Genomic DNA, 72,089 nt, shown 5'->3' on the forward strand with positions numbered 1-72,089 from the left:
ACAATTATATTATCCCCATTTTAGGTGTAAGGAGACAGAGCTGCAGATGGGATAAGTAACCAGTCACTTGTTCGAGGTCATATAACTGCAAAGCAGTAGGGTACGAGCTGAATCTAGGCAATTTTTCTCTAGAGTCCGCCATGGTATTACTACTTTCTGCTGCTTTTCAGCTGAGGCTGGAGGTGTGGGCAAGGTACAAAGTATGCAGAAGCTAGTGAAATCTGGGGGTTACTTCTAAGAACAATATAAAATACTTGTCCTCAAGTCATCTCTCTAGGCTGACAGTTCTTAATTCATTGTGTTAAAAGACCATTTACAGTCTTTGTAGTGGGCCAAAGCTGAAAGACAAGAAACCATGTAGGCTGTCATTTCCTCTCCTGCTTACCTCTTGCCCGCTCTCTGTCTTAGAAATTTTTTTGAATCTAATTTTTTCTATATGCCAAGAAACTTTCTAGGTTCTCTTACTATTCCAGGAACAAAATATTTTATCTTTTACTGGTGTCTTGGAGCCATGTCCTTTAAAATACCTCAACCAAGAATGTTGGGCTAAGGGTAGGGAGATGTTGGATTTTGCTTTTCCATTATATAAAAATGTGTTAGCACCTATATTTAATGCTCTCCTCAAAGATACATACCCTTGGACTTCCTTTGTCAAAAATAAACCTTAAAAATGTCCATGTGCATGTCAATAATTCTATTTCAGTAAGTCTAGTTTGTATGAATTGAATTATACTTCAGAGTAAAATTCCAATATAATTATATTTTGTTCTACCTTCTTCAGTGAATGCTTTTGAATTCAAAAAAGTTATTCATAAAAGTGTTGTGAGACCTTTGGAAAGAAAGTGCCATTTAAATTCAGAGCAGTACAATTATAATAATTATTATTTTGTTGCTATTCTATCAGTGATCCTGACATTGCCCCTCCTACCACTTTCAACCAAAATTTTTCTCCCTGCCATCCCAAACAAGACAGCTTTAAGTTAGCTAAAGAGAGAAAAGTAGATCTTTGGAGTACTCTGCCATGACAGCCTTATGAGGTAGAGAATAGCTTTTTGATACCATCTCATTTAAACACAATGGCTCACACCAGATCATAAAAGCTATTTTTTTTAATATTCTGGAATTTTGTGAGACAACAGCTGTTTTAGATGGGAAATACCAATGGAATAAAAATGTTCTGATCAGTCAACAATAAAATACCGAGTTCTTACTAAAAGGAAAACAAAAAATTATATGCTTGCTATAGGGCAAACCAAATGCCTCTTTGCCCTGGAGAAACATAGTCTGAACAGACTAGATGGGAGGCTTTGGGCTCCCTTAAGTGTATATCTTGATAATCACTTCCTATACATTGGGCCACTCAAGATATAAATGAAGCAAATGTTTATTTAATGAAAAAATAAAAAGATACATGGTAAGGCAGAGTTCTTCCTAGCTTGGGAAGAACACTTTCATGAGACTCCAGCCACTCATGTCCAGATTAGGAAAAAGGAAATGTCTCTGATGACCATTTTGGAACTGACAGATATAAGGGGCAAGAGCTAAAAGGATAAACACTTGTGTTCTATTCTTTTGGCCTTTGCCTCTACATCTCTAGATTTTTCTCTTGATTTGGTAGAACATAAGCCATGCAAAATATTGCTCAGCAGATCCCCCATGATTTAGTGGATCTGAAAAAATTGAAATCATTCTCTCACAAAAACAGAAGATGCTGGAGAGGGTATGGAGAAAAGGGAATCCTCTTGCACTGTTGGTAGGAATGTAAATTGATACAGCCACTATGGAGAACAGTATGGAGGTTCCTTAAAAAATTAAAAATAGAATTACCATATGATCCAGCAATCCCACTACTGGGCATATACCCTGAGAAAACCATAATTGAAAGAGAGTCATGTACCACAATGTTCATTGCAGCTCTATTTACAACAGCCAGGACATGGAAGCAACCTAAGTGTCCATCAACAGATGAATGGATAAAGAAGATGTGGCACATATATACAATGGAATATTACTCAGCCATAAAAAGGAACAAAACTGAGTTATTTGTAGTGAGGTGGAGGGACCTAGAGACTGTCATACAGAGTGAAGTAAGTCAGAAAAAGGAAAACAAATACCGTATACTAACACATAGATATGGAATCTAAAAAAAAAAGAAAAAAAAAGAGAAAATGGTCAGAAGAACCTAGGGGCAAGATGGGAATAAAGATGCAGACCTAGTAGAGAATGGACTTGAGGGTACGGGGAGGGGGAAGGGTAAGCTGGGACAAAGTGAGAGAGTGGCATGGACATACATACACTACCAAATGTAAAATAGGTAGCTAGTGGGAAGCATCCACAAAGCACAGGGAGATCAGCTCGGTGCTTTGTGACCACCTAGAGGGGTGGGATAGGGAGGGTTGGAGGGAGGGAGATGCAAGAGGGAAGAGATATGGGGACATGTGTATATGTATAACTGATTCACTTTGTTATAAAGCAGAAACTGACACACCATTGTAAGGCAATTATACTCACAGTACTTATGACTCCTAGAACTAAGTATTTTTAATGCATTTTTTAACTGAAGTATAGCTGCTCTACAATATTATACAAGTTACAGGTGTACAATATAGTTATTCACAAATTTAAAGGTTATACTCCATTTATAGTTATTATAAAATATTGTCTATACTCCTTGTGTTGTACAGTATATCCTTGCAGCTTATTTTACGTATATAGTTTGTACCTCTTAATCCCCTACCCCTATTTTGCCCCTCCCCCTTCCATCTCCCCACTGATAACCAGTAGTTTGTTCTCCATATCCGTGAGATTACATCTTCATTCATTCATCTGTTGATGAACACTTAGGTTGCCTCCACATCTTGTAAATTGTAAATAATGCTGCTATGAACATTGGGGTGTGTGTATCTTTTTTGAATTAGTATTTTTGTTTTTTTCAGATATATATCCAGGAGTGGAAATGCTGGGTCACATGGTGGTTCTATTGTTCATTTTTCAAGAAAGCTCCATGCTGTTTTCCACAGTGGCTGCACCAATTTATATATTCCCACCAACAGCATACAAATGTTCCCTTTTCTCCACATCCTCGCCAACATGTATTATTTGTGGTTGTTTTGATGAGAGCCATTCTAACAGGTGTGAAAATATATCTCATTGTAGTTTTGATGTGCATTTCTCTGATGATTAGTGATGTTGAGCATATTTTCATGTGCCTGTTAGACATCTGCATGTCCTTTTTGGAAAAATGTCTATTCAGGTCTTCTGTGCATTTTTAAATTGAGTTGCTGGGTTTTATTTTTTTGATGTTGAGCTGTATGAGCTGTTTATATATTTTGGGTGTTAACCCCTTATTTTCTCCCATTCAGTAGGGTGTCTTTTTGTTTTGTTGATGGTTTCCTTTGCTGTGCAAAGGCTTTTAAGTTTAATTAGGTTCCATTTGTTTATTTTTGCTTTTATTTCCTTTGCTTTAGGAGACAGATCCAAAAAAATATTGCTATAATTTATGTCAAAGAGTGTTCTGCCTATGTTTTTTTAAGGAGTTTTATGGTTTCCAGTCTTACACTTAGGTCTTAATCCATTTTGAGCTTATTTTTGTATATGGTGTTAGAGAATGCTATAATTTCATTCTTTTACATGTAGCTGTCCAGTTTTCCCAGCATGACTTATTGAAGACACTCTCTTTTCTCCATTGTATATTCTTGCCTCTTTTGTCATAGATTAATTGACCATACGTGTATGGGTTTATTTCTGGGCTCTTTATTCTGTTCCATTAATCTATGTGTCTGTTTTTGTGCCAGTACCGTACTATTTTGAGTACTGTAATTTTGTAGTATAGTCTAAAGTCAGGGAGCCTGATTCCTCCTGCTCTGTTCTTCTGTCTCAAGATTGTTTTGGCTATTTGGGGTATTTTGTGTTTCCATACAAATTTTTAAATTATTTGTTTTAGTTCTTTGAAAACTACCATTGGTATTTTGATAAAGATTGTATTGAATCTGTAGATTGCCTTGGGTAGTGTGGTGATTTTAACAATATTAAATCTTCCAATGCAAGAACATGGTATATTTTTCCATCTACTTGTGTCATCTTCAATTTCTTTCATCAATGTCTTATAGTTTTCTGAGTATGGGTCTTTTACCTCCTTAGGTAGGTTTGTTCTTTGGTATCTGATTCTTTTTGATGTGATCACAATGGGATTGTTTCCTTAATTTCTCTTTTTGATAGTTTGTTGTTAGTGTATAAAAATGCAATAGATTTCTGAATATTGATTTTGTATCCTGAAACTTTACCGAATTCATTAATGAGCTCTAGTAGCTTTCTGGTGGTGTCTTTAGAATCTCCTATGTATAGTATCATGTTATCTGCAAACAGTGACAGTTTCACTTCTTTCTTTCCAATTTGGATTCCTTTCATTTCTTTTTCTTGTCTCATTGCTGTGCCTAGTACCTTCAATACTATGTTGAATAAAAATGACAAGAGTGGGCATCCTTGTCTCATTCCTAAAATAAGAGGGAAAATTTTCAGCTTTTCACCATTGAGTGAAATGTTAGCTGTGGGTTAGTTATATATGGCTTTTATTATGTTGAGGTATGTTCCCTCTATGCCTACTTTCTGGAGAGTTTTTTTTATCATAAGTGGATGTTGAATTTGTCAAAATATTTTTCTGCATCTATTGAGAAGATCATATGATTTTTATTTGTTAATGTGGTGTGTCACACTGATAGATTTGTGGACATTGAACCATCATCCTTGTATCCCTCAGAGAAATCTCACTTGATCATGGTGTATGATACTTGCAATGTATTGTTGGATTTGGTTGGCTAATATTTTGTTGAGGATTTTTGTATCTATGTTCATCAGTGATATTGGCCTGTAATTTTCTTTATTTGTGATATCTTTGTCTGCTTTGATATCAGGGTGATGCTGGCCTCATAGAATGAGCTTGGGAGTGTCCTTCATCTGAAAGTTTTTGGAATAGTTTGAGAAGGATAAGTATTAACTCTTCTCTAAATGTTTGGTAGAATCTACATGTGAAGCTGTCTGATCCTGGACTTTTGTTTTGCTAAGAGTTTTTTTTTTTTTTTTTTTTTGCAGTGTGGGGGCCTCTCACTGCTGTGGCATCTCCCATTGTGGAGCACAGGCTCTGGACGCACAGGCTCAGTGGCCATGGCTCATGGGCCCAGCTGCTCCGCGGCATGTGGGATCTTCCCGGACTGGGGCACGAACCTGTGTCCCCTGCCTCGGTGGGCAGACTCTCAACCACTGCACCACCAGGGAAGCCCCTTGTTAAGAGTTTTTAAATAACTGATTAAATTTAATTACTGGGAATTGGTCTGTTCATATTTTCTATTTCTTCCTGGTTCAGTCTTGGGAGATTGTACATTTCTAAGAATTTTTCCATTTCTTCTAAGTCATCCATTTTATTGGCATATAGTTTTTCATAGTACTCTCTTATGATCTTTTGTATTTCTGTGGTATCAATTGTAACTTCTCCTTTCTTATTTCTGATTTTATTGATTTGGGCCCTCTCCCTTTTTTTTCTTGATGAGTATATCTAAGTGTTTATCAATTTCGTTTATCTTTTGTTTTGTTTTCTTTCTTTCTTTTTTTTTTTTTTTTTTTTTTTGCGGTACACAGGTCTCTCCCTGTCGCAGCCTCTCCTGTCGTGGAGCACAGGCTCCAGATACGCAGGCTCAGCAGCCATGGTTTACGGGCCCAGCCACTCCATGGCATGTGGGATCTTCCCAGACCGGGGCACAAACCTGTGTCCCCTGCATCAGCAGGTGGACACTCAACCACTGCGCCACCAGGGAAGCCCTATCTTTGTTTTCTTTTTGGTCGCATGGCTTGTGGGATTTTAGTTCCCTGACCAGGGATCAAACCCCAGCTCTCAGCAGTGAGAGCACAGAGTCCTAATGACTGGACCATCAGAGAATTCCCTTGTTTATCTTTTCAAAGAATTAGATTTAGTTTCATTGATATTTTCTATTGCTTTTTTTTTAGTCTCTATTTTATTTATGTCTGTTCGGATCTTTATCATTTCTTTCCTTTTACTAACTTACTGTTTTGTTTGTTCTTCTTTCTCTAGTTCCTTTAGATGTAAGGTTAGGTTGTTTATTTGATATTTTTCTTGTTTCCTGAGGTATGTTTGCATCACTATAAATGTCCCTCTGAGAACTGATTTTGCTGTGTCCCATAGGTTTTGGATCATCATCCTCTTTGATCTCTTCAGTGATCCACTGGTTTTTTTATTAGCATATTATTTAGCCTCCACTTGTTTGGGTTTTTGCAGGGTTTTTTGTTTTTTTTTTGAGTTGATTTCTAGTCTCATGGCATTGTGGTCTGAAAATATGCTTGATATGATTTCACTTTTCTCAAATTTACTGGTGCTTATTTTGTGACCTAGCATGTGATCTATTCTGGAGAATAGTCCATGTGCTCTTGAAAAGAGTGTGTATTCTGCTGCTTTCGGATGGAATGCTCTCTCTATATATCAGTTAGGTTTATCTGGTCTAATGTGTTATTTAAGGCCATTCTCTTATTTATTTTCTGTCTGGTTGATCTGCCCATTGATGTAAGTGTGCTGTTTAAGTACCCTACTATTAATGTGTTACTGTTGATTTCTTCCTTTATGTCCATTAATATTTGCTTTATGTATTTAGGTGCTCCTATGTTGGGTGCATATATATTTAAAATTGTTATATCTTCTTCTTGGATTGATCCCTTGATCCTTATGTAGTGTCCTCTTTGTCTCTTGTAATTGTCTTTATTTTAAAGTCTATTTTGTCTTATATAAGTATTGCTACCTCAGCTTTCCTTTGATTTCCATTTGCATGGAATAAGTTTTTCCATCCCCTCACTTTAGATCTAAAGTAAGTCTCTTGTAGGTAGCATATATGCAGGTCTTATTTTTGTACATTAAGCCAATCTATGGCTTTTGATTGGAGAATTTAGTCTATTTACATTTAAGGTGATTATTGATATGTATGTTCTTATTGCCAGTTTGTTAATTGTTTTAGGGTTGTTTTTGTACGTTTTTTTTTTTCCTTTCTTCTTCTTTTGTTCTCTTCTCCTGTGATTTGATGACTGTCTTTAGTGCTATGTTTGGATTCCTTTTGCTTTTTTTGTTTGTATATTTATTATAGATTTAGCATTTCTGGTTACCATGAGGTTTGTATATAGCAATCCATATATATATATATATATATATATATATATATATATATATATATATGATTGTTTTAAGTTGCTTGTCTCTTAACTTCAAGTGCATCTTAACAACCCTCCATTTGTACTCTCCTCCCCTCAAGATTACTGGTTTTGACAACATATTTTACATCTAATTGTTTTGTGTATCCCTTAACTGCTTATTGTGAATACAGACTACTTTTATCTTTTAACCTTTCTACTATCTTTGTGTGTGGATGATTTCCTACGTTTACTGTATGTTTGTCTTTACTGGTGAGCTTTTTCATTTTGTAATTTTCATTCTTTTACTTGTGGCCTTTCTTTTGCACTTAGAGAAGTCCCTTTAACATTTCTTGTAAAGCTGGTTTGGTGGTGCTGAACTCTTGTAACTTTTGTTTGTCTGCAAAGCTTTTGATCTCTCCATCAAATCTAGATGAGAGCCTCGCTGGGTAGAGTATTCTTGGTTGTAAGTTTTTCCCTTTCTTCACTTCAAATATATCATGCCACTACCTTCTGGTCTGCAGCTGAAAAATCAGCTGATAGTCATATGGGAGTTCTCTTGTGTTTTATTTGTTGCTTTTCCCTTGTTGCTATATTCTTTACCTTTAATTTTTGTCATTTTAATTTCAATGTGTCTTGGTGTGTTCTTTTTTGGGTTAATTCTGTATGGGACTCTCTGTACGTTCTGGACTTGGATGTCTGTTTCTTTTCCCAGGTTAGGGAAGTTTTCAGCTATTATGCCTTCAAATATGTTCTGTATCCCTTTCTCTCTCTCTTCTCCTTCTGGGAACCCTATAGTGTGAATATTAGTGTGCTTGATGTTGTCCCAAAAGTCTCTTAAACTGTCCTCATTTCTTTTCATTTTTGCATTTTCTGTTCAGCGTCACTGATTCCCAGTACTCTTACTTCTAGCTTGCTGATCCATTCCTCTATATTATTTAGTCTACTGTTGATTCCTTCTAGTATATTTTTATTTCAGTTATTGTACTCTTCATCTCTGTTTGGTTGTTCTTTCTATTTTCTAATTCTCTGTTGAAAACATCTAACTTCTTGCTCTGTGCATGCATTCTTCTCCTGAGATCTTTGATCATCTTTATAGTCACTACCCTGAACTCCTTTCTCATATAGATTGCTGGTCTCCACTTCACTTAATTCTTCTCCTGGGGTTTTATTTTGCTCCTTTGTCTGGAGCATGTTCCTCCTGGAGCTGGTGCCTGCTCACTGGTGGGTGGAGCTGGGTTCTGGGCCCTTTGGTAGGCAAGGCCATTAGACCTAAGTATTTTTTTTACTATACAAAGAGGAATCCTTAAGAATAGAATGTAGTGGGACTTCCCTGGTGATCCAGTGGTAAAGAATCCTCCTTCCAATGCAGGGAACGTGGGTTTGATCCCTGATCAGGGAACTAAGATCCCACATGCCGTGGGGCAACTAAGCCCACACGCCACAACTACTAAGCTCACGCACCTCAACGAGCAAGCCCACATGCCACAAACTACAGAGTCCACATGCCCTGGAGTCCATGCACCACAACTAGAGTGAGAAAAAACCCCACAAGCCACAACTAGATAGAAGTCCACTAGAGAGAAGCCCGCGCATCACAACTAGAGAGAGAAAACCCACCAGAACTAGAGAAAAGCCTGCACACTGCAACGAAGAGCCCGCACGCCGCAACTAAGACCTGACGCAGCCAGAAAAATAAAGGAAAAAATTAAAAAAAAAAAAAAGAATGGTATGTAGTGTTTGATGTTCTAGGACATTTCAGTTGACATTTGTCCTGAGGAGAAAACATACTTATCCCCTAAGATGAAAAGAGTTGTAACTAAAAACAAAAAGTTGACTTAAGTGCTTACTTCCTCCTTTGAACTCCAGGTTTATTCACTCAAGAAATGATTCAGAAGGAAATCATTATAATTTAAACATGCCATAAAAGTATTATATAATCAAATATGTTTGTAGAAGGCTCAGTAGCCTCATGATAAAGACTTCAACTTTATCCTGGCACCAAAGACAATTGGCTTTTAGGGAATTCTCTTCAAGGTAAAGGATAAATTGTTATTCTGACCCTTCCTACTACTGAGAAAGAGGCACAATGTCTAACAGGCCTTATTGGATTTTGGAGAAAATATATACCTCATTGGGCATATTAATCCAGTCTATTTACCAAGTAACATGAAAGGTTATTAATTTAAGTAGGGTCCTGTTATATTGTGATTACAATAAGAAATATATATTTGATCTTTGTTTCCACTTCTGACAGAGAGCTCCTAAAACCCTTGGAATTTCCCATGGATGAGAGTGATAAAGGTGTATTTTGTTACGTTACTGAGATAACTTTTGGAAAGCACCTAAGTATGGTGGCTAGGTGCCATGGAAACCAACCATGTAACTAAATGGTTGGAACTTTCAGCCCCACCCAGGACCTCTGGGGAGGGGAAAGAGGCTGGACATTGAGTTCAATCACCAATGGCTGATGATCTAATCAATCGTGCCTACATAATGAAACCTCTATAAAAACCCAACAGGACAGGATTTGGAGAGCTTCTGGGTTGGTGAACACATGGAGATTTGGGGAGTGTGGTGTGCTCTGAGAAGACATTGAAGCTCTGTGCCTTTTCCCCATATCTTGCTCTATGAATTTCTTCCATCTGGCTGTTCCTAATAAACTTTTATAATAAACTGTTAAACTTGTAAGTAAAATGTTTCTCAGAGTCCTGTTAGCCACTCTATCAAATTAATCAAATCCAAGGAGGAGTTGTTATTGGAACCCACAATCTATAGCTGGTCAGTCAGAAACACTGGTAATAACATGGACTTTGATTGGTGTCTGGAGTGGAGGAGGGGGGTGGTTAGTCTTGTAGGACTAAGCCCTTAACCTGTGGGATCTGGTGCTATCTCCAGGTAGATAGTGTCAGAATTGAGTTGAATCATAGGACACCCATCTGGTGTCCAATAATAGCTTAGTATGGTGGGGGAAAAAAAAAACCACACATTGGAATTGGGTGCAGAAACTTAGCTCCAGAACAAGAGAAGTCTCTACAGTATTTCAAGGCTATCATGCAAGCTGCTCTTGCATCTAAATCCAGTACATCCCATGGTGCTAGAAGGGTCTGTATTAGGTAGGGATCCTGTATGAATCCATTCACCTGATAGGTGAATCATGGAGCAGACATTTAGGATTTTGGAACAAAAGTATGACAGCTTCTTTAGAAGAGAAGAAGAAGAGCTCTTTTTCTGAGTAACAGTTTGAAACTGGAAGTTTAGTCATAGACCATCTTGTTATAATGCAACATGAATTGTTCATGAAGAATTAAGAGTTATTGACCCAATAAGCCTCTAAGTTAAGTATGAATAATATTATTCCATTATCAGGCGGAATTGGAATATGTGAAATCAGATACAAGTAAGTTGAGTAAACAAGTGACCCAAATATACGTGGTCTCTATTATTGAACTCACACTTATGGCTTCATGAGACTTTCTCTGTGACCAGTGGACTGAAAGAAAAATATTTGACCTTGATTGTAGAATTTTGTGTGATATCTCAGTATCACCCTAAAATAAATGGCTACATCACTACAGCCCCACTTTGGGGTGGCCAAGGATGATAATGGTGAAGGAGAAATTGCCCTGTGGGCAGAATTTGCAGCGGTGTACGTGGTTGTTCATTTTGTCTGAGAGATAGTCAGAGATATAAATCTACATTGCTTCATGGGCAGTAGCTAATGGTTTACATGGATAATCAGGGACTTAGAAAAAACATGATTGGAAAATTGGTGACAGAAAAGTCTGGGAAAGAAGTCAATGGATAGAACTCCCTGAATGGGCACAGAATGTACCATGTTAATGTTCAAAAAAGCTCAACCTCAGCATAGAAGGATCTTAATAATGGTCAAGATGACACATTCTGTGAACTTCTTTCAAGTCCCTTTCCCTAGTCACACCTATCATTGACAATGGGCTCATGCACAAAATAGCCATGATGGCAGAGATGGAGTTTATGCTTGAGCTCAGCAACATGAATTTCCACTCACCATGGCTGCCCTGGCTACAGAAACTGCTGAGGATCCAACTTCAACCCACCCAAAGCAGAGACTAATACCAAGCCCCTGAAAGAGAACCATTCCTAGAGTAATCAGCCAGCTATCTGACAGCAGGTTAACTATATTGGACCTCTTCTATTGTGGAAGGGACAGTGTTCTGTTCTCACTCCACAGAAACCTACCCTTCATATGAATTTGCCTTCTCTGCTTGCAATACTTTTGCCAAAATTAGTGTCTGTGGGCTTATAGAATTCTAATGCCTAATTCACTGTGATGGTATTCCACAACGCTTTGCTTCTGACCAAGGAACTTATTTTGCAGCACATGAAGTGTGGCAACAGGATCACACTCATGGAATTTACTAGTCTTACTATGTTGTCCATCACTCTGATGCAGTAAAATAGTTCTTTTAACAATTCAGTTACTGAGCTAGATGAATGGAAAACTTTTCAGGGCTAGGGTAATGTCCCACAAGATTCAGTAAATTCTCTAACTTGTCAACCAATATATGTTGCTGTTTCTCCCCTATCCAAAATTCACAGGTCCAGAAAGAGCTGTAAATGAAAAAACACCTCTTGCTGTTACTCCAGGTGATCTACTTGCAAATTTTGTTTTACCTACTCTGCAACTTTTGGCTCTACTGGTCTAGAAGTCTTAGTTCCCAAGGGATAGATGCTTCTGCTAGGAGATGCAGCAATGGCTCCATTAAACTGGAAGTTGATACTGTCTGCTGGCTACTTTGGTCCCCTCCTGCTAAAGAAACAACAGGCAAAGAAAGAGGTTACTGTATTGCTGGGATGACTTGTGACTATCAAGGGGAAATTGGATTACTACAGGACTATGGGAGTAGGAAGAACTATGTCTAGACTAAGGGCACCTCCTACACTCTCATGTCCTGTAACAAAAGGATCCAGTGCAGACAGGACTGCCAAAGGCTCAGATCCTTAAAAAATGAAGATTTAGGTTACCCTAGCAGGCAAGGAACCATGACCAGGTGAGAGGCTTGCTGAGGACAGAGGGTAAATGGAATGGGTAGTAAAAGAAGGAAGTTATAAACATCAGCTGAGACTACATGATCATTCGTAGAAATTAGGACAGTAAGAGTTATAAACATTTCTTACTTTGATATAAATATATTTGTTTATATATTAACCAATTCTTTCTTTCTCCTCTATCTACCATCTAATATTAAATGTGGTAAATGTAGTTGTCCGTTGTATTAGTCTCCTTGGGCTGTCATAACAAAGTCCCAAAAACTGGGTGACTTAAAACAATAGAAATTTATTCCCCTACAATCTGGAGGCTAGGAGTCCAAAATCAAGGTGTCGTCAGGGTTAGTTCTTTTGCAGGCTCTGAGAATCTGTCTCATGTCTCTCTCCTACTTTCTGGTGATATCCAGCAATCTTTGGTGCTCCTTGCCTCTTAGATGAATCACTCCAATTTCCACCTCCCTAGTTATATGTCATTGGTTCCTTTGTGTGTGTCCAAATTTCCCTCTTTATAAGAGGGATTGGTCCAATTACACCAGCAATTGTATTAGCTCCCATCTTAAGCCAATATGACCTTTTTAAAACTTGATTACATCTGCAACTATGCTATTTCCAAATAAGATCACATTTACAAGGTCTGGGGTTTAAACTTCAAAAACATCTTTTTGGCAAACACAATTCAATCTGTAATATCCTTATATCTCAGTATTTAAATTTCAGAATTTCAAAGGGAGAGTGGATCTCAAGCATAAGAGGAATGAATATCACCCCCAAAATGGATAAAGTAACACATGAGATTATGCACTTTCATTTTGAGAGAGGATTGGTATCTTTTCAACTGTGGAAGAGACAGTTGCATCTTCTTAGGTAGAAACATCATTTTCTAATGTCTTTGTTTAGAAGTTATATGTATGGTTAAAAGAAGTGTAAATGGATGGCAAGTTGGCAAGGGATAGACTGGGGTGGCTTTTTACAATATCAACTTAGCTGAATCAGAAACTGCATTTCCCAGAATTCCTTTTCCTATTTAATGCTAGGTTAAGGTTTGCCTTAAAAGAACTCTGCATGAGACTTGGAAGGCAGAAGTGAAGCAGTGGCCATTATACTATGAAGAGGGCAACAGGCACTATTGCCAGCAGCGCACATTTTCACCGACCTGGAATCTCACCCTGACTTAGGGCCACAGCTGTGATCACAGCTCCTGAAGCTCTCTCCAGATCTCCTCTTTGCTTCACAAGTCCTGCACCAGGTACATGGTCAGTAACATGGGAAAGGGCACTGGATCCTTCTCCAAAGTCACCTACATCATGGAAGTTGGTAAAAGGCAAATGTGCGTTCTAGGTTTTCCTCCTGATTCCAGTTTTTCCTTGTTCTCCTTTACTTCATCTTACCTTTTCTCACTGGTAGCTCTGCTGACGCACAGAGACTTCAGCCCATCATCGGACACGGAGGCAACAGACTCCCATTGACTTCTTCACTAGATCCCACAGTTGTCTAACCCCATGTGTCTTCCACCAAACACTGGCAGAAGTTGTCACACAGGAGGAAATCAGGAATGATGGAAAGAACTGGCAGTCATAGTCTACCACCTTCATAAAGTCAGAAAATCTTCTACAGATAGGTTTAATTTTGGACAATTATTTCTAACTACCTTCTTGTTGCCCATCCTTCTGGAGGCCAGAACTTGCTAGTCATTTTTGACTTCTCTTCCACCCACATCCATATATTATGATTCTCTCCAATTAGAGCATAAAACCAAACATCAACCCATATTTCCTGAGACTGGATGTTACAGGCTTGGGGAATAAAATATAAATATGTGTTGTGGCTTATTTACAAGATCTTACTCACAAACAAGGTGACAACCACATCATCTCTATTCAGTTTGGCTTGCCAGACTTCTTATCTTCCAGAAGAACTGGTTGGAGCAATTTATTAGCATTCTATCTTAATCAACTTCTGAAGTGTAATTCAGTTTTCTTAGTTCTATACTCTGATATAGTTTTTGTTTGTTTGTTTTACTATAAACTCCCATTTTCTCCTGTTCCCCATATTTTATCATCCTTTTGGAAGGTCGTCTTTCCTCATTTACTATCAACAGGTGATTTTGGGGTTATGTACACTTCTTCTTTCATATCTCCCCTTGTACATGTCCTCCATTTGTTAGCTTCCCTGCCTCACATCCTGCCTTACCTGTCCTCTTCCAAAAGTTGAAGACACAAGCTCTTCCATGAAATGTGGACTCTACACCTTGGTTAATATCCATTGATTGGAAATGTATTGGGTGGAAAAAAATGTTTATAGAGGAGATGAAGCTGCTATTCTGTTTAATGTAAAGTAACAGTGCCTGTTGTATCTCTTTTTTTTTATTAGATATGTTACAGATTCATTCTATTAAATTGTTAAGTTCATCCAGCATGCAACAACACTTGTTGGACTCTGAGAATGATATGTGCATCTGTCAGTCAGAGACTGCTTCTCAAGATAACAATGAAGTTCCCAGCTCAGCCCCAAAGCTCCCAGGTACAAAGTGAGGCCCAGATGCTGTAATGGAACAGGAGCAGGACCCTGGGCAGACCACTCCCTCATATCCTCAGCTCTAGCCCTTCTTTGAAGTACCTAGATAATAGTATCTAAAGCACATTTCCTGAGTTGTTTTACAGATGCTAAAACCCCCAGGGCTTCCCTGGTGGCGCAGTGGTCGAGAATCTGCCTGCCAGTGCAGGGGACACGGGTTAGAGCCCTGGTCCGGGAAGATCCCACATGCCGCAGAGCAACTAAGCCTGTGCACCACAACTACTGAGCCTACACTCTAGAGCCTGCGAGCCACAACTACTGAGCCCGTGTGCCACAACTACTGAAGCCCTCGCCCCTAGAGCCTGTGCTCCGCAGCAAGAGAAGCCACCGCAATGAGAAGCCCATGTACTATGACAGAGTGTAGCCCCCACTCTCCACAACTAGAGAAAGCCTGCGCACAGCAATGAAGACCCAACACAGCCAAAAATAAATAAATAGATTTATAAAAAAAATAAATTAAAATAAAATAAAACCCCCATCAAGTGAAAGAAATAACTACTTGATGACCATGAGCACATAGCCCCCAGACCTACTGGCACCTAAGCACTGATAATGTTAAGCCCTGTGACACTGCCCTGTTACCTCACCATCAACCAATCAGAGAATCGTGCCCAAGCTGATCACATACCCTGGGACAAACCTCCCTCACCTTACCTTTAAAAATGCTTTGCTGAAACCCATCAGGGAGTTGGGGTGTTTTGAGCAACAGCTGCCCTGGACTCCTTGCTTGGTGCCCTGAAATAAACGCTGCACTTTCTTTCACCGCAACCCGGTGTCAATAGATTGACTTTACTGCTTGAGGGTGAGCAGATGCAAGTTTGGTTCAGTAACAAAACCTGGGGAGTCTGGTTTCTAGAGCAATGGCTTGGTTAATCCATGTAGTTTTCATGAAATGATTAACATTCCTCATGAAGAAAGAGAGGCTAAATGACTCAAAACAGATTAGCAAAAAAGACCTGAGTCTCTCAGAATTCTTGGTATGCTGGTTGGCAGGATTTCTATCTGCCCCAGGACAGTCTTGTTCTCAAAATCATAAAGTTCAAAAAACATAAATTATTTCCATGTAGCTAAAGGAGGGAAACTATATTCAATGTTCATCTTGTTTGTTAAAAAAAAAATGAAAAAATAGAAAGAAAAGAAGGGGAATAAAACTTACACTATTAGAACTTTAACATTTGGATTTAGAATAAAGAATAAGAAATATGTAGTAAATCATTATGTATTTTAAATCACTAATTATATATCAACCCCTCTCCTTAAATATGTTCTAGCACCAAGAAAATTGTTAGCTTGCAGAGTAGAAAGCACCATAAGAGAAATTTACTTTTCATCCTAACACTTTGTAGTAAACCAAGATCATTCAAGACAGCTCTCAGTTAATTCCTATTAACGTCAGTCTCTACTTTTCTAATAAAAGAAAAAGTTAAATCACTTCTAATAGAAAAGCTATTTTTAAAATGTCAAAAATATTTCATTATAACACTTATCAGCACATATTCACAAGAACAGTATGTCCAAATGTAGTCACGTAGAATTGAAAATGCCAGAATTCTACTTTCTCACCTCAGGCAAATCTTAATTTGCTGTGAATCTTCCCTATGGCCAAACCCCTGGAGGCATCTATTTTAATAAAACATAGAAAACGTTTGAATCATGTTCTTCCCCTACCCCACTCTTACTCTGCTGTGGACTGGGAGCCCATGGAACACTAGCTGTGTATTAGCCAAGCGTGATGGGGAAGCTGAACTTAGGAATCTGAGCTCAGTTTGCTAGCAAAAAAGTAGGAAGTAGCAACGTGTTGCAGTGTACACTATGTGGTTAATGTTACCAAAGATGTTGAGTGAGCAAATGACAGTGGGGGAGGGAGGTGTCAATACCCCTAGCTGTCAGATTGTCATAAATACTTATCAAAGAGCCACTGGGGAGATCACAGAATTCTAACCAATCTATCTGGCAGTGACCTAATCACCAAGGCTCAAAGGCTGATATAGAACCTTCTCACGCCTTTAAGGAGGTTACCTGAAGCTTCCGCTTTGTAAGAGGAATTACTTTGGCAGAAGTGGATGGTAGGGCTGTGGCAATAGAGGAGATTATGATTAGGCAGACTGGAGCATTTTTTTACTCCCTTGCTAATTCTCTGTGCTTCACACTAAGGCCAGAGACTATTGTCTCTCCCTCATCTCTCTTTCCCTTTATAAAAATGTGTGTTTATTTCCAATTATGTTACACGTACAAGTTCCTGGAGCTATGAGATGCTTGAACCTGAACTGAGAAAAAGAGGAGGAAAAACGACACATCTCCAAATGAGTTTCATTTATATAATGAAAATAAATTTTTACACAATCAACAGAAACACGCCAAGTTTTTTTTGAGAAAAATATTTTTAAATAAATTTTTGTCTTTTTTTTTTTACATTCTGATATACATATGTAACAAGGTTTATGGCACTGTAACCAGAATCAAATCAAAAAAAAAAAAGTTAAACAAAGGAAAAAGGTGGGAAAGAAAGTAATTGGTTTTGTTTAATTCCTTTCCAGCTCCAAGCTGGCAACTTTGCACTATTTGTCTATCATTCAGCTGCCAGCTCTAACTCACTTGCACACTCAAAACACCATATTATTGCACAAGAAGCCAGTGAAGGCATATGGTATAATGGTCAGTTCCTTGCTATTTCAAAAAATCTCTTAAACCCAGAGAGGGGGAAAAAGTAATCCAGAGTACGAAACACACAAAATCAACAGTATCCTTTGTCTCTTTAAAGAATGTGAAGGGTTCTTAGACCACTTAAGCTGCCCTGATCATCTCTTGGCACCAGTGAGCACAGCAGGGCTTGGTTTGGTTGGGTTTTTTGTTTTCGTAAGGACAGCCCAGGCAGATCCTAGGTCTTCATGATTCAACGTCTTTTCTACATACTTTGGGTTCTTTTTAACTGGTTTAAAGTGTAGTATCTTCGGTCTATGAACCTGCACAGACTAGTTAATCATAAACTCTACAAATAGCTTAAAAGGAAAAGGGGGAGAAACAAATTTTGTTATATGTTTATTGTTGACTTAAAAAAATTACGTCTTTAGCCTCCCTGCTTTGTCAGTTGGCGGGAAGTAAATCTCAACGGCATCAAAAGTTAAATTCTTCTCACACTTGTTAAAAATAAAAAGTTTTAAACAAGTTTGTTTCCATTCACAAACTTTACCCCATCTAAAAAAAAAAAAAAGACAGAAAAAAAGAAAAGAAAGAATCCATCCTCCTTCCTCTTCGTCTCCTAATGGAGAACAGTCATCCTTTCCAGCCAGACTATTGTCACACAACCGTCTCCACACCCATCAGCTTTGGTGTAAGGATTCGTGGTGTCACACCGTTGTTTAGGTCTTCCTCAAACTCCAGCAACTGCCCCATGAAGTTAAGGTTTGGGGAAATAATTGGTCGTTTGCCTTTGACAAATTTATAAGCATCAGTCATGGTCATCCGCGTATGCTTCATCAAGTAAGCGATGACAATGGTGGCAGAGCGGGACACCCCAGCCTGGCAGTGGATGAGCAGCCCCTTCCCACACTGGTGAGCTTCCTCTGGAACAAGGGAGAAAGGCAAGAGGTGCAGGGAAGGAGAAAGAGAGATGGAGGGAGAGAGGTTAACGTTTATCTAGACTTGACAATGCCATATTCTGTAGAGAGAGAAGACATCAAAATGGCTTTGAAACTAAGTATAGTTTACTAGTTAATCGTGTATGTTTATGTCACAACCTCCAGAACTGGCTAAAAGTAATATTAGTATGAATAAGAAGCTACATTTCTACGTTTAAAGAGAAGTCTAGGTAAAGGAGTCATTCACAATAATAGCTGACTTCACAGGTGACGGTGGCCAACTGAGGATGGAGCCACACACAATTAGCCTAAATGTCAAACAAGCTACTGGTTAAGTAGACCTCTCTGATTCAGGATGTTAATTTCTATCGCCATGTTGTGTCACTTGTCAAAACTAGTGTTATTAACAATGTCTCTCCTACCTGTGATAGAGAAAAAGCATTTCTTGTTTTATACTATAGAAATGCTCTGTGCAGAAACTGGTACTAAATGGATAAGAGTTTCAGTCTTAGGAAACTCTGAAGAGGGTTAAAGGAACAAAACTCAACTAGAAAGTTACTACATTCAGCTTCTCACTAGCAAACCCTATTGTTGCAAAGTTAAAGACTTGCAGTTCTCAGGCACAGGGTGTCACCTACATCTGAACTGTCCAACCCCCTCTGCATCTACACATGCCTTTCCAACACGGCAATGATGCAGAAGATGAAGGAATTAACAGCAATGGCTCAGAATCCAGAGCAATTGAAAAAGGCAATACTTTAAAGGTTTTCAGGTATATTAAAAGCCCAGGAGAATAGCTCTTGGGCACTGCCTGAATGGATTCTTAATGACACTTCTAAACTAAAAGGCATCCCAAAGAAAGCATCCCTGGAAAATATACCAATTAGATGAAGAGTAGGAAAGGAGATGGTAAGGAGAGTCCCGTTCTAACAAAAACTACTTCTACTGGCTACCCACTAGTAGATTAAGCAAAGAAACATTGTGCAAATTTTCATCTTAAAAACCCAGCAATTTAGCTTGCTTCCTACAGATAACTGTATTTTAGGAAAGTATCTCCTGTTTTCAATTTCTCCTCTTCAGCACACACTATTTAAGGACCTCCACCTCAAAATGGGGAAGCATGGGGGTAAGAAGATGAGCCACAAAGGGCTAGGTTTGACCATGATTCCACCTTGTGGTGGACCTTGTGTGAATCACATAACTCCCCAGAGCCTCAATCCTCCTATCTGAATAATGGGAATAATTGTAACTAACCAGGCTCAGGAGATATACGAATAATATCACCTGACTCAGGAATAACTAAACTGGCATAGTTAAACCCTAAACCTAGACTCTGCTTAGTTTATATTAGACTCTCTGTGAATGCTATTATGTTTCTAAAACCAGCTGTGTTTTCCTTAAAACAAGACTATCAGATTTCAGTTTATCCAATGACATATAACAATGAGAATAAAATATTGTACCTGTGCAGGGTGTGATGCAGAACTGTTTTCGAGGTTAAATGCTATTTATTACTTGTTTTGTTTTCTTTCTAAAACACCAGGTGAGCCTGAATAATCTATAAGGAATGTGGGTGCTTTGACTAAAATCCTCTTAGAACCTAAGCATATCTTATGCTACCCATTAAAAGAAAAACAATTTCTTTTTCTTTTTTTTTTTTTTTTTTGTGGTACGCAGGCCTCTCACTGTTGTGGCCTCTCCCGTTGCGGAGCACAGGCTCCGGAAGCACAGGCTCAGCGGCCATGGCTCACGGGCCCAGCCGCTCCGCAACATGTGGGATCTTCCCGGACCGGGGCACGAACCCGTGTCCCCTGCATCGGCAGGCGGACTCTCAACCACTGCGCCACCAGGGAAGCCCGAAAAACAATTTCTTAACTTCCCCCAACTGGAATTAACTCAGATAAAATTGCACTCATAACATCATATATCAACCAGGAAGTTCCTCATCTACTTGGTGACAAACTTTTCTTCCTTGGGACTCAAGGTTTGATTCACATATCACTAATAAAAAATCTAAGGTATCTTTGCATCCACAATCATTGCCCATTGAGAACCAATAGAGCCTTGTAAACACTGTGTTCCCAAAAGGCTCCTGGCCTCACAGTCAAGAGCATTAGGCTCTGGTCCCTTCCAGATTGAACATTCTATGGTCCTGCAATAAATAAAGGCACAATTAGCAAGGAAATGCCTGGGTTAAGTGACCAGAGCTGCCAATTCTACAGCAAACCCACCCACCCTAATGGTTGTTAAATCCAAGGGTATTTTTTTTGTTTTTCTTTTTTTTTCTGACAAAGGAGCACTGAACATGAGTGCATTCTTCTTGGGACAGAGGCCAGTAACAATCTGCTACAATATTTAGGACAAGTACTGGGTCACCCTTTTGTGGTAAGAAAGGTTGGAATCACTTGGGAAAAAAAAAAAAAGAAATTGTTGAGCACCTGATGGGTGTCAGGTACTCCCCAAGTGATAATTTGAGCCTTGCAACAGTTTGAGGCTTAGAAGCAGCGAAAGTTAAAGTTTAAGATTAGGGTTAGGCTGGCCGTTGCTTCCTTCTAGAGATTGAAGCCTGCTGTTGCTAGAATTTTCTCTCCTTGGTAACTACATGGGCTATACAATTCGATCTTTCCTACTTCAATGAGTCTGGGGTAAACTAAGGGAATCTAGTACCATCTCATGAGCACTCAACTTCAAGCCTTTTTGCTACCCATTGTTTAAAAACTGAGGCAAAGCAAACAGAAGGGAAAAACTACTCCCCCCCCACCCCCTCACCCCTCCACTCCCGTTCTTTCTCTCCTCTGTGCTGAGTAATGCGTAAAGATGTTCACTACAGCATTATGTTTCTGAAAAAGATCCTTCAGAAACAATCCTTCAGCAAACACTACCTTTGCCTCAAGCAGTGGCAAAGAAATTTAACTCAAAGTAAGGGAGATGTCATATTCACAATACAGCTGGCCTCGGGTACCCGCGGGGGTTTAGTTCCTGGATAAAATTCACAGATGTTCGAGTCCCTTATATAAAATGGCATAGGAAAGTCAGCCCTCTGTATCCGCGAGTTCGATCCGTGGTTGGTTGAATCCGCAGATGTGGAACCCGCGGATACAGAGGGCCGGCTGTTTTTTACTCCCTGCAAAGTGCCTAGGGACACCAGTAGACTACATACCCAGGGTTCCTGCTCTGGCCGCCAATTTCTTACTTCCTGCCAGTTCTTTTGAGATGGTGTTATAGAACATCTCAGTGCTAACCCCTGCCACTTTTTCATTGAGAACTTGAGGGATGTGGAGGTCTAGTTGAACAGATCCCAACCCAGTTGAATTATTGTTCTTTTATAACCATGGTTCCAATACACTTGATAGGTTACGACTTAGGAGAATACTTTGGCTGCACCAGGTGGCAGAGCCCAAAAACACCTCGGTGGAGCTTTTTTTGCAACACAGGCATAAATCTTGGACTTGATATCAAAGCCCAAGCCAGAGAGGAAAGGAAGGCGGAAGATGAGACTTCCCCGTAGGAGATAGTTACCAATGAACTCAAAAGCCTCTTCAAAGTACTGCCTCAGGTTCTGCTTGTTGCTGTCGGTCGCCGGCAGCCGCTTGTAGTTGAACAGGCCTTTCTCGTAGTGGTACAGGGGTAGGTGAGTGGTGACGTTGATGACGTAGCCAATGTTCAGCCGCTGCATCACATCCAGGTCCTGGGCATCCTGTTCGTTGCCGAGGAACAGGAAGGGCAAGATGGGCGTCAGCTCTGCATTCTCAATGTCGGGGGTGCTGGGGATGGACTGAGGTAGCATGCTCGAGGCCGCGGACGCACCGCTCCCCACTTCCCGGCACTCTTGGAGCTGGAGGGAGTTGTCACAGAGGTTTTCATGGTTCTGCTTAAAACTGCTAAGTCCACCTGGAACAAAAACACAGAAAGTGAGAATGACTACCCCTAGAACTTCAGAGCTGGCAGAAGATATCACTTTCCCCTTAGGAATGAGTGTGTTTAGTTGCTTATTACATTTTTTAAAATAAAATCAAAATACAAATGAAAGTCCATTTGGAGACGGAGGACAAACTTTGGAGGATATCACTGCATGCAGTACTTTGGAAATGTGCTTTTTATACAAACTGGGGCATGTTCCCCTGGAAAGAGCTCCACGAAGCATCAGGCAATTTCATTAGCAGCAAATTTGTTCTGCCCCAAAGAGCCATATGTTCAGTGGCCTATATAGAACCTTGCACTTTGGGAGCCCAGGAAGGCACAGATGACTTCCTTGGGTGTAGAATTTCTGCCTGTACCTGGGCAGTGTAGGCGTGTGTGCCTTGCACTCTTTGTAAGCTCACCTTACCCAGAAGGCCAAGTTTGCTCCCAATACAGCAGTGTGGTTACAAGCAGGGACACTGGAAGAACCAGGTTATCTTGGCTATAATCCCAGTTCCACCACTTCCTGCATCTGTGACCTGGATAAATTAATTTCTCTCTCTGGGCCTCAATTTCCCCGTCTGTAAAATGAGGGCAATGGCATATACCTCTTAGGTGTGATTGGGAGTCTGGAATGAATGGAAACATACATAAAGTATGCAAACCTCCCCCTCATCAAATGCAGTGTCACTTATGAGAATGTATCTTAAGGAAATCATCAGACCAAAGATAGCCAGCTAGATGCATAAAGATGTTCGCTACAGCAGTTTTCTAGAAAGGTCAAAAACATTTTTTTAAAAGGGAAAAGTTGACATGTGCACCCAATGGAATATTATGGAGCCATTAAAAGTTGTGAAAGGAATATGAAAACAGTGTTTCTGTTTAATATTAAATGAAAAAAGCCAGTTTAAAATGGCCAGTTTGATCACCTTACATGTGATCAAAAGTTGAAAAAACATGCAAAAAAGAACACTGAAGTCAGGAAATTTATAGATCATAGTTTATTGTTTAAACTTTTCCTTTAATATTTGTCAGATATGTTTGTGGATAAGCCCAAAGGATTATTACAGAGGTCAAATTATACAATATACATGTAAGGGCTATGAAATCAGAGTTGACATTATTAACTACCAAATGAGCTCTAATTCTTACCAACTAGATACACTCTGGCCTTCCCTTTGAACAGAGGGGGAAGTTGGAGATCTAGAAGCTGAAAGCTACCAGAACCCAACATTGACCCACCTCACCCTCCCCCAGATGGATGCCTTGCTTCTGTCTTGATAGTTTCAAGAGATAAAGGAGGAAACATAATGGGTGAACAGGATATGGTTGTGTTGAAATAAATACAGGAAGTCTATCTGTCTACCAGTTTCTGAACCTATGTCCTTCTCCGTTTCAAGTTTCATCTTTGGCAACCACAGCAGGAAGCTCCAGGCTGTAACCCAGACCAAGCCTCAGGGCTGTTCACAGCCCATGCACACTAGTCGAATAAACTTGGGAAGTCATATTTTCATTAAGATCCGTCATGATTCAAAGATCATTCAAAGGGGGTAACAGTATGACCACCTGTGAGTATCAAAACCTGTCTTTGCTTTTGGAAAAGAAAAACAACAGCTATAAATTCATTTTAATTGATTTCTAGAATTAACTTCTGCCCTTACATCTTATTATTCTGCTATGAAACATTGATTAAAACAAAAAGTTTGTCTGGACCCAAAGAGATCATTTTTCAAGTAGATAGAAGAAGTGGAAACCACCAGAAAAACTTCATTAGTGAATACCTAAACAAAAATTTGAAATTGCCCGCTGTCACCATCACAAGCTCCACGAAAGAGACTAAAGAGTTATTTTAAAATCTGCTCAGCTTTGGCTCCATAAAATCCAAGTAAACAGTTCCACAGTGGTTCTGTAATGGGAACCTAATTCACTTTTTGTTTTTTGAATAAAAAGACAGTTGTTACACTTTTCTGTATAAGATGAGAGGACAGAACAACAAAACAGATTCAAAAGAAGTCTTTAACGTGGTGGATTCAAGGGGGGGAACTTCTCTCTGTTCTTATTTAGTGTACTCAAGCTGTAATTTGTCTTAAAAGCAGCTAGTTTTTAAAAAATGCATGCCAGAAAACCACACACACAGAAAAAAGCAGCATACAGCTTTTTAAAATTCTGTCTCTACACCTCCTTTCCCAATGACATCAGCTGGAGGCTCCCCACCTGCCCAGTTGCCATAGCAGTTACACAAAGACATACAATGACATCAGTTGGCATGATATCAGCTCTTTGAGTGCAAACAATACAAGAAGAACTACTTTGTTTAAGGCCTTTGGTGCAACTGTGTTCTGGGGAGCCAATGATGTAATGCTAACAGGTGGCATGGGCCTTCCATTTGCCTAATGGGGGGAAAAAACCCATGGGGGAGGGGAGGGGAGGGGAAGGCATTGGAGACAGACAGACACAAAATACTCCGAATCCCAGGGGGTGCCCACGTGCAAAATTATGTGTATATTGTATGTTTAAGCCACGTGGGAACTCTGTTCATCGAATCTTTGGAGGCAGAGTGGATAGAAAAGGAAATATTCTAATTCACACATATTAACTAGACGAGGAAACCCTCATTGAGGGATATGAACAAACAGTCTGTTCAGTTGCCAGTCTGCTGACCAGTGTCGGCATCAGTTCTCATTAAGGGTTGTGCACAGCTAGATACTGCAGTTAAAGAACTCTCTCTGGGGATGGCGCTTACAGCAAAATGAACCAGTAGAATCTCACAGTGGTGGTTTTGAGAGAGATGTCTGTAGGGAGGATTGTTTTCTTCCCTTAGAGGTTTGGAATTGGAAGCCAGGGAGGGATGAAGGGAAGATGATGGCTAATGTGGTTCTCCCTTCCAACTACTTTCCCTCCACCCTACCCCATCACGTATCATAGAAGCCGAACGGACTGATCACTTAATGAGGAGTTTTGATTATTTCATATTTGTTATTACTACATAGGAACATTACAAGATGATAACTAACAATTGAAGTGGAAGCAGTGTAGCATGGTGGTTAAGAGAGGGGTTAGAGGCAGGCAGACCCGGGTTGCAACTGTGATTCTGTCTCATGAGAGTTTGTAAGACCTGGTATAAATCCCTTTTCCTCATTAAGCCTCAGTTTACTGATCTGTAAAGTGGACTTAATATCACCTACCCATAGAATTGTGGTACAGGAAGCCTATGTAAACATATAATCAGGCATTTGATAAATAACATCTTATTATCCCAATGTCATCACTGTTATTGTCCTCACCTCCAGTTGATCCGCTGACCCTGAAGTTCGTGAGAACCCTAAGTGCAGTGCAAGTGATTCTGAGGCCAGGCTGCTCAGGCCTGAATCCCAACACTGCCAAATACTGGCTCTGAGACCCTGCACAAGGTCCTTACCTCTTGGCTTCTCCGTTTCCCCACATATAAAACAGGAACACCTACCTCACACTACAGTCTTGAGGATTAAACTGATTCATAAAAATAAAGTACTTTGAAATGATATCTAGCACATATGAAGCACTTATTTTCATTACTGTGGAAAACTGCCATTTTAAAGACCTAAAAAGAATTCTAAGTCAAATACCATATGATATCACCTATGTGTGGAATCTAAAATATGACACAAATGAACCTATCTATGAAACAGAAATGGACATAGAGAACAGACTTGTGGTTGCCAAGGGGGAGGGGGTTGAGGGAGGGATGGAGTGGGAGGTTGGGATTAGCAGATGTAAGCGATTATATACAGAATGGATAAACAACAAGGTCCTACTCTATCACACTGGGAACTATATTCAGTATCCTGTGATAAACCATAATGGAAAAGAATATAAAAAAGAATGTATGTGTAACTGAATCACTTTGCTATACATCAGTAATTAACACAACATATCTCAAAAATAAAAATTCAAAAGAAGGCAGAAAAGGAGGGAAAAATAAGGTACAAATTGAATGAATAAAAGAGCTTCGAGATATGAGGTTATCATCCAGAAAAAATAAATTCTGCTTAATATAAAGATTCTCAATGATAATAGGCTAATGTTTCCAGAGTTTTTATTTGTAAAAGCTTATTGAAAAAGAACTAGGTACCAAGGTATCTGAGCAGTTTTAAAGTTTAAATAATATACTTTTATCATAAAGAAAGCAACAGCTCCCTATCCTTCTTAAACAAACCCATCTGATTTCATTTTTTCTTTGTCCTAGCTTTCCCAAGAAAGCCTGTACGTCTTTGGATTCCTGGGTTTGCCAGAGGAGAATTGAGTGTTTTCAATAAAATCACTCTTCTCTCCTCCCTCCCCTCCTCTCCCCTGTGTCCTCAAGTCCCCACCAGGCTGAGTGATCTCTGTAGACACACAACTGCTCCCAGATATCAGTGCAAATATTTCCCAGGCATGAGCAACAGTGCTGGGGGCAAACATTTCAGACCTTATCTCAAAACCAGGTTCTCTGCCAAAATAAGTATGATCAGCATGTGGATTCTGAATGGCAACAACAAAGAATACCCAGCACCCCTGCAAAATACGTAGAAATGCAACCGGTGAGTTTCCTCCAACGGGAGGTCAGTGAGGTGACAGTCCCACTGAAGCAACGGATTCTAGTTGTAGTGGGAAACCTCTCTTTGTAGATGTAGTTCACCTCCTGTAGCTGTGTTGGCTATTGCAGCCCTAGAAACACAAGAGCCCTCTGTAATGTGATTCAGAAGCAGTGCTCTGGGATGGCAAATTAAAGGAACGACATCCAAATGCAGAATCTATAAGCAAGAGATTTCCATCGTCCAAAGATGGCCAGCACTTTGGCACACCAGCTTTTTGGCTTCATGCTAAGTTGAAAAGTGAGCATTTTTCAGAAATCTAAGGAAAACTCTCACTGAAGGTCAGCAAATGACATTAACACCCAAAGAAAAGTGGAAGGGAACTCAAGTTGAACTTTTCTACAAGCTTGCTGCGAGCATATTCATTGCCCCTTTTTGTTGTTTAGAGTTTCTTATTGGGTGATTAGCTTTTTAAAGTAAAATGGTACTTGATGATAGTGGTTAAGAATGTAGAATCTGGAGCCAGACTGCTTGAGTTGAGAATCTTGGCTTCCATCACTAACTAGCTGTGTTACCTTGGTCAGTTAGTTAACATCTCTGCATCTCAAATCTCCACACCTATAACGCGGAGTTAACAGTAGTATTTATCTCACAGGGCCCTTAATATGGATAAAATGCTGCATGAGTTAGATATTATCACTATAAATGGGAAAGATATTGGTATAAAAGGGGTCCTGATGGATACTATTTCGTGGGCCCTCCATGGAAACTGGAGTCCATCTAAGCAGACTCCCAAGATTCTATTCTCACAAGGATCCTTGTGGAAGAAACAAAGCCTGAGTAAACTGGAGCTGACGTCAGGCTTCCAGAGTCGAAACTCCCAAAGATGGGGCTGGTCAGAGTTGTTTCATAATTTTCAGGGAAGAAAATCATCCACCTTAACAGGAGAAATATTAGAGATACAAACTAGAACCACGAAGATTACTTCTAACTCTTGTTTTCTATGAAATTGTCTTCATAGGTCACTGACACAACTAGGGATTTTATAGTAGGAATGATTTCAAGTTTAATACCAGATGGTATCACCTAAACTGTCCTATGATCGTGTCCCCAGGGAACATGTATTCTTTCCTAAGGGGAATGAAGGGAGGCTGTATCAAAGAGGGAGAATGAGTCAAAAGTGCTGTGTCACCAGGTGTTAAGGTAAGAAAAAAAGGGATAAAGAAACAACTTTGTTACCGGGGAAGAGAGAGACTTAGGAGGCTGAGTCCAGTGTTGCTGGTGGGGACCGTGAGTCAGAGAGGAGTACCCCTGTGATCCCTAAAATCACATCATTTCATTGCTTACATGTGAAAAGTCCAATGTGTGAAAAAACATAGACGAGTTACCATAGAGCTTAAAACTCTTTAAAAATAAATTAGGATATTGAATTCAATTGAGCACATTTTGATTATCTGTGCAAATATTGTTAAGTGTTCCAGGAAGATATATCTGCTCATATGTTAGTCCCTTACTTCATGGATTTTTTTTTTTTTTAACTGTCTGTTCTCTCTTAGGAGATACAAATTCTCTACAGATATACTTTAAAAGCCAACTACAGAAGGCAGTTTATTATATAGAAGGCAGCGGGGAAAGAGTGCAGGAATAACCTTATTTAAATCCCTTTGTACACAGGACTTCGCTATATGTCACAGGAAGATAGGTGATTTGTTGATATGTTTGATACCAATAGCTGTAGGGAAGATATCAATCGCTTGGTCATGGATGGGTGATCAATCTACTTTTGGAAATAATTTATAAAAATTAAAAGATAAGTTAAAGGACCTCTCTGGTATCTGTTTGACCTAGTGACAAACCATAGGTAGAAATTACTTCAAGAATGCCCCGCCCAAAACTGTCCTTCCAAAATAGACTAAAGATTACTCCTGTCCTTATACTTAATAGTAATCTAACAAAGTTGTCTTTAGTGATGTTTTGAGAGAGAAAAAAAGAAAATTCCTCAAAAGTTTATACCAGAATATTCTCAAATTTTGAGTTAATAATACAGCCCTTTCACTGGATTTTCGGCTGGACAAAAAATCATAATTTAGACTATTGATGCTTACCTGAAATAGACATCGTTTGTATCATCATTGTAACTCAGGTATCTTATTTTTGTTTCCCTCAGATTACATGCCATCCCTTCTACCCCAACAGTTCGGTAGACTGTAAAATCTGCCATTCTGGAAATAAGCTAATACTTGATAAGCTATCATAAGCTATCATAAGCTATCATATGTACCAAGAATTAAAAACAATAATTTTTGCTCCTCCCTAATCTTTGTATAATTTACAATATGCTTTCAGCTAAATTTTTGGTTCTGCATACTTCTACAACCATTTTCAATTATTAACTTGTTTGGGGGCTCTGATTTCTTCTGTCTTAAAATATATTGCTTCCTTCTTTGACTGTTAGAATCTTTGTAATACCCTCAGTGGAAACAATTTTTTTTTTTAACTCCTGCCTAAATATTCACCTCAAGAAAGCAAACCGAATCAGAAAGATCCAATGAATTAGGAACTGTGATTTACAAAAATTGAAAATGAAGCTTTAATTGTATGCCTTCCAAGAAACGCTGACCCTGGCACGTTTTTGTCAAAGTTTAAAAGATTCTGCTTGTGTCCCTGCCACCCCACCCTCTGCTCAGAAGTTGCCTCTGCTCCCTCCACTCGGGCAACCCCCACCTTGTTCTCTGTATCTAATGAGTCTGTTTCAGTTTTGTTTTGTTCGTTCATTTGTTCTGTTGGGGGACAGGCAAAAGAGGTGAAGGGGATGAAGAGGTACAAACTTCCAACTCTTAAATATATAAGTCATGGGGATGAAATGCACAGCATACGGAATATAGTCAATATTATTGAAATAACTCTGTATGATGATAGATGGTAACTAGACTTAGCACAGTGATCATTTTGTAGTGTACAAAAATATTGAATCACTATGTTGTACACCTGAAACTAATGTAATATTGTATGTCAATTATAATTCAATAAAACATAAAATGAGCTAATTTTATGGTATGTAAATGATAGCTCAATAAAGCTACTTTAAAAGCAAAACAAAAGCAAAGAAACAAACAGAAAAAGAAGTTGAGGAAGGAATGAATTGGGAGTTTGGGATTAGCTTATGCAAACTATTAAACAAAGAATAAATAAACAACAAGGTTCTACTGTATAGCACAGGGAACTAAATTCAATATCCTGTGATAAACTATAATGGAAAAGAATATGAAAAAGAATGTATATATATGTATAACTGAATCACTTTGCTGTACAGCAGAAATTAACAAAACATTGTAAATCAAGTACACTTCAATAAAATCAATTAAAAAAAACAAAGTTGCTTGCGGTACACATAAGTCCCCTCACTACCGAATTGGTGGAGAAAAGGGCTGGGGATTAAATTTCAGCCTGCTGAAGTAGCTCTCAATTGCACACAAAAAGGCAAATTCTTGTTACTACCCTTGAAGGGGGGTGCACTTGTGTTGCCCCCTTCTTACCATTCCTACTTTAAGGCTTTAAAGGGTAACCAGTGTTTAGGATACCACCAGTTTAATTTGTGTGTATTTGAATAACACAGGCAGATTGTTTGAGAGGATACTTCGCAAGTATGTAAATACAGCCTGTTTCTTTAAATCTGTTACCTCATTTATTTACATTAGAACAGAAAGCACTGCCAGAAGCAACAGCTGATGACAGTCATGTAATTTTCCACAAAGACAACAATTAAATAGCTTTGTGTTCTTTTAATGAGCAGATGACTTCTCTGAGAGCAGGCTTCAAACTTAAGATGGCAGAGTTCCCACGGCCAGGAAGGAACCCCTCAGGTTCTGCAGAAGTCATTGTGACTTCAAGGAAAAGCACCCTCTGGGCCCCTGTCCTCTACAGCCAACCAGCCAGCCGGTGTTTGCTCCTCTTCCGCCCTCCCTCCCGGCCTCCCCCTCCCTCTCTCAAAAACACTTGGGGAGGGCTTCCCTGGTGGCACAGTGGTTGAGAGTCCGGTGCAGGGGACGCGGGTTCGTGCCCCGGTCCGGGAAGATCCCACATGCTGCGGAGCGGCTGGGCCCGTGAGCTATGGCTGCTGAGCCCGCGCATCCGGAGCCTGCGCTCCGCAACGGGAGAGGCCACAACAGTGAGAGGCCCGCGTACCGGGGGAAAAAAAAAAAAAAACCACTTGGGTAAGAAAACAAGAGGGAGATTCTACCTGGAACATATTTGATTTGATGCTTAAATGTCCAATGAATCCACAGAATATTTTTAAACCTATTTTTAAAGAGTTGATAGTGTGGGTGGGAAAAGGGGTCAAGCCTCCCCCCTGCCCTCCCACACACACTGTGAGCCCCCCTTGGTGCAGAAAACCCCATCTTCACACCCACCCTCCCCATTCTGTCTCTGAAAGGTTTCAGGAGGCACCACCTGGAAAGCAGCGGGTGGGCATAAATGACTTCTCCAAGTCGCTCCCTCAGCCTGAGGGGCTGAAGAAGCCTTCCACACTCCCTTAGGCTGAGCCTGGACTGGTCAGCGTGGACATTGTTGGGGGTCCAGCTGCCCCCTTCATCCTCCCAGTCCGCCTCGTGGAGCCTCATATTCACTGGGACTTCATCGGCCCTGAGATTGAGCTTCACTCCCACTCACAAAACTACCACTTAAAGAGAGCAAATTTATGGCTTTCCACTAAGAAGTGTGCCTATCAAATCACGGGCAATATGATATGATATATATGGAGGGAAAAGAGGGGCTGATAGAAAGGCAGCCAAGTTCAAGCCTCAGGTTCCTGAAAATCTGCAGGTTCAGATTTCCTTCTGGTCGTTCCACGTCTAAACTTTACCTATGTCAGCCCACGCCAACCAGCTCCCAGGGAGAAAGACACATCCTAAACACGTAGCTCAGGTCTCTGGGTTTTCTTAACAGACACACCAGTTATAGGAACACAAGCTTCACTTTTAAAATCTCTTTTATCAGACAGCAAGCCCTCCCAGACATTTTGAGACTCGAGTGACAGGCTGAAGATGTCCCTTCCCTCTCCCCTGTCCCTCTCTCCCCACTGGTCAGGGTCCAATGGGACGAGATGGATGATCAACATACAAACACACAAATAAAAAGGTAATGATTAAGGATGATAAGGGCCATGAGGTGCCCCCCAGTTCCTGGGTGCTGTGAGAGGCAGTGATTAGATCAGGGTTTAGGGCCGGCCTCTCTGGGGATAAGAAGGGATTGACTAGTTTGGAAAAGGGGTGGAGGGGAGGGGGTCCAGGAGAACAGTGGAGGCAGAGAGAATCACACTAGGGGCAAAGGCAGGACACTCGTGAGGCCTGCGATGACTCAAAGGGACAGAATGTGGTGAAGCAGAATGAGGGGGAGGGAGTGACCAGAGGAGGGCAAAAGAGTCTGCAGAGGGCCTCTGAGGGCCATTAAGCAGTTGGGATTTTATTCTAAGTTCAGTGGGAAGCTCCTGAATGTTCAGAAGTCCATAATACATGATCAATATGAGTTTGAAAGGAAAAGAGAAAGTGAGAGCCAGAAAAATGTTAATCTAGCAGATGGTGCAATTTACCTATAGTCCAAAAGCTGGGCAAAATCCATACCCTTTCTTTCTCAGAATACATGTTTTGTACCTGCTATGGGTTGAATTGTGTCTCCCCCACCCAAATTCACATGCTGAAGCCCTAACCCCTAACGTGATGGCATTTGGAGATGGGGCCTTTGAGAGATAATTAGGTTTCAATGAGGTCATGAGGGTGGGGTCCTCTTAATAGGGGTTAGTGCCCGTATAAGAAGAGACACCAGAGAGCTTGCTCTCTCTCTCTCTCTGTCTCTCTCTCTGTGTCTGTCTGCCTGTCTCTCTCTTTCTCTCCCATTGAGGACACAGCAAGAAGGTACCCATCTGCAAGCCAGGAAGACCTCGCCAGAACCTGACCATCCTAGCATCCTGATCTTGGACTTCCAGCCTCCAGAACTGTGAGAAAATAAATGTCTGTTGTTGAAGCTACCCAGTCTATGGCATTTGGTCACGGCAGCCCAAGCAGACTAACACAGTACTACTTTTAACTCCCAGTATAGCTCACTTTTTTAAAAAGATAAATTATAATTCTTACTTTTGAAGAACCACACCCAAAGCTGTGGACTGCCTGAGAACCTGGTCCCTGGGAGCCAACCCAAGTGGGTACCATATCTCAGTCAAGCCAGAAGTCGTCCAAGGTCAAGATGGGGATGCTGCCTAAGGGACAGAATGCTCATAAGAAGCAAGCCCATGGAATCTTCCAGAGCCTTCATTCCACAAGTCAGCTGCAAGTAGAGGGGCCCACTTCTTCCTCCCAAAGACACATGCCTCCTCATTACTGATACTCTCCTTATGGATCAGCATTGACCTATACCCTTCCTACAGCATCTCTCTGGGTTGAAAAACAGTTTAGCTGGAGACCTTCTGTGTATTTGGGAGGCCACTCGATACCATGTTAGGGCTTCACCTCCTCTGTTCACTAAATAGCTCAATACCGGTTAATCCATCAAGACGGATTAAGGGAAGGGAAAAAAAATCCATGAGATCATACTGGAAGGTTAGAGAGGGAAGAATGTTAACAGGAGGAGAGAGCTATAAAACACAAAGCCATATTTTCCCCAAGAGCTCAAGCAGATAGTCCCCATTATTGTTTAATTCTCTGAAGAGAGGGAAAACATTCTTTGCTTTGCAGGGCAGGAGTTTAAGTAATGAAGCATTGCTAAACAAACAAACAGAAGAAAGCCCATTAAAGCTACTCATTAAACAAGCCCACGGTACAAAAGGAAAACTGTTGCTTAACAATCCACCTCCCCTGAGGACCAACATTTATCTTAGACCCCAAATTAAACACATTACAACTTCACAGCAAAAGTATGTTTCCCAATGGGATTTAAGTAGAGTCCAATTAAATAAATCTCTAGAAATATCAAGAACAAGCCTCAAGAGAGAGCATGTTTCTACTGTGAAACATTCCCATTGGAAGTTACATTCGTAAAAGGTCATCTACAAATGTCTATGACAAGAGGAGGGGAAGCAAGGCAGGAAGCAAGGCAAGGTCACACAAGTGAAGTCCGGGTGGGTTCCATCCCTATGGCGTATGGAAGTGCCTAGGCAAAAATGGTGTGTGCATCTCCACTCGCTGTGAATGAAGCCCCCATGTCCAAACAAACATCTTTTACGACCATGTGTTTTCATATGATCTGGAGGTCAAAGGGCTGTGGCATAGGGAATTCAGGAAGTGGTAGGGGAAAAGATCAAGTGTCAACATCAAACTGTGAGTTGTTTTCCTGAACCAGTGTTTTCAGTTCACAAAAGGCATAGCAACAACTTCCTCAAGTCACTGAGCTGAATTCTATATTTGGCAAGAATACTAAGCAAGTCTGAGCATTAAGGATAAACTGCCAGAAAGAGCAGGCGTGAGCTCTCCCAGCTCAGGGGTTCACCCAGACAGCCATGCCCAATGGTCCAACCCCTGCATGAGGGCTGAGCTGGGAAAGGTCAGCCTGAAGCCAGGTTAGGCCTCTGTGTGCTAAGAGATACACCAGTTTGCATCAGGTCAAAAGCTAGTGTGTCCCCATGTAGTGGACCACCTTCTGGGATGAAGGAGAAGGTAAAACAACCAGGAGGCCAGTACATCGCTGAGAAGGTGAGCTGGGATTATATACTGTCAAAATAGAATAGAATATATACTGTCAAAAAAATAGAATACCTGAAATGATGTCAACGTAGACTTAAGGCTAAGTGGAAGGCCAGCCAAGTAATGGTCGGTTCAACCTGGGACATGTGAAACGGAGTGGTGACCTGGTATGCACCCCACATCTGGCACCGTCAGACTTCCCAGCCACATCCCATTGAAGCCATGACTAGTAATTGCTCAGGCGGACAGAAGTCCTGACAGTAAGGACTTGGAACACAGCCCTTCTTTCCACGCTGAAGTTATACTGGGTGCTAGCGACCCCTCTTGCCACTTCTAGAAAATCAGAGGTTTGGTTCATCTAAGTTTCTCCCAATTCCAGCATTCTATAACTTCAGCACAGTGTGGATAAACTGGACATTGATGAACAATGGCAAGAATGAGAGCAGCCATCGTAGGATATGTGAGGCCGGGAGGGCCTGCCTCCCACCTCAGGGCCTTTGCACGTGCTGTTCCCTCTTCCTGGAACTCCCTTCCCCTAGGTCCTCAAGTAGGTGATTCAGACCTCAGATCAAACGGAATCGCCTTATAAAGGTCTTCCCTTTATCTACCCTCCCATAGATCTCTACCATTGTACCATGACATTTTAAAGTTTTGTGGTCTTCACTGATCACTTATCTGAAATCACTTGTTAATTTCTTCGCTTGTTTATTGCTATTATTAAAAGGTGGATCCCAAGAAAGCCGGGCTGTTGTCTGTCTTGGACGAAATACAGCACCACTGCCCTGTGGCTCAGGCGGCCTCCACACTTTTCCAGCAGTATAATCTCGGCAAAGTTCCTCGCCTTCTTGCACCCAAGGTTCCTCATTTGCAAAGTACGGCTAATGATAGTACCAACAGGCAATAATAAGAGTCATTGCAAGGATTGAATGAGCTAATACTGGTAGCTATTAATAGAAATTGTAAGGATTCACTACTGTTTAGACCTACAGCTGTACCTGATTTGTACAGTAGGCCTCATTAAACGTTTCTAGATTAAATGAGCTTTGGAATGAGAAGAGAAAGTGCCCGTTCCTTGTAAAGCATGTATTATGTGTTGCTCAGCATAATGCCAGGAATTTGGAAGATTAAAATTCTTTTTAAATAATGTATAGTTTCTGAAGATAAATCAAATGGGAGAAAGAAGGAGAGATGAAGCAACAATAGAGGAAAGTTAGCAAAAGGCCTGGCAGAAGACACATTTTAGGAATCCCTGAATATCCTGTGATAAACCATAACGGAAAAGAATATGAAAAGGAATGTATGTATATGTATAACGGAATCATTTTCCTGTACAGCAGAAATTAACACATTGTGAATCAACTATACTTGAATAAAATAAATTTAAAAAAAAATAGAATACCTGAAATGATGCCATCCCACTGTGACTTGTGTAGGACAGGTGCAGGGCCAGCCAGGTGAGTTTAGCGTGAGGACACAGAAATCCTGTCACTCCCAAGGCTGGGGAGGAGGGCTGGAAAGGCTCATGGAGAAGAGGCAGCCTGCAGGACTGACAAATAGCCGTGCCCGAGGATGGCTGGGGTCTAAGACAATTCATACCTGGTGGGCTTTTTTTTTCTCCTGGTGGGCTTTTAACCTTTTCTCCCCTCTCCATGCCTCCTCCTTGGACATTCTATATAAGCGATGAATAGATGGAAAGAGCCATGAACAAGAAAAGGAGGCTTAGTAGGGAGAAATCAGTCTGCGAGATGTCAGGGAACAGTGGGAGGGACCCCCAGTCCATTTCCACACACATTTATTAAGCATTAAATGTGGGCTGGGGTGACAGTACTGAGAGTACAAAACGCAAGATCTGGTTGGGCCCCCTCCCAGCTAGCTGGCCGGCCCACTGAGGCAAGGTGAGCGGTAACAGATAGAGGATTCACACAGTGCGAATTCAACACCCCCAGGCCCATTTCTTCTGCCTCTTGTTGAAGGGACACAACACCCCCAGGTCCATTTCTTCTGCCTCTTGTTGAAGGGACACCCCCAGGTCCATTTCTTCTGCCTCTTGTTGAAGGGACACCCCCAGGTCCATTTCTTCTGCCTCTCGTTCTAAAATCAGGAATTCTAGGGTCCTCCTATCCCTCCCTCTAACCCTGCACCTTCGGGCAAGTTACTTAACTTTGAGTCCATTTTAAAACACAATTGTATCTTAAGAACTTTTCCTTCAGACACAGGAGTTTCCCTCTTCTCTAAAAAAGATGGTTACAGCCCTTGCTCTCCCACAGGGGTAACATTATGGGTGTTCTTGAAAGACAGACAAGGGGCATCAGAGCCTCTGGTCCTCCGGAAGGTGAGATGCTCAGAGACACAGTGTCAGAAGAGAATGCCCAGTTTTCTGTCCCTCTTTGGTTGGTTCTGATAAACCCATTCTATCCTTCTTAGAAACTGGGACTTACCTCCCACAGTTACTGAGAGTGGCAGTTACCTAAGAGGTAACTGTCCCCAACCTTAAAGCCAAACAGTTCTGGAGAGTGAGAAATGGAATATTGCCTGCCATGTCAGTAAACAAAGGATGTCACAGTCATCAGTGATTGCAGCCCTCCAACATGAGCCGGTGAGCCCTGAGGGAACTCAGGATGTGAAAACACAGGATCCTGGCCCCAGAGAGCTGAGGTGCATATGAAAGGAATGATTTCAGTGAGCCCAGACTCTTGCACCTTCCCATACATAGAAAGGCGCTAAATTCCTTAACTTGGGATAGCTGGTTTTCTTTAACTAACAATAATCTTTTGATGTTTGGACTACCGGCCCTTTGTTGCAAAACTTCTATATAACCTGGCTCCCCGCCCACACGACGTTGCCCACACACACTTCCTAGGAGCAGTTCTCTCAGGGTTACTTGAGATGTTGCCTCCCGGGCTTGAAGTCCTAAAAATTCCCACCGAATAAAATATAACTCTCAACTTTTAGGTTGTGAATAATTTTTTAGTGGACAAGAGCAAGCCTGGCACAATGGCAGTATGCAAAGTGCCCAGAGCTGTGGCCCAAGTAGGTAGAAATCAAGTCATCTTGGGCATTTCAAAAGACCTCTTTTCCAACTCTAGAACGCTTTTTGTTTCATTCCTGGTTTTCATCGGTAAAGGAATCTCCCTTTGCCATAACTACACCGCTTAAGTTTGTCTCTTCTTAGAAATGTGCCTTCCTGGGCAGCCCCAGGATGTCCTCGTAGGAGTCCACTTTCTAGGAGCTGGTGACCTAAGAGGGCCTGGCAGGAAAAGAGCCAGGCCGGAGCAGGAACAGAAGGGTAATGGCTACTGGACCACAGGGAAGACAGAGTGTCTATTTTAAGTGGGAAGGAGAAAACAAACCAAAAAAGAAAAACACATGGGGTGATGGTTTAAAAATCCAAACAAAAGCCCCCGAAGAAAAGACAACAGTTGATCTGGACACAGTGTTTAGCAGATGTAATAGGACACGTACGACAAAAATGCGATTCTAGACATTGCAAACTACTTAAAAAAACAACCACTCCTTACCCGTCCTATCACCCTACAACAGTTTCCTATAAGGAACTTAATCCCAACACCAATATTTAAGAATCTCTGGTACCAAAGTGTATGTAACATATGTATGTCACCACCTCTCATGTGGTGTCATCTGGGAGATGAAGAAGCAGAGAGGACCCCAAGAGTTGCAGCCTGGAAGGTTCTGGGCGTGATGGTGTCAGAGGCTACCCTGTCTCCGGGCTAAGCCTAGTGGGCAAAAGCAGTTACTGGAAGACTGAGTCACTTTACAAGTCTAGAGCATAACTGGCCATTGTCACCCAGGATGTGGGGGTAGAGAAACAAGCAAGTTAAGCTACATACAGTACTTTGCTTTCCCAAACACCATGCCCCTAAAACAAACATCTCGATGGAAGGCAGTCTATTCTTGCAAAACTGCAGTGCAACTCTGACCATAACAACACAGAGTCAGCACAGACTCCACAAGTTAAGGGCATGGTCCCCAGCAAGACTGTCCTCACTTCTGACGCCAGCCACAAGTCCAGGGGTTCCCAGGCGACCCGCACTTCTGACCAATTGGCTGAAAATTCTGGGATTTCCCACACCCCCCTCAGGTTGGCTAGTTCACTAGAATGACTTGCAGAGCTCTCCTTGCTATTACAGTTTTATTATAAAGGATACAAATTGGGACCAGGCAAATGAAGAGACACACAGAGCAAGATCTGGGAGGGTCCTGAACCAGGAGCTTCTGTGTCCTACGGACTCATCACCCTTTCAGCTCACGGTTGTGTTCATTAATCAAAAAGCTGAACCCAGCGCTAGTGTTAAGTTTTTTGTTTGTTTGTTTGTTTTTAATTAATTAATTAATTTATTTATTTTTGGCTGCGTTGGGTCTGTTGCTAAGCGTGGGCTTTCTCTAGTTGTGGCGAGTGGGGGCTACTCTTCATTGCGGTGCGCAGGCTTCTCATTGCGGTGGCTTCTCTTGTTGTGGAGCACGGGCTCTAGGCACATGGGCTTCAGTAGTTGCAGCACGTGGACTTCAGTAGTTGTGTCTCATGGCCCAGGATCAGTAGTTGTGGTGCATGGGCTTAGTTGGTCCACGGCATGTGGGATCTTCCTGGACCAGGGCTCGAACCTGTGTCCCCTGCATTGGCAGGCAGATTCTTAACCACTGCGCAACTAAGGAAGTCCTGGTGTTGAGTTTTTATTGCAGCTTAATTACGTAGATATGATTGACTGAGCCACTGGTCATGTGACTGAACTCAATCTCCAGCCCCCCTTTCTTCCCAGGAGGAGCTCAGACTAATACAAAGCCCCCACCCTCTAATCACATTGTCGGTCTTTCTGATGACCTACCCCTGTTCTAAATCATCTCACAGTAGCATAAGCTCAGGTGTAACTAGAGGTTACCTCCCAGGAACCACCAAGGGCAAAAGCCAGACAAATTCTGCATCACACAACAGTTCTGTCCTGGGGGAGAACATCGGCTTTTCAGTGAGACTGGCCTGAGTTTGACTTTCTGCTGTGTGACTTTGGGAATTTACTTAACCTCTCTGAGCCTCAGTTTCCTCATCTAAAAAGTAGAGCTAATAATACTGTTATTAGTATACAGAGACCAGCACCGTTCAAGAGAAGTATGATGCCAGTTACGACGTAACAAATCTTTTTCTCATAGCTGCACTTTAAAAAGGAAAAAGAAACTGGTAGAATTAACATTACTTTTATATTTTACTTAGCTCAACCTGTCTAAAATAGCATCATTCCAATATGTAATCAATAGTAAAACAATTATCAATGCAATATCTTACATTCTTCTTTGTACAAAGTCTTTGAAATCCAGTATGTATCTTACACATATAGCACACCTCAGTTTGGACTCATCTCATTTCAAGCCCCATGTTGACTCATGGCTACTATACTGGGTAGCGGCTGCAGATAGAGGTGACTACTGTTATCTTCATTAAATGAGTTAACGCTCAGTGCCCATTTTACAAATGTTCCCTAAAATGTGTGTGCGTGCACATGCGCACACACGTGTAGAGGCCGTGACCAAGGCCTAAACTCTAAGGTGCTCTAAGCTGTGTGCCAGGCAGCTCCCACAGAACAGCAAATAGCCATTCTCTTCTCCGGAAAAGAAACACTTCAACTTGGAGGAGAGAGGCTCTTGGATGACTTATCCACAGTGTGCTCTTTCATTCCCAAATTCCATCTCCCCAACGCACATTTTGATACTGGCAAAATCAAGTAACCATGGACAATAGCTTTCAATGGGAAAAGAAGTCCTGAAAGCAGCCAGATGGGGAGTCTCAAGGAACTCTGAATGGCTGGAGAGTGGGGAGGAAGAACTGTTAGGGAGGAGCTTTGACTCATGAAGTCACCGAGTAGCCCCTCTGCTCCCCCTCAGGCCACCTCCCAGCATCACTGCCCAGACACCAGCAAGTGTACCTGCCAATCACCCGACCCTTCACTTCCTGGAAAATGTTCCACATTGTAAATCCAGAAGAATGTCATGAGCAGGAGATTGATTTCAAGGTAATTATTTAGGTAGCTTTGTAGCATCTGATTCTCAGGACCCAAAACATCATCAAAGTGTCTTTTTTTTTTTTTTTTAAAGGTGCAGATATTAATAGGCAAGCTCTGTCTCTTTGAATACTGGTGCCCCACCTTCAGCTTCTCCCAACCTTTATAACCAAGAGCTGCCCATCACCCTGCCATTCATCTAATTCAGTCAATTCTCAATGGAGCGAGGGTGAAGGTTCCAAGCCACCCTTAAGGTAGGAATGAAGAGATTCACCTAATAAGGCCAGACAAATGCACTTTTACATAATATGCAAGATTAATTATAATAAACTCAACCCAATTCACATACTTCATCAAGAAAGACAAGCTAATTATCTGTCAGAGAATTAGCTCCTATTTAAAGGGCATTTTACCTTAATTTGGCCAAAAGAACTAATGGGAATAGTCTCTCCATCCTGATGTATTCTTTTGACTGCTTAAGCACTCAGAAGGCTTCAGCACTGCACTAAAACCCCAGGGTTTAAAAAAAGGGAGGAAAGGGGTAGGGGCACAAACACCTATTAACACCTCACAAAATCTAACTCTCTCTCTTGTTATTCACAAGGATGTCCCTTTCAAAGCATCTTATCAACAGCATCAAACTGGGAGTGACTCAGATTTATGAAACAAGGTGGCATTGGCCCTGCCAGATCGTTCAGTTCCACTATAGCTTCTGGTTTTTAATAGTGCTGAATGGGGCCTCCACACTTCCTCACTCTGCCCACCAATGCAGAAGCAGGAGATTTACAGCACATGCCTCAGGGCATGTGTGTTGCACACACAATCGGAATTTGTGCAAAGATCTGTGAGGAAAGATAAAGACTTTCGTACAAACCAATAACTTTAGTAGGGAGTTGGAGCTTGTTTTCTGAAGAGAAAAGCAGGAATGAAAAAATGAAGGGGGATTGGGGTGGGGGGGGGGAATAAACCCAAGGTGGCTGGCCCCGAGCTTCCATTCTTCAGTGGAAAAGTAGAGAAGCTCCCAAACAAGGGATTCCCTCCAGAGGTTTCTCTTACAGTATCAAAAGCTTGGAAACAATCTTAACTTCATGAATAGGCAAACGTGTTCAGTAAAATGTGATACATCCCATAAAATAAGACACGTTATAACATTCAGAGCGAACCTATGATGACTATACAGGAAGCAAAAGTACTTGCAATATAAAGTGAAAATGAATTTCAGTTTCTGTATGAAAAACTCTGCAAAATATGCACAAATATGGGTAAAGAATGCAGAGGATATGTAAAAGTGAAACTAAGCCAGTCAGGGAGATTAGTATGTCATGTAATTTTTCTTTCTAAAATTTTCTTAATAGTCCAACAATGGGTATATAATTGAGTCTTTGCTAACACTTAATTTTATAAGATTTCCTTACATAGAAATAGTATTATTTTCCAGTATGGTGCTGATTCAGAAAAAAGTCCTTATGTAGTTATCTATCCACCCCACTAGAAACACTGGGTTTTTCCAAACCTTTGAACAAAAAATAATCTACCAAGCATCAAAGAGTTGTTTCTACTTAACATTGCACCAGTGGTGATGTCAATTCATGTGACTGTATCTATTACTCATTTATTCCTTGGAGATAAATATATGGTGATGAATTTTTATTGCAGATATATGATATAATGATGGTACATTTGTAATATATGTTGCTATTATGTGCCTGGCATTGTATACGAATTATCTAATTTAATCCTCAACCCCATGAGAAAATTGTCATTACCTTCCCTGTTTTATGGATAGGAAAACTGAGGCACACCAAACTTATTTCGCTCAACTTCATGCTATTAGTAAGTGATGAAGTTAGGATTCAAACTCAGCAGTCTGGTTCTAGAATCTGTGCTGTTAATTTACTATATTCCCTCTGCTAGAAAAGATACAAATTTCTAATAGGAAAGCTGAATACAAATGCAAATTGGCAGACCGATTCATTGAGAAGTCACTTAATCACCTCGTTACAAAGGGGAAGGGAAAGAAAACATGAAGCAACCTGGCCAAACACTTGGACCCACAAGATTTGCTTATTTAATAACAACTCAAATTCAAACCAAAGGATGATACTCCCACTGGGATTTAAAGGATAATTACCGTACAGAGAGTTAGGAAACATGGATTCTATGCCAGTTCTGCTACCAGCTACTTATGTGCTCTTGGGTAAGTAAGCAGTTTCTATATCTGTAAAATGGGACGGTTGAAACAAATACTCAATAATCTGTCTGAATGAATACTACTTCAAGCACAGGGTCCCCGGGGTCCATCCTGCTATCCTTCAAGGGTGTTAATCATGCTTTCTCTACGGTCTGTCCCTGCCACACTCCCAGATTCCCTGAGCTATATTTGGAGGCTTAGACTATAGAGAGGAAAAAGAAAGATCAGGAGAGGAAAGCAGAAGACGAAAGCAACAGTTAGTAAATAGTCTGATAACCTTCTTTTTCACTTATCCCAGAGAATTCACTTTCCCAAAGGTAAGGATAACCAAGTAGAAATTCTTTCTTCACACACTTGAGGGGGAAAAGAAACCCCATAGTTAATATATTATCCACACTAATAGAACGGATAATGATTATAAAACATAAGCAATCAAATACCATTGGATCTTAGAGTCTTGGGATGTAGTCACACATACCCATCAAACATTCCTTCTTATTCACGAAATATAATTTCATACCTGTCTTCCTTCTCACTTATCTACTTCCCACTCTAGAAAGGAAGTACATGAATATGGACAAAAGAAGAAAGCATCATTCTCATATCCACAGGCTACTAGGAGAAAGCATTCTAATGTTCTCCACATTGAAAATACATGGAGCAGGAGCCTCAGAGCACCATGCCCAGTGGCTACCAGGTACCAGCTGAGTGACCTCGACAAGTGCCTGGACCTCTCTGAGTCTCAGTCACTCATATGTAGACTGGAATGCTATCATGAGACATAATGCTCTGAGCACAGAGTCCGCCAAGACAGCAAACATTTCATAAATGCTAGAAATAATCGTTGCGGGTTTCAAACATTTGTTTCATTGATTGGTTGCTCTTGTTAAAAGTCTCTGCCATGACCAAAATTTGAAGTTTCCAAAAGCCGCGATAGAATTCAGGGTGAGGTCATTGGAAAGCCAGCTCTTCCTTGAGGACACAGTCAGCCACTCTTAGCACTGGAGTTTTCAGTTGAGGAGATACAAGAAAATGGGCAGTGGGGGAAGTATCGTAACCAAGGACACTTCATAGATAAAGCACAAAGTGACCCTAAGGAATGAGATATACAGTGCACTTGTAAATAAACATGTGGCCAGCCTGGAAAGAACTTGGCCTTTGAGATCCTTAAAACTGGGTTTTAATACTTGTTCTGCAACTCACTGGTTAATAATCTGGGGGCAGAAATATTGAATCTCCTCCTCCGATTCCTCTTCTGTAAAACTGGGAATCTAAAACCTCTCTCAACAAGTTGTGCTGAGAGGTAAGTAAGACATGTATGTGACAGCCCAATGCCCAGCACATAGAAAGCAGTCCATCGCTTTTATATTTTTTCCCCAAACTATCTGGAAAATAATTTTCTAATTTTGAGGATGATAGGTTGGTCAGACCCAGAGTAGTTATATGTGATTAAATGGTGTTCCACGGTCAGAGTAAAATTTCACTTCATGAGAACCATCAGAGCGTTCTTATAAATCTTATCATAAAAATATGCTATTTAGTAAGACTAGAAATACAAGACCCAAGAAAATGTCCTCTATCCCTTCAAGGAAGCTCCCCTTAGAAGGCTGTCTCATCTTATTATTTTAAGAGGGACGCAGACACGCTGTAATAACTAATGACGGTAATTCACAGCCTTGAAAACTGGAACCTGGGACCTCAGTCCAAGAGCAGGAAGGTGCTGTCTCTGACTCTGAGAGGACCCTCTGCCCTCACACTGCTCTGCTCCCTCTTTAGCCCTGTTCCTACTTCCTCTCCCCCCAATCTGTTTTTCCTTTCCACTTGCCAGTAGCAACAGCTGGTGATATTTAGCCCAGTAGTAGTGGAACCCGGGGCCACGATGCAAAGAATGTGGGATTATTTCTCCCATAGAATAAGCATCAAGTAGTAAAGCACTGGACAGTAATGTTCTGCCACAGAGTGGTGACAGCCTCCTTACCCAGGGACACAAAATAAAATCACTTGAGCTCACATCATAACGGGAGAAGCTTACACACCTCGAGGGGAGGACAGCCTGACGCTGCCCCCTGGATCAGGCAACTTCGTCTATTTACTTGATTGAGAATTGGGCAACAGATGCCTGACAGGGGTCCACCGGGTGGGAAGACAAAGAAAACCAAACCCTCTGTCGAAGCACTCGGGAAGAGTTTGGCTTTGTTTTGCTTTCCATGAAATTCCAGTCTTAGGGGGTCAAAACACACGATGAGTAGACCCTCACCACAAATTAAACATTAAGGCGAGACGGATAATGTGATGAATCTGCAAACCTTTTCTTCCTGATAGTGATTTTGCCCTTTGCCAGAGGCAGAGCACGGGGTAATAACCTTTATCTTATATGAAAATACCAAGCTGCACAGCTCATTTCTTTATCCAAAAGCATAGGCTCAAGTTTCCTTTTCCTTTAAATTCCATAAAATATGGGTCTTGCTGGGGGGGGGGGGAGGTGTATATATATATATATATATATATATATATATATATATCCCAACTTTTAAGTAATAATAGATGATACAGACAATAGGCTGAGAAAAAAAGGATGCTAAGACCTTCCTCTTAGCTTATGGATGAAAACATCTAGAGTCAGAGACTTCATAATTAGAAAGGACACTACATCAACATGAATGTAAAATGGATATTTTGAAATGTTCTACAATAAAATTCAGGCTGTGGTTCATCCTTATTCTTTTCTCTTCCCTCCCATTTTTCTGAATTAGTAAAGTTATATGATATTAATATAGAGTATATAGTACATGGATACACAGCCACAGAAAATTTGCCCAAGAGGAGCCCACATGGTTTAGGGGAAATAGCACAGGCTTCGAAATGACAGACACTTGTGTTTTCATTCCAGCCCTGTCCCTTAGAGTGGTTTTTAACTGTACTCGCAAACTCTTTTTTTTTCCTAAGCAAGCCAAAACCTTGTCTTTGAAATACCATTTACAGTGTTTGTTTGCTTAGCATGTCCTCTTTTCATAGAGAGCATGTAGGAAAAAATAAACACAGGTCTTGTCCCTATCAGCAACATGTCCCAAATTAGTGAGGTTCAGATTACAAAGTTCCACTCCAATGCACAGAGGAGGCCTGTCCGCCCTGAGCTTCTTGAGGCAGAGAGAGAATGTATGCTTCCTTTTCCATTAAAAAAAAAGACAAATAAAGAAAAAAATTCTGTTCGGATCAAGACTTCGGAAAGAAAGTCTGTTGGCCCACAACGATGTGCTTAGAAAAGGCCAGACTCTATCTTGAAAGGGAAAAAGAAAGGAGAAAAAAGCCAAAGGCCACACCAGCATGTACTTCCCAGGAGAACGATACTGCCTAAAGATAAACTGCTCCCTAAACAAGATTGTGGAGCAGTAGAGGATGAAGAATCCGAACAGGTACATGATCTTCAAGGTGGAAAGAGTTTGGAATACTAGCCCGGTCCATATACATGCTCTCATCCTAACATTTAGAGTATCAGAGTTATGATGGCAGGTGCCTCAGCCTGAAGACCAGTGCCTAGCACATAGAAGGCATTCAGTAATATTTGTTGAAAAAAATGAATGAATCTCCTGTACCCACAAGGCTGTACATCCGTGGAACCCAACAGACACAAAAGTCCCTAGAAACCTGAAACACTTGGGTACAGGGGCACATTTTGATAAATGTTTTCCAGCTCTTCCTGAAACCATTAAATTCCCTAGAAGATGGGATTGACATCATTAACATTTGTCTCATACGTCTATGATCCAGGTAAATATCAGGACCATGAGTCTGCTGGTTTCAAAAGACTTAGGTCCTTATACTTCTGGACCGAAATCTCAAAATTCAAGAAAAAAGGTAGCGATACTCAAAATGATTGATTAAATATATTATATTACTTTATATGTGTATGCTATACAATAGATACTGTTATCATTAGATAATAATACACACACATAATCAACATATCAACCTGGCAAGACCTACTTTTTGCACTTTTTTGCACTAAGGCTCTGAAATGAATCATGCATGTGACCCTGGATGAGCAATAAACCTCTCTAGGCCCCAATTCTGTAACTGCATAATGAGAAGACCGGACGAGATGGATGGTTCCCAAAGTTTGCAGCAGGGGGCTTTTCAAAGTCTTGATGTTCCAGCTGGACCCCAGACCAGTTTAATGAGAATCTCTGGAAGTGGGAACTGAGCATCCCAGGTTTTAAATTGCCCCAGGTGATTCCAAGGAACAGCCTTCAGTGAAGACTCTTGGACTAGGTGACCTCTAAGGCCCCTTCCTATTCTAAAACCTGAGGTACTTGAGTTCAGAAGAGGTGACATGACCTCTCCTGGGATTAGAATTTCTGCCCCTTGTGTGTTGTGTACCTTTTTTTTTTTTTTTTTTTTTTTGCGGTACGCGGGCCTCTCACTGTTGTGGCCTCTCCCATTGCGGGGCACAGGCTCCAGACACGCAGGCTCAGCGGCCATGGCTCACGGACCCAGCTGCCCCACAACATGTGGGATCTTCCCGGACCGGGGCACGAACCCGTGTCCCCTGCATTGACAGGCGGACTCTCAACCACTGCGCCACCAGGGAAGCCCTCGTGTACCTTTATCTACCTACTAGAATTAAATTGCCTAGGGACGGGACTTCCCTAGTGGTCCAGTGGTTAAGACTTCACCTTCCGATGCAGGGGGTGCAGGTTCAATCCCTGGTTGGGGAGCTAGGGTCCCACATGCCTTGTGGCCAAAAAACCAAAACATAAAACAGAAGCAACACGGTGACAAATTCAATAAAGACTTTAAAAGTGGTCCACATCAAAAAAAAATCTTTTAGAAAACAGTTGCCTAGGAGTACAAAGCAACATATTTCTATGCCCTCCCCAGCAATGCTGAGCCAGGGAGAGTCTGGCTGCTGCTAACACTGGAATGAAGGAAGCAGGGGCAGCTCCTGGGCAGAGGCGCACGCCAGCTCCTGAGAGCACAGGCACCACGAGGCTGCGTGGTAGAGAGCGTTTCTGCTCCTGTGATTTTGCCAAATCTCCCTTCCTCTACCCTGCTTTTTCTCATCTAAAAGCATTATCTACCACTGCTAGGAGGAGTTTCTTGAACTTGTCCTTGAGAAGCCAGATGGTTAACTTAACTGATCTGAATGGTTGAGGACAAGTGGTTCCTACTTAACATGCGCCCTAATGCTGAGCTCAGAACAAGGGCCCATTCCCCTCCCGCCCCCCCAGTCTTATGGAAGAGGTTCTGAAAGGCCATGGGCGGGGTAGGGGAGCAGAGCCCAGGGACCTGATTTACTGAGAGCGATCTACGTTCCAGACACTCTATTTACATTGTCTGAGTTCATCCTTGATGTTGGAATTATCCCTGTTGTACAATGAAGAGAAATGGGCTCAGCGGGGTAACCTGAGTTGCCTAAGGACACCTCTAGCTGGTCAGCAGAAAAGCCTCGATTGGAGCTCAGGTGTAAGTGAGCTAAACGCCACTCTGCTGAACACACAGTGAACAGGGAACAGCTTTTCGCTTTCAATTAGGAAGCAGAATAGTACATCCAAAAGCTTAGAGAGGGTGTAGGCAAATGAGAACCAATTCAGGGGAGGGTTCAAGACTCGCTTAAAGACATGAGAGGGTCTTTCAATGAATTTCCTCCTTTTCCCTCCACCTTCCATCTCATCACAACTCAAAGCTTCGAGAACTTTTCAAGATGAAGCACACTGCCCCTCCTTCCACCTCCCCTTTTATAGTCAGACTACAATCCTTATTCCAAAAATAAATCAGCCTGATGAGAGGCCAGAAAAAGCAAAGCTTAATTGTTTTATACGTTCATTATTTAGTTATGGGACATTCGTTGGACAGATTTATCATCACGTTTTTACAAACTCCCCTACAAATAAATAATTCTAGGATATGCCTAAATTACTCTGGCCTCCTGACCCAACACGTCTTTGTAATTACTTGGCACTCCAACTGTATGCTAGTTAAATTAGGTAACAGTCACCAAGTTATTTTTAAGCCCTAGCAACACACACACACACACACACACACACACACTCACTGCTATACCTAGCTTGTTATCTGCACTCCTTTGGAAGAGGAGCTAAAATTGCACTTTTACTGATACCATCATTTCTGTTCGACCAACAGTAATAATATTAAGCTACATGTACTGAGTGTTCACCCTGTATGAGGAACTGTTCTAGACACTTTGTACCCATTAATTCATTTAATATCTAAACTACCACCATGAGACAGCTACTGTTATATCCTTTTTGGTAAATGAGGAAAGCAAGGAAGTAAGCGAAGTAGCCATCAGTAAAGGGCACAGAGCTAGTAAGGGGCGAGCCAAGACTAGAGCCCAGACAGGCTGGATCCCCAGTCCTGCCTGGATCTCTCCACCATTTGCTATAAGGCTAATATTCAGCATGTTTGGATATTCAACAGAAGTTCAGAATAACACATTTGTGGGTATATATTATGCCCTTATTTCACCTGCTTAAGAAAAAGAAAAAATCTTCCTAACATCCCTGACAGGCAAGAGGAAGACTTTTGTTCCCCCTCACAAAACAAAGCAGGAGAGAAAGAATATTTCCCCGGGGTCTCTGATTTCTGCACATAGACCTTCACTTTGTCATCAGACTCAGCACTGCCTACAAGTGTTTACTTAGAGCCCTTTTTGACTATGGGAAAATGCGCCACCTATGTCGCTCATCTCAGGAGTTGCGAAGGAAAGTTTTCTAGCGTAAGAAGCTAATTCTCTCTGTCATGGAATCTTCCCTATGCATCAGCCTCCTGAATTGATGCTCACTCTTCCCCCTCCCTCTCCCCAATAAATGTCTCTGATACAGACAGAGGCAGGCCTGTTGGAGGATGAAGCAATCAGTCACTCTTTGTTTTGTGACAGCACAGAGCAAGTACAGGCACGGGCCCTGACAGACCCTCGTGTTAGGGGAGCACTATAGACCCCCAAGGAGATGCCTGGAAACCTCCCACTCTGAGGCGGGGGGGATGCTTCTCCGTAGACCTGATAGCCAGTTAGTCAGAGTGGAATTTCAAGCTCGAAAATCTCTCAACAGTGGGCACATGACACCAGTGTTTAGGAGTGAAAATGTTGTCCATACTATACTATACAATATTCCCAGCCTTCTTAATTTGAAAATATTAAGTTTAAACATGAAACATATTGAAATACATTCAAATATTGTCTATACTCTAAAATCTTTCAACAACCAAGAAAAGAAGAGACAGCAAATAGGGAAAGTGTTAACAATTGTTTAATCTGGGTACTAGGTAGATGGGTGCCCATGATACTCTTTTCTATGTTTCTCTGTATTTGAAATATTTCATAATAAAAATGTTAAAGGCATAGACTGTCTTTAAAGAGGAGGTGATAGTAGACTAACCTTTCCTACATAGGTAAGTGACAAATTATTTCCCTGAACACAGCCTTGCTAAAAAGAAAGGGAGTCTTATAAACATCATGGCAAAGATGGTAGCTCTCATTCTGAAAAACCCAGAACTGTCTAGCCTCCTTATTGAGTTGGGTGAGAAATCACATTAAACCTCAACTTTGTGTAAAACAGCTTGTAATTCTTTCAAAGACTTTGCAGGTCTCTAAATATACATTCATTTGGATCATTTTTTGCCAGGTTGAATAGAAGCACAGGTCTGACGCCATTTATTCTTCGGAAGATGAGAATAAAACACAGATTCAGACATAGGTCACAACAGGGACGGGACTGTAAATTAGAAGAGTAACTTAATCCCAGGGGCTTCTGCGCCTCTGATCAGTTTCTTCCCAACCTGACACAGCATTACTAAAATGGTATCTGAGCAGCCGCTCTACTTGACAGGCAGCACCAAAAATGGAGAACATGGCATTGAAAGAGGGGGACATAAAACTTGGACAGGGAGGGTAGCAACCGGTGTTTACAAACATAAACCAGAGAATCAGATGGGTCAGCCATAAATTACCCGAGATTATACTGAAATCTCTGAAAATAAGCTAATGAAGCCTTAGAAGTTTCGACCTTAGATTCTAACTACCCCCACCCCAGATCTACCCTACAAAAGTCACTCATTCCAAAATGGTACCACCGCCACTCTCGCTAAAATAAAATCTTACATCACTAATGGAGGGGGTTACTAAAATAAACCTCAGCAGAGAAGCCAGACCAGAATGGTCTGCTTGACCCACTCAAGAACCTAGGAGAAGTTGCTGGCTATGCCTTCTGAGAGATGCCCACCCCACTTTTCACCTCAGTGGTGCTATGGTATTAACGTTTGGTTTACCCAGATGAAAGGGTAGCGAGGGGCATTCGAATACCAATCTCTTTCCCTTCCTCCCCATTGTGGTCCCAATTTTAGGCCATTCCCCCAAAAGAGACCAAAGTAATAATGACAAAAATAATAAAGTAGATTACTGATCCTTTTGCTCCTGAACTACATATATTCAACCAAATTCCCAGATATTTGAAGAAAGAGCCCCCCAAACTACAAATAATCCAACCTCTACCACCAGCGCGTCTTCCAGGTCGACCGCCGCTGTGTCTCACCAACCCGAAAATGATGAGCCCTCACAGCGGCCTCCCAGGCACCCAGTGGTGAGGTCAGCAGCATGTCCGGCCCCGCCCCATTGAGGCAATCTTCCTCACTGACACTGAGGAACAAGCGCAGGCTGCCCGGGCTCTCAGCTGCATCCACCGGAAAGGGGGAAAGGAACCCCACTTTGATCAGTAACACCTAGGAGATTCATTGCCCAGCGATTGACAAGCCACACTCATACACAACAATGCCCACTGCAAAGTAGAGGGTAGAATCTCCACCTCTTCCTAATCACCCTATGTTCATGTCCAGGGTCATCTTCATGTGGATTATGTGATGCCTGTCCTCAGATCATACAGACACAAAAGGTCTGCTTTCCCTCAACGACATCTACTCTACATGAGCAACAGACCACCCTCAAGATCATTGCATTGGTTCTCCCCTTCTTGGCTCCCCAAGACAAACTATTACAAATGGGAAGTTTGGAGACTGTATTTTCTCATCCAAAAAAGATGAGAGAAGCCAAGATCATGGGGACAGAACGCTAGCTGGGTAAACCTACTGGGAATCACTCAAAGTCAGCCAAACAAGCATACAAAACAATAAAATACAGGGGTACACAGAGGAAATCTGAGCATATCTGTAACCCCAAGAAAACCCATCAGCAACAAAAAAAAAATACCTGGGAGCTGCTGGGAACTCTCTGGATGCAACTTCCATGATGTTCTCCTTCTCCTGAGGGCCCACCAGCCCAAGGAAAGCCATACTTTTGTGCTAGCTGAGCCCAACAAGAGCAGGTTTGAGGGCAGTAAGGGTGGGCAGAAGGGATGATGTCAAAGACATTCAGAACTGTATTTCTAAGAACACTGCTTAACAAAAGGCAGAATGCACCATTGGGAAGACAAGAAGAAGAATGGCAGAGCTGGCCCACAAAGGTAAAACTCCTAACTTGCTCAGCCCAATGGCCTGTTGCAATTTAAATATGCAAGGTGTTCAAAGGAACCCAGCAACGTCTTTGGTCTACACACCGCACGAGACTGGCTGGTGATGTGGCCCAGACTGTATGCCTTGACTCAACACACTTGGGAAGAGAAGAAATAAGATGCCTATCTCTCACTACCACCACTACCCCCTGACAGAAGACACCGAAGATGAAGTGTGGTGTGCAGTGCCCCAAAGAATGGCATCCGAGGGCAAAGAGCCACACCTGGGCTGGATACGAGACGCGGGCTCCACTACTAGGTTAGGCAATGCTGTGTGGAAGGAGCCCAGAGACCAGGGAGCAATTAATTCCTGCTGCCAGGGCTCAGCGACACTGACCTGCCAGTTATTCTGTGCTCAGTGGGGCAAGTGACCCACCACCCCATCTTAGGGAGAGCCATGATGCCAACGGTTGTCAGGTGATGCCAGAAGGAACTGGGGGGCGGGGCTGGGGAGTATTTCATAAAAATGACTCTGTCCCTTGAAGTTCTGGCAGAGGAACGGATGTTTGGGGTGAACTTATACTTTGTGAGGGACCTTAGAATACAGCTCTCTGCCCTTCCTGAAGGTCACTTTCAGAGAGGTGAGAAAGAGGAAGAATTTCCCACCAAAAACTGGTACCTGGAGGTTTCCCTGTAGTTCACCCCAGTTGCGGTTTCCTCTGTTCCATCAACTTTGATTAAGTCTGAGAGACAAGAACTTTCCAGCTAGTTTGACTGGACTAGAACTACCAGACCAGGCATGACTGGAGATGCCATCTGGTGTCATAAAGCCCCTTTATAGAAAGATGAGAAAACGGTCTCCAAGAGGGGAAATGACTTGCACAATGCAAATGAGAAGGTGAATGAAGACTAGAGCCCAAATCTTCTGGCTATCAGTTCAAGGCTGCTGGGTTTCTCTCCCAACCCCAAAATAATTGAGAGGGCATGGAAGGGAAGACAAGAAGAAGATAGGCAATTCTGTTTTTGTTTTTTTTTTTTTGCAGGAGGATGTTGTTACTTCTAAGAGAAAACCCAGAGTGACCCCAGGCTTACCAGGACTGTGCTCCGGGAGGGGGTGGGGGCATTACCTTTCAACACCAGAGGTTCTTTGCCTTCTCTCTTCAGGGACTCGAGAACTACGTGCAGTGGCTGGGAGGGCATCACTCGGCTCGGCTCATTGGTATTCTCATCATAAACTATAATTTCTTTGGAAAAGATCCTCTTGAAAGAGTCTTTGCCTTCCCTACAGGAAATCAAGTCTAAGACAGTGATCTTGCCCTGCTGTAGTCTCCGCCGGCTGATCTTATCGGCACAGTTAATGTGGACAGCTCCTTGGATGTGACTCTTGTTGTACTCCATGAAGGGCCGGCAGTCAATGATGACGGGGCCCTGGCTCGGCAGGTGACTCTTGCTGCATTTGGTCATCTTCTTTGCCAAGTCATTGGGGTAGATTATTTTGATGCTGGCTAGCTGCTTGGGGGTCCCTGACACAGGGCTGCCCACCCCACCTGATGGACTTAGAGAGCCTGCGTTCTCACTGTTGTTGACCATCTGGTTGGCCGGGCAGGTGGTAGAGCTTCCAATGGTGGTGGTGGTGGTGCCGGCGGCAACGGCTTGGGTTGGGGCCTGATTGTCCTTGTCGTAGGTTGCCACAGTGCAGCAGCTGGCACTGCTGCATCCACAATTCAGGGAGCGGGCAGAGCCGCTGGATGAGGGCATATACGTCAGATTCGCAGCCTTTAGGGACACAACGGTGGTGGCGATGACAGGAGGGTGGCTGGTACTGCCAGGGGTGGCAGAGCCAAGGTAGCTAGAGTCTAAACAAAGGTTGAGATCCTGAGGTCGTACAGGCCTAGACAGTGCCACCACTACCCTGTCGTCTAAAGGAGACGGAGGCATGAGGAGGCTGAAAACTGGCAATTCAAGAAGAACTCAAGACAGTCTGTAAAGAAGGGGAGGGGGGAAAGAAAGAATAAAGTCATGTGACACAAAAGGCAGTCGAATCCAATCCCTAGGAAGGGGCTTTGCATCCCTCTGAGCGAAGTTGTCCTAAGTGCCCTTTACCCTGTCACTCTCAAAGCCTGAAGCTCATTGCTATGGATTCAAAGAAGATGCAAACCTGAGGACCCCCCAGTTCTTGCTAAGTCTAACGTTAGATGTAAAGTCTATGCAAATGTTGATGAACAACCTTCCACCGACCCACACCAAAGTTCAGCCTGAGAAAAGGTAAAAGCACAAAGAATTAGAAAAGCTGAAGACAGAAGGGAAGGCTCTTAAGAGGCATCTCTTCTGGGCCTCATCTCCTGGGCAGAAGTTAATGCAACCGTCTGAGAAAGACCCATGCGTCCACCCGTGCATACTTTCCATGTAATTCCTTCACCCACTGCAAAGGTAAAGGAATGACCAAGAGTGCTGGCGTGGCTCACGGGAATATACGGCAGCTAAATATACATCAGGGGCGGATGTCAACTTTCTGCACATCAAAATGAAAGCATCCCCCTAAGTGAATCTCTTTAACTGCCAGCTATTCTTACTTTCCATTCTACTGAGTCCTTTGAAAAGCACAACAAAGTCATATTAAAACCTCCCATGTTTCCAATTAGCCTCTTATAAATTAATCTGCATTTCCTCTTTCATTACATACTAGTCTCCTAGAATGAAGCCTCAAGCCAAGGAGCCAGGTCTGGAAGCCCCAACTCTGGCAGATCCATCCCTTGGATTGCTCCCTTGCTGCCTTTAAGGAAAGGACCACTTCAACTCTCCTCCCTCCTTCTTTCCCCACAGGCACATCCTAGAGATCTTCTCAATGGGAGGCAGCCGCTATGCATAATCTTTCAATCCCACACAGATATCCCCCCTCTTCAAGAGGATGGATTCATTAAGAAGACTTCCCAATGAGCCCGTCCTTGTGGGAAGTAAAGAGTTGCTCAGGGGTCTACCTCCTGTCTCATGAGAGGGCGCGTGCAAAGGGACAGTTCCTTCCTCCCTGTACGCACAGGGGCACTCCACACCCGGGCCCTGATGGCTCCTCTCCTATTAGACATACACACAGAAAAGAACCCAAACCCCATGCAAGAGTAGCTCATCTAAACGAACTTTAAGAGATGTCTGGAAAAATGTCATCGAACATCCCTCTACACAGGACTGTCACCACTCTCTGACACAGAGCCAAAATGTCACAGGCAGAATCCACACATTCACACACACAGGGGCACGCACATATCACATCCACAGATCGCCACCGACTCAGCTTTCTCTCACCACCTTTGGATGAGCAAGAAGGACCCAACCCCTTTTCTCCCCCCCTTCCTCTTTTCTTCCCTCCCTTCTTTCCTCCCTTGCCCTCCCGCCCTCCCTCCCTCCCTCCTTCCCTCCCTCCCTTGCGTAGTATTTTTTGAAGAGCAAGTACTATTCCAGAAGCTATAACTGTTTCCCAGCTGGACCAAGCAGTGAAAGTCTTTGCTATTGTGTTACCTGGTAGGGTACCTCCCAGGATCAACAGTCCACTTCCCTTGAAAGGGACGCATGAGCGTGTTCACGGAGACACAAGCTGGCACCCCCACCTCCACACGGAGTGCGCGGCGCACACACACTCTCTCTCACACACACGCGCGGAGTGTATAAAGAGATCTGCATCCCTGCAGCAGAGGGTCGGGCGTAAATATATATTGCCCGTGAAACCATCCAGACTAGCCTAAGAAACCTCCCAGAGAAATACTGAGCTATCCCCTCTCCCTCGCTAGTCGTCCTTCCACCTCTAGTCAGGGTCTGGAAAGAAAATGAAGTGGTCAGAGAATGCTCCTTCCCCACTCCTGGGGCACTTAACATCCCCCTTCGCAACACAGCGCACTAACAAGTCCCTGGCATTTAAAACTGCCGCAAAGCGTCCCAACAAACCTCATTTTTTCCTCGCCCCCAATCCAAGTAGACTGCAGAGAGAGTAAACGCACAGGGCAACGTGAGGCAACAGCCGGAACCCTTTAACCTCACCTGCTGTGGCTCTTCCGTGACCATCGCAACACACACACACACACACACACATACACACTCACACCGCCTTACACTCCCGGGCTCTCGGGAGTAGCCACGGTGACTTCCACTTACTTCATAAATAAGTGTAACCCTCCACTATCTGGCGCTCCGCTTCGGCTGTGGATTCGCACATTCAGCCCTCATTCACTTGGCTTCATTGATCTCCAGCAGCAACATAGTTACTTTCTCTTTTGCTACACTGTAAATGTAAGGTTCTGAGGGGGCGGGCCGGCTGCCGACCGACGGTGCGTTGGACCAATAGAAATCCAGAGAAAGCTAACCGCTACTTCGCAGCAGCCCGCGGCCAATGGGTGGCTGGAGAGGGCGGAGCCAGGGCGTGGCCTTGCCTCCTTAAGGAGGGTTTATCCGACGCCGCTTCGGGTCCACAGTGTTATAACACGGGCGGTGATGTCATTGGCAACCAATCAAAAACTTAAAAGGGCCAACTGGGGCCCGCGCGGAGCAGCTGCTCTCTATTTACATGTAAACCGAACCGGCAGGATGCAGTTAACCCTTTCCGGAGCTGGATTGTCAGTGGGCTGGACTCGCCGCTCCAGCTAAAACTGGCTCTGCCCACTTGGCGGGATCCCCCTAAGTCCCCTCACCCCCGGACAGACCACGCTATTTCTTTTCCCTTCTTACTCTGGACGGATGATCAAACGTGTTGGAGTAACTTTCTACAGGCAAGTGGCAACGAGAATGATCACTCTCCCCAGCGGGAAGAACAGGTTCTCCGAGTCGCTCGACGTGACTTGATAAACCCAAGATTCACAGACGTCGCCGAGCCACCCGCGCGGGGGGATGCATGTGAGCACGCCGCCAGGGGCGTCGCTTCTTCTCCAGTCCGCGGCTTGGGGCCACGCGCTGGGGACCTGGGCTCTGGGGCATCTGGCGAGCCGGCCGTCTGCCCACGGGCAGTGAGGCCCTCCAGCCTCGCCGCGGCCCGAGTCCTCCGGGCCACCCCCTCGGCCTCGCGCCGCCTGGAAGCGTCGGCTGCCCGCCCGCAGATGTCGCTGCCCCTCCGGCTGCCCTACTGCTACCCAGCGCGGAGGTGGCGCGGCGCCCTCTGGCTCTCCTATATCTGCGCCCCTGTCACGCCCCCGCTTTCCCCGCCTGCCTACCGGGGCTCCACCCGTAGCACGAAGGCAGCGCTGCGGAGGGCTGCTTGGAGGCGGCAGCCTGGACCCGGGCCAGAAGCTACAGGGGGCGCGCCCCGAGGGGCGGCACAGACGCCACCCCCTAGGCCGGGCGTCCCGGGGCCTGGAGTGCGTCTGCCTCGCCACCCAGGCCTGGCCCTCTGCCCGCCCGCGGCCCCTCTCCCACCCCGCCCGCAGGGTCCTCGCGCCCCGCTCCTCAGAGCCGCGCGCGACCGACCCGCAGCCCGCCTTCCCCGCGCGCCTCGGCAGTTACCGGCCACCGCGTAGGGCCCCAGCGAGCCGAGGACCGCCTGCCCGGAGCTTCTGGAACAGCAGCGGCTGGCGGAAAGGAGCCGGAGCTGAGTAAATAACCGACTGAGTGTGGCCGGCGGAGCGTCGTGAAGGCGGCGCTCCCCTCTTGGTTCTCGCGACTTTCGCCGGAGTGGTCGCCGGCTGAGGCGCGCGGCAGAAGAGGGGATTGGATTGGGGGGAGAGGGGGTGGGAGGATGGCGAGCCTGCCTGTGCATCATCAGGAAAATATCAGGGAAACTGCGGGAAAGTCTTGAGGTACGAAAAGAAGTGGAGATGAGGAGATGAACTGCAGAGAGTTTGCATCAAGGAACCCTAAAGAAATAGAGCTTTTTTCCTTTTCCCCCCTCTCCTGTCTCAGAGAGCGCTAGAGAATATTTGACTATGATTTCTTCTTACCAGATTGAAGGTGTTTGGAGACATACTTCAGGATCCAAGCCTAATAAGCAAGCTAAGTGGCAGCGACATATTCATGGCATTGGCTTTAAGTGCAGATCTGAAATCTGACGATGCCAAACCTTGGCCGGCTGACCAGCTATGCTCAATGAGCTGAGACATCCCTTTGGGTACCTCTGGGGATATATATATTCTCATATTCCCATATATGCATAGACACACAGTCCGGGTTTCACGACAGTGTTTCAGACTGAAGTAAATGCATGCAGTCATCTTAAACAGGAAAGCATTTTTGTTGCCCCACGCCCCACAACTCACACACCAACACACATAGACAGTACCCCTTAATGATAACTAATGAGTGGTTAAGGTACACCCTTTGATCCTTACACCTTTGGGGATCAGCAGGTCCTGGCCAAGAAAGGTGGGTTCTGGATAATTTCCACAGAAATCAGAAAAGAACTTCCCAGAGGCTCTAACCCTGGATCTATTTGGAACTTTAATAGCTTGCCTTTTCCTATCCATAGATAAGTATTGAAAAAAATATTCACTAACTCAAGGTTGGAGAGTTCTGGTTATAAGTCCTGATTCTGACTCACTTCTATTGTATCTGTTCATCCAGAGTCACTGTATTTATTTATCTGTAAAATAGCAAGAACCCAGCTTAGAAGAAAAAGGAAAAAGTTCTGGTGCAAGCACTCAGGGGGGAAAAAAAGGATCGTCTGCAGGTAAAGGGCATTGAGTAAAAAAAAAAGAAAAAAGCATTGTGTTTGCTTTAGCAAATAGGGTCCCTCTATTTAAAAGTACTTATGATCTGTAAGTTATGAATTCAATGCTAATATCTCAGTATCTATCAGTATCTAAGTCCAAACAAAGTAGGAATTGATACAATTGCAGAATAGTTCTTAAAAGTCTTTCTACAAGGCCCAGAAGGGGAAAGCAACTTTAAAAAGAAATGTAATTCATTGAATGAGATGATTATTTTATTAGAGTTTCAAACTGGTGGATTATTATAATTTAGTTGGCTAAGAATCTAAGCCATCCAGGATGAAAAATTGGGAAAGATGGCAAAATTCCTCATCATTTATCAAGCCTGAAACATGGAATAAACATGTCGTTAACATATACAAAGATGTAATTATTTTTTAAGTTAAGCATCTCTAAGTGTATAGTTCATACTCAAATTGCAGTGGTAGAAAAAAAAAACAGATTACAGATGGATTTTTTTTAGTCACTACTCTTCTAAGCTTCTTTTCTACAAAAAGAGGTGATTTTGTTCCATGTTTTGAGTCATAAATGTGGAAATAGTATCTGAAGTACTACCCTTAGATTTAAATTTGTAATGCCAACCAGCCAATGGCTATGAACCTGATCTGTGTACAAATAACTGGCAAAGCCTTAGTGTTCAGTTTTAGTCCCAAAGAAACAGTGAAGCATCTTCTCTGCATTTGAGTGTTCTAACATGATTGTACTGAGCCATTTGTTCCTACAAACAAACATCATGAGAAAAATATTTATTGTTATTTTCAGGGCAAAACACCACGTGTTAAAGCAAAAAGATGAAGCTAACTTAAGCCAGCATATAAGACATAATATGGATAATGTCGAACAAATGTATTAATTAAATGCCTGCCTTTATGTTCACGCAAATGGTTAAGTATGTGGGAACTAATGGCAGCAGGTCGGGACTGGGTGAGAGCCAAGTTTTCAAAATAATACTCAAGGTCAAAGTGGATTCCTGGAGGTACAAGAATTAAGGCAGAGAAAGACTTAGAGAAAATTTAGCAAGAAGAAATTGCAGGATAAAGGTGATATTAAATCAGCAAGAAGTGGGGAATGAGCTGAGGGATAGAAAAGTGAGGGGGCAAGCAGTTGAGGTCACTGAGACCAGCCTGTTGAAATATCCTATGACATTTCTAGGCCTAGAGGAAGGTTGAGGAGAAGGATCCCCTGCAAGAGGAGACCACTGCAGTACCTGTGGGTGAAGGAAACAGAAGTGGACCCATCTGCCTGTCTCACTGTCCATGAGTTTGAACACAGGAGGCCTATACAGATCTTTCCCTTTACATTCATGGGTAAAGTGCACTTGGGACTCAGGAAAAGGCTCTGAGGCATTTAAGGTTCTTTATCTTTGTGTTCGGTGAGGTAGCCACTTGCCACATGTGGCTGTTTAATGCTTGAAATGTGATACGTCTGATTTGAGATGTGCTGTAAGTTTAAAATGCACACTGGATTTTGAAAACGTCATATAAAAAATGTAAAAGATCTCCATTACTTTTAAATTCATTACATATTGAATTGTTTATAGTTTGGATACTTTGGGTTAAATAACATATGTTAGTAAAATGAATTTTACCTGTTTCGTGTTTACTTCTTAGACTATGACTATTAGAAAATTTCTACTGACTTATGCAGTTTACATGTTTCTGTTGGCCAGTGCTGTTCTAGAACCTGTAATTGCTCCTTCGATTTGAGGTCACTTTAGTGCCGAAGGCACCAGAACCACAGAATGCTAGACCTGGAGGGGACTTTAGAGCTTATCTAGGCCAGTGGCTTTCAAACTGTGTTAGGATGAGCCAGAGGGAGAAGGGATGCAATGCAAGTGGGGATGAGTGAATCCACGCAGCAGTGAGGCCACGTCCCACCCCGCCACTCCTCCACACTTGAGATGTATATGAATATATTATTCCTGAAACTCCAAAGTAAGATTTCATTTGAAGGAAAGATTCTGGTACTTTTATGTGTTCTATTTGTTTTTTTTTTTAAATCCTGGTCCACTGTTTTACCATGAAGCCGATCTGAGACCCGGAGAATGGAGAGGGCATGGCCCAGCACCGTGCTTGACCTCAGGACTTGACCTCAGCCCTCATTTCAAAGTCCAGCCTGACAGTAGAGTTGGTGACTGACCAGTTGGCTTGGGGGAGTTAAGAAGCTCTCTGTCTCAACTGCATTGAGAAATCCCCTTTCCAGGCAGTTAGTTTTTCCTCCCCTTCCAGTCACCCGCCATTTGTGACCTCACACATGCCTACTGCTCTTTGTCAAGAGAATTCTGGATAAACCCAAGTGTGTGGATCATTGACACCAACTTATTTCCTTGGAAGAAAAACAAAAACTAACTCACTGGCCCTTGGTTTCTGGCAATGCATTGCTCTGCAGTGGATGGCCTATTATTATTACATGTTGCTACATCAAAGACTTAACATTTTCCCCTTTGCCAAGCTGAGCAATTATTTTCTCACTAGGAAATGCCATCAGATCCAGAGTCTCCCAGCCTCAGGAGCCTGTGTCAGATTGTGTTGTGTGTTGTGGGATGCAAAGATAGAAGATAAACAGGCATCCTTAGCATTCCTAAACCCCCTTAGGACTTGTTGCAGGTCTAACATGAAGGAATTAATCTAACCTTCTCAGCATCTCTTAGCAAGTTAAGAGGGTACCGCTTCCGGATATTACAAGTTCCCTTTAGATTACTGAGTGTGTCATAATGAGCCTCATTTCCTTTACAATTAAACATTGACTGAACTGATTCTAAAGATTTGGCATTTGGAAAAAAAAAAAAAAACAGGTAACATTTCTTAGTGTTTTGCTTTGTGCCAAGCAGAGTTGAAAGAGATCCACAGGCGTTAACTCATTTCAATCTTCACATCTACATGGATGCTGTAAGTAGGTACTTTTATTAGTCTTAATTTAAAGATGAGGAAACAGAAGTACAGACGGATTAAGTAATCTGCCCCACGTCACACAGCTGGAAAGCAGCAGAGGTAACATTTGAACCCTGACAATCTGGCACCAGAACATCTGTTTTTAACCATTCTGTTATTTAATTCATGGTCTCTGTGATTGTATTAACTTTTATCATATCCCCTTCAGCCTCCAGACTGCCAGGATATTTTTAATTGCCTCCTTGTAAGAATTTGCTGTTTTTTCTCTACTTTCTCCCGAACTTCTGAGTCCATTATGTCTTCGTGTGGTCTCTCTCACCACTGCATCCTCCATGTTTGGGACCGAATCAATCTTCCACTTGGTTTCCAGAATTCTCCCAAATAGTGCTCTAAACTTTGTCAATGTTTTGATTTGACTGCAGGCTCGACTGACAGATTCAATGAAGGGCCTAAGACATCTCTTTTGCCAACCACGCCTTGTCGTGTTGCTGTCCCCTCCCTAACAGGAGCTAGCACACAGTGTGAGCTCAGTAGGTTCTGTTGAATGAATGAATGAGTCAGTGAATGAATGAATGAATGAATGAATAACATTTTTCTTATATGTGCCCTTGAATTGTTGGATTTTTTTAGAAGCATACCCTGGTTCATCTGATGCTTTTCTAGCTACTGATTTGGTCTCCTCTGAAGTCCCTAAATTCAATTGTCTTCTGAATTGTTTATGCAGATGTTAAGTGTCTGTCTCTGGGGACTCCCACTGTTTACACATCACTTGTTTGTTAGCATACTTAGAGTTTAACTCCAATTTAGAGTTGGAGTCCCCCCACTTTCCCCTTTGGTAACCGTAAGTTTGTTTTCAATGTCTGTGAGTCTATTTCTGTTTTGTAAATAAGTTCATTTGTATCATTTTTTGAGATTCCAGATATAAGTGATACCATATGATTGTCTTTCTCTGTTTGACTTACTTCACTAAGTATGATGATCTCTAGGCCCATCTGTGTTGCTGCAAATGGCATTATTTCATTCTTTTTTATGGCTGAGTAGTAATTCATTGCATTACATTGCATCCAATCCATTCTTTATCCAATCATCTGTCAATAGACTTTTAGGTTTCTTCCATGTTTTGGCTGTTGTAAATTGTGCTGCAATGAACATTGGGGTACATGTATCTTTTCAAATTAGCATTTTCTCTGGATATATCCCAGGAGTAATTTTGTTTTGTTCATAAATTATTTCCTTGAAGTTTTGATTACAGGGCTGGGAAAGGTATGTTTGGGCAGAGAGTGGGCAAGGACTGGTCAAGCAGAGGAAATGTTGCCAATTCCAGACATTTTGTTTTCATGAGCTAAAGAGACTAGAACAGAATCTGGCCACAGAAAGAAATTGTTGAAATCTTTGCAGTCAAAAAATGAGGTAGTACTGAGGCTCAGTATGGCTGTCCCCAGCAGATGCTGGACCTGCACTCCTGGGATGGGAGGGAAGCAGTCAGGCTGCTCATCTTGGTATATCTCTGTGAGGGGCAGCTCTGACCCACACACCATCTGACTGTTTTAATGCCAGGCCAGGGGGCTTTAAGTATGAAAAAAGCTAGTACCAGCCCTTGGGGAAGCTAGGTGAGTTCAAATGCATGCCCAGAGACACTCTATTCAACTCTAGAACCCCAAAGACAAGTTTCTCTGATCCCATAGTATGAGGAACAGATTGTGCCTCGTTCTCTCGTGAGGATGCAGAGCTTTCCCCCTGTGTTTTTAAGCTGCTGTGATCTTCATCTGTGATGGGTGATTTCATGTGTCAACTTGGCTGGGCCACGGTGCCCAGAGAGCTGATCAAACATTATTCTGGATGTTTCTGTGAGGGTGAAACCGATGTTTAAATCAGTGGACTTTGCATAAAGCAGATTGTCCTCCATAATCTGCTTGGATGTCCTCATCCAATCATTGAAGGCCTCAGTAGAACAAAGACTAATCTTCCCCAAACAAGAAAGAATTCTACCAGCAGATGGCCTTTGAACTTCAACTGCAACATTAGCTCTTCTTAGGTCTCCAGCCTGCCATCCCATCCTACAGATTTTGGACTTGCCAGCCTCTATAATCCCATGAGCAATTTTCTTTAAAAAACCTCTCTCTCTCTCACTCTCTTTCCTAGTATATGTATACATCCTATTGGTTCTTTTTCTCTGGAGAACCCTGACTAATACACTAGTACATCCTTCTTCCCCTTTGTGGACAGAGCAAAGCAAAGCCTGGGAGATGTGCACTGTATCACGTGTCAACACAGCTCCATTTCTGTCCTGCATTAACTAAAGACATGCTGAATTGAGTGCATCTTCATCTTTGAGTACCTTCATTTCCAAGAGTTTAAAACCACTCTGAAAGGGTGATGACTACACATTTAATAAATCTAGGATAGAAAAAAATTAATTAAAAAATATAAGCAATGATTATTGATAAAGAAGGAAAACAAAGTCCCCCTCCCTACCCCCACTATAATTTATTAGGAGAAAGTAGAAAAATGCAGTGAGGCTTCCAGCTTTAGAATTCTAAAGCAATCTAGAGATTGGAAAGATAAAATTAACCTAAGTTTCTGAGCCTCTCATTTGTGTCCATCTAGCCTGAAGGAAGAAAGATGAATATTATTGTTTTCCCCCCAAATGCATATTTAATATTTATCTAAACATCCTGAATTTTGAGCCCGTCAGGAGCTTCCACAGTTGGTACAGATTGCTTTCCCAGTTTTCTATCATGTATTAAGAAAGCCATTTTAAATCCCAGAATTAAGGTTGACATCTTGTTGCAGTTATTTATTCCTTGTTTTGCTTTCCCAAGTTAATTGACCTACAGTTGAATTATTATAAGATCTCAGCATAAGGTCCTAAGGAGTGGATTTGGCAAAATGAAGAGGTCACAGTTCACAAAACCACATTGGACACAAAAATGTACTGTATTTTTGCAGCTGCCTAATGTTTTCGGTTTCCCTGGCTCTTTATCAGGAATGTGTGAAGTGCTTGACCATGAATATACAACTGCCTGCTTCATCCTCCCTGGTTTCTAGCAGACTGGAAGTTCCCTGCCCCTTCTCTACACCAGAGCTTCTCTAGCTCCAAGTATACACAAACCCCCAGGGTATATTGTTAAAATGTTGATTCTGATTCATTAGGTCAGGGGTGGGACTGGAGACTCTTCATTGCCTAACATGCTTTCTGGAGACTGTTGCAGCTGGTCCAGAAACCACACTTTGCCTATCTAGACCCACACCGTCTAATACGGCAGCCGCTAGCCACACATGGCTATCTGAGCACTTGAATTACGGCTAGTCTGAATAAACCTCTACTGTAAGTATAAAATACATGTCAGATTTAGAAGATTCAATAGAAAAAAAGACAAAACATCTCATTAATAATTTCACATAGATTACATGTTGGAATACCATTTTAGAAATATGTGATTAAATAAAACATATTACAAAGTCTTCCACGTGTTTGTTGTTACATTTTTACATGGAGTTACTAGAAAATTTAAAATTACATCTATTGTTTGCATGTGTGACTTGCATTATATTTCTATTGGATAATGCTATTCCAGATCAACAGAGCTGGCCCTAGAGGCATTTGCAAGAGAGAGTGACTTTCCTTTTCCTTTAATCACTTCTTGCCAGGCACCGAATCCATCTCCTTGGCTCCTTAGAACTTTTTCTGTAGTGTGTGTCTCACCCCCTGCCCACCCATTCTAAAGTCACCCCCAGCACTGCTTGGCCATCTTGGATCCTGTCTGTCAGAGTGTATACTCTCTAGCAAGCCCTAGCCAAAAATGACATGGAAACTCTCCAAAAATTCATTAATGGGGCTCTCTTTTGTGTTCCCAAAAAAGTTTGTGACACTTACGTAACATTCATAAAGGACCAAGTCTCTTAGCAAAAAGGGCATGGGTTTTAGAATCAAGAGACCCTGGAGTTTAATTTGATCAGTTTATTAGTTAATCCAAGAGCCTACTCTGTGCCTCTCTTTTAGATGCTAGGGATTCAGGGGTGAACAAAATTAACATATTCTCTGCCCTAAAGAATTTACAGTTTAGAAGAGAAAATAGACATTAAACCAGAAACGGCACGAAGAAACAGATTACAAAATACCATCCCAACTTCTCTTTTTCTACTTCTGCGAATATTCCTTTCCCTTTCTGAGCCTCAGTTTAATTTTTGGAATGGGAGTAATAACACTGCTTCCAAGGCTTTGTGAGGATTAGAAATAGCGATTGTATTTATATAGCTAGCATAATGTCTGGCACAGAGTAGGTGCTCAATGAACAGTTGCTGGCTGGCTAAATAAAAGTGAGCTGATCATATTTATTTGTTTGTTTATTTCTATGCTGCCTGTTTCTGTGTTAAGGAAACAGCTGGTAAAGCGTTATTTCTGGGTGAGGTCTATGAGGGTGTTTCTGGTGAGATTAGCATCTGAATCATCACAGTGAGGAAGACAACCTCACAAATGTGCATGGGTGTGACCATGACCCAATCCCTTGAAGGCCCAAAAGAACAAAAAGGTGAAAGCAGGGAAAATTCTCTTTCTCTTCTCCTGCCCTTTGGACATGGAAGTTCCTAGTTCTCTGGGCTTCAGACTCTGGGACTTATGCCTTAGAACTTTGGCCTTGAACCAGGAGTTACAACATCAGCTCCTCTGGTTCCCAGGCCTTTGGACTCAGACTGAATTACTGGCTCTCCTGGTTCTCTAGTTTGCAGTCTGTAGAGCTTTGGGGACTCCACAACTGCATGAGCCAATTCAAATAACAGATCTCCTCTTATATATATAGCTGTACACATCCTGTTGGTTCTGTTTTTCTGGAGAACCCTGACTAACCCTGCCTCATTCCACAAACTGTTTGCAGTAGCTGGTTAGGCCATTGTCACATTGCAGATTGTAAGCGAACTTTGACTCCTGATGTCACTCAAACTTCCTGAGTACATTTCCCAAATCGATTCTTTGCACATAAGAAGTATTCAATAAATGTTTCTTGCATCAAACTATACCTGAAATGGACATTGCAAGTGTCCTGGTACAACGCTCCTTATTTGCAGAAAAATGTAGTAGCCAGCATGGAAGTGACTTAGCCAGGAATACACTTTCAATAATAGTTCCAGAAAAGAATACACTGGTCCTATCTGCTAGGCATTTGTGGAAGGAAAAGCATTTGTGAAAAAGCAGTCAGAGAAATGAGGGAAGACCAGGGGACAGAGGAGCTTAGAAAGGAATTTCAAGAAAAGAGGATTTCAAAGTGTCTGATGTTGTAGGGAATTTTAATAGGTTGAGGTCAGAGAAGACACTTGGACATGACAATTGGCACCAGGCTGCAAAGAGGCAGGGAGGTGGGAGCCAGGTGACAGTGGAGGAGACAGTGTCAAGGGCACCCTTTCAGGAAGTGCTGTGATTAAGGAAGGGTAGGAGTTCAAAAGCTGGATGGAAGAAGGGGAAGCCCCAGGGGACATTGTTTCAGAAAGGAGGATGTGGGTGCTTGCAGGCTGAGTTGAGTTGCTGGTTGACATGAGAGGCAGAAGGTCCAACAGAGGAAGAGGGCAGTTGTCAGCAAGAAGCCCCGGAGGAGGGAGGATAGATGAATGGGTCAGCAGGACAGAGACAGTTGTTAGCCAGGGGGAAACTTCCCTTTGGATATGAAAAGGAAATATGAGTAAACATTCAGTTAAGCATTGAGGGGAGAGCAGGACAGTTTAAGAAGTGAACAAAGAGGCAGGACAATCTAGAGAGTGAGGAGGGCATCACATGCTGACATGTTCTACCTGTTCTACCTGTGCGTCCAGCCCAGACCCTCCTGACCCAGCCTTCTCAGTGTGGTCCATGGACCAGTGTGGGACCACATGCTGCTTGTTGCTGGTTTAAATTCAGAGAAGCAGCTTGTGTCAGAAAGCACAAAAAAATTACTAAGCACACTGTTCAGTGCAGCTGAATATTTTTCCCCTCTTTGAAAGTAGCAGAGTATTCATTAACCTTCTGGCCGGGCTCCCTTTCTCATCACAGCTTACAGAGCAGGTACTTTTGGGTAACACTGATACGTACCATCTCCTACTGACAGTTCTGCCTCAATCACCCCATAGACTTCTCTCACCAAACTGAACTCATCACCTCACCTCTGAAACCAAGTCCTGATCTGTATTGTCTTCCTCAGGGAGTTGCTTCCTCTACCCACCAGGTCTCCAAGCCAGAAACGTGGGGAAGGGCAGTTTATCCTACACCTCTTGCATCTTCCTTGATCAATCATTTGAAGTCAAGACCGAAAGGGATAACTTAGTTGACCTCATACTGAGCAGAGGTGATGAAAGGGGGGGGTCATGAAATGCTGCCTGACTATGGCTAAGGTGTTCTCAGAGACTGGACTGCACAGAACTCTAGCCACAGAGGTGCAAGGCTATAGAGGCTAGAAGTCAGGTGGGCCACTGCTGACATGTTTCCACTGGCTGTGGCTTCTCTCTCTGCATCTGGTACATTGGCAACAGCTCTCCTGGATCACATCAAAAGCAGCCGTGGCTGAGATCACCTTTCAAAATGAGAGTTCTACCACTTGTGCACTTTGTCAGCTACTCTTCATGTCTAGACGTCCCTGGTTTGTCTCTCTTTCAACTGAATATTATTATTCTCCCAACAATCCCCCTGTCAGCACCACTACTGTTCTGACTTCTGCCCTTGACTTAGACCTTACTACTTATCATCTCATTTTTGCCTTCACATTCCTTTAAGATATGACTTGCAGAGTCTGGCCCCAGACTCCAACGTAGCAATAGATGGTAAGACAGACCCAATTCTGACATTCTACCCTGGTCTTTAGGAGTCCATTTGCTACGTTGTCACTTTATGCCAAAGAATGACAGGTAGGATAGAGAAGGAAGTTTGGGGGTGGGCTGGGGGTAGAGGAAAACTAGCACAACCCTTTGGAGCCAAAGAATAGATTATGGCTGGAAACCCCCGCCTTGGTTTGGCTCAAGGGCCACAGTTATATTTGGCTGGCCCCTGATTGACATAATTATTATTGCCAGAAAGTAATTTTAGAAAGAACTTAAAAGGAGGACATGGGTGATTAAAGTTCTAATAATAACATTTCTAAAAAGTCTGGGTTAATGACTCCATAACTCAGGTAAAAGAAAAGAGGCTTGAGGTGTTCAGGGATTAGTACCTAGAACTGAACTTGGAAAAAGATATTCTGTGGGGAAGTCAAGTAGGGCAGGGATAGATCACATGCCCCTAAGACATCTTGGGGAAGTAAAAAGAGAGAGATGGAGTTCATTTATTTACACTGAAAGTTCCTCTAAAAATTTTGTGAGTAAGGTTTTACAAAGCAGATAATGTTTTCAATGCATTTGCTGAGCATCCCTTGTGTGCAAGGCACTGTACTAGTTCCTTTGGGAGATTCCCATGAGTGTCAGCAGGGCTGACCTGAGAGCTGACTTAAGCATTCTGGCTGTTTATAGGCAGCATCTGCTTTGATTAGGCCAGTGTCCAACCTGATTGGCTGATGCCCTGCCAGTTGTTAAATATTTTGAATGTCACCCTTGGATAAAAGGCAAACGTTCTGTCCTAAAATAGCTTACAGTTTAGAGGATAAGATAGGCCCACAAATAACTACAGTGCAATGCTGTGTCCAAATAATGGTTACCACTGTATTCCACGTTGTCCTTTACAACACGCTGTCCTTTTCATACACTTTATCACATTTGAACTCCACAAGAGCTCTGCGGCGCGTGTTGTGCCATTCTCATTTTGCAAATAAGAGAGCATGAAGTTCAGCAGGAAGTGGTCTTTCACATTTCATAGAGCAAAACCCTGTCCTGACTGAACAGCATCTGATTTTTCCACAATGCCCATACCCTCCCTATTTAAAGCAGGAGATTAATGAAAGCAAATAATTGTTTATTTCATGAATTAATTATTGATTTCTAAAGACAGGTTTTCATACCCAGGTAACTAATGAAGATCAGACTTGTAGCTCTGTCATCCCGATAGAAAGTTACAAAAGCCTCATTCTGAGAAAGGAGATGTCAGGAACCTCAGGCAAGATACACAGGGGAAGCATCCCTTCCCACTCAGGCCCTCTGCTAGGCAGTTGTGTGTGAAACAAACAACTGCAAATCAAAACAAAAAAAAGCTAGGGCAATGAGATTGTGGATTGCAGAGGCAAGAACAGAAACAAACAAAGAACGAGGAAGCAAACAAACAAAACCTTTAAAGATAAAGAGTAGCTGCATCCTCTCACCATAGCACAGAACAATAGTGGGTGTTCCTCACACCAGCCCCGAGATAAGTAGGTTAGACCTAGTGAAAGAAGGGTTGATGCCTGCAGAAATAAGCTCGGGGGTTTTTTGGGAATTCACTTATACAGAGCATCTCATTCTCCAAGGAGCCACCTACAAATGCTGCTACTCTTAAAGCACCTCAAGTCTTTATAAACATAGTCACAACAACACGTCTTTAAGCCACAGGGAGGGAAACAAAATACCTCCCAAGTGAGCGATGCCTACAGTCTGTATCATCATTTGTCCAGTGCTCCTGATATAAGAGGATGCCTAGATCCAGGCTCTCAGAGCTGGGACTCTCTGGCTGATTTGATGTCTTCTCTTCTGCATCTGGCATGCATCTTAGCCATGTTCAATTCATACTAATCCCCTGGAATGATTACCTTCATGGAACCTTGCAGAAATACGATGTCAGGATAGGAAGGGAACTTAGGAATGGTTTAAGGCACTCTCTCTTTTTCCAGGAAAAGAGCATGAAATTTACAAACGTGAAATGACTTGTTCAAGGTCACAAGAGAGGTTAGTTACACAATTAATATTAGAGACTCTAATTTTTTGGTTGTTGCTACTAAGCCTTTGTTCATTTCAGTGTTTGAAACAGCTTTACTATCCCAGGACTTGTGGAACTAAGTAACTCCACCTGGTATTGTAGTGCCAGACACAGAAATTAGGCCACCTTATTAGTAACTGCTCACTAGGACATCCTGTTCTCTATCTGAGGTGAATTTCTGAACAGTTGGGCGTAAATACACTTCTGATTATTTAGATTCCATTTTGTACATATTCAGGGATCTCTCTCTGGCGTATACTTGAAAGGGCGCCAGAGTAAACTTTTTCTGTGAAGCAAAGAAGCTTGTGACAGTAAATATTTGCTGCCTGATTAATTCTTTTTTTGTTTTCAATAAAAATTTAAAAGTCCACTGGAGCTCCTGGCCTTTAATTCCCCTGGGCCAGAACTGCAGCCCTCTCTCCAGCCCTCAACTCCAAGACTCCTGAGGCAGAGTCCCTGGCCCTTTGGCCAGGCTATCCCACTAACTTGGAGGCCCAAGGAAAAGGGATCAGTGACCTTGACCTGGGGCACAGCCCCAGATATTCATAAGCTGAAGAGGCTGCACCATCCCTGTCAAAGCTTGTCCTGAGCCCAGCTCAATAGAAGAAGCTCATTTCCTCAGTCAGCCGCAAATTCTTTGCAGAACTTCTAGGGGTTCCCAGCACCCCCTGTAGCTGCCCAACAGTTGTCCATGTCCTCACCCACCCTCACCGCACCCTGCATCCTGGGTGACTCATTCTTTTGACAGCTCTAACTGTGTGTATCTTCAGGTCTGGCATACTCATATTACCATCATCATCTGGTGCATTTTGGCCACGTTGCTACAAGAGTTGCACAAATTAAACATCCACGAGGCAGAGGTGTTGGTCAATTTTGTTCAGTCCTGAATGCCCGGTCCTGAGACTCGGGCCGGGAACACAAGAGGTGCACAACAAGTATTTGATGACTAAATAAATGAATCTATTTTCAAAAAGGGAATCCTTTGCTCACCTCTGTCATGATGTCTACTTTCAGATGTCCCGCCTGTCTGAGGCTGTTTTCCTGCCCCCCTGGCACCTAAGACAGCCTGGCTTTGCCACTTCCTTCTCCTGGATGCTGTCACCAGCCCACCAGCCCAGTGGGTCTGATCCCTGCCTTCTATGTTCCATACCAGCTCCTGAGACCATCTTCCAGGTCTCCTTGGAGTGTTTTCTTCTTCCTGCCTGTAAGCCACCTTGCTTAGGCCAGTCCTAATGGATGGGGGAGCTCTCTCTATCCCTCATCTTGGGGAGAACATTTCCATCCAATGCTGAGTCCAAGTGCCACTTCCACAGTGGATGGCAGTCCCGCTGGCCCTGTCCCACCCTCCAGGGAACACAACTGCCCTCTTTATGTGGAGGAGTAGCTCAGTTTCCTGTGACCCCTGTTACCTTGGACATGCCTCTCTCCTTATGGGAAGGTCATCCAGAGGTTACGGGGTGTTTCCCTATCACTTGGTGACAAGATGGCATAATAGTTAAGAGCATGGCCTTGGGAATCAACCGACCCAAGGTCA

The 72,089-nt window shown here is 42.5% G+C and overlaps 2 protein-coding genes across 2 annotated transcripts; one reads left to right on the top strand and one right to left on the bottom strand.

Moving 5' to 3' along the window:
• Positions 1 to 17,085: 17,085 nt before the first annotated feature.
• DUSP10 (dual specificity phosphatase 10) lies at positions 17,086 to 56,487 on the bottom strand. The gene is made up of 4 exons (XM_027122236.1): positions 56,292 to 56,487; positions 53,276 to 54,129; positions 21,885 to 22,256; positions 17,086 to 18,350 (listed from the first exon to the last, which is right to left on the bottom strand). Exons 2-4 carry the CDS (start codon positions 54,084 to 54,086, stop codon positions 18,085 to 18,087), a joined length of 1,449 nt encoding a protein of 482 aa, XP_026978037.1. The 5' UTR covers positions 54,087 to 54,129; positions 56,292 to 56,487; the 3' UTR covers positions 17,086 to 18,084.
• Positions 54,528 to 57,643, top strand: LOC113628644 (proline-rich protein 36-like). The gene is made up of 2 exons (XM_027122470.1): positions 54,528 to 54,578; positions 56,720 to 57,643. The coding sequence occupies exons 1-2, from the start codon at positions 54,528 to 54,530 to the stop codon at positions 57,641 to 57,643; spliced, it is 975 nt and encodes a 324-aa protein (XP_026978271.1).
• The last annotated feature ends 14,446 nt before the right edge of the window (positions 57,644 to 72,089 follow it).

This window comes from Aethalodelphis obliquidens, unplaced genomic scaffold, assembly GCF_003676395.1.
Source record: "Aethalodelphis obliquidens isolate GAN/ISIS:26980383/991018 unplaced genomic scaffold, ASM367639v1 scaffold24, whole genome shotgun sequence".
NCBI lineage: Eukaryota > Metazoa > Chordata > Mammalia > Artiodactyla > Delphinidae > Aethalodelphis > Aethalodelphis obliquidens.

What these genes read in the sequence shown, in the direction of transcription:
- DUSP10 (XM_027122236.1), bottom strand. Translation starts at nt 54,086, where the DNA reads ATGCCTCCGTCTCCTTTAGACGACAGGGTAGTGGTGGCACTGTCTAGG. An exon ending in AGAACCTCTGGTGTTGAAAG is followed by an intron (nt 22,257 to 53,275) that starts GTAATGCCCCCA and finishes TTTTTGTTCCAG; the next exon opens with GTGGACTTAGCAGTTTTAAG. An exon ending in AGAGGCTTTTGAGTTCATTG is followed by an intron (nt 18,351 to 21,884) that starts GTAACTATCTCC and finishes CCCTTGTTCCAG; the next exon opens with AGGAAGCTCACCAGTGTGGG.
- LOC113628644 (XM_027122470.1), top strand. Translation starts at nt 54,528, where the DNA reads ATGCGTCCACCCGTGCATACTTTCCATGTAATTCCTTCACCCACTGCA. An exon ending in TTCCTTCACCCACTGCAAAG is followed by an intron (nt 54,579 to 56,719) that starts GTAAAGGAATGA and finishes CCGAACCGGCAG; the next exon opens with GATGCAGTTAACCCTTTCCG.